The sequence below is a fragment of the Oncorhynchus masou genome, chromosome 11 (genome assembly GCF_036934945.1).
Source record: "Oncorhynchus masou masou isolate Uvic2021 chromosome 11, UVic_Omas_1.1, whole genome shotgun sequence".
Classification (NCBI taxonomy): domain Eukaryota; kingdom Metazoa; phylum Chordata; class Actinopteri; order Salmoniformes; family Salmonidae; genus Oncorhynchus; species Oncorhynchus masou.
Genome location: NC_088222.1, coordinates 13,076,587 through 13,148,675, shown reverse-complemented (window position 1 = coordinate 13,148,675; position 72,089 = coordinate 13,076,587). Strand labels below are relative to the sequence as shown.

The 72,089-nt window shown below is 45.0% G+C and overlaps 1 protein-coding gene across 1 annotated transcript; it reads left to right on the top strand.

Annotated features, from left to right (window-relative positions):
- Nucleotides 1-11,751: 11,751 nt before the first annotated feature.
- On the top strand, nt 11,752-62,781 carry LOC135547905 (protein FAM163B-like). Its single transcript, XM_064977114.1, has 3 exons — nt 11,752-12,852; nt 56,890-57,005; nt 60,517-62,781. Exons 2-3 carry the CDS (start codon nt 56,913-56,915, stop codon nt 60,916-60,918), a joined length of 495 nt encoding a protein of 164 aa, XP_064833186.1. The 5' UTR covers nt 11,752-12,852; nt 56,890-56,912; the 3' UTR covers nt 60,919-62,781.
- The last annotated feature ends 9,308 nt before the right edge of the window (nt 62,782-72,089 follow it).

Below are 72,089 nucleotides of genomic sequence, written 5' to 3'. Positions count from 1 at the left end.
GATTTTTTTTCTCTCATTTTGTCATAGTTGAAGTGTACCTATGATGAAAATTACAGGCCTCTCTCATCTTTTTAAGTGAGAGAACTTGCACAATTGGTGGCTGACTAAATACTTTTTTGCCCCACTGTACGTACTTTCAGTTCATCCCATTTATTTTCCAGCGATTGAACTTTAGATAGCAGGACGGAATGCAAAGGTCAGATTAGCCCCTCGTCTTCTGATCCTCACAAGGCACCCTGATCCTTTTCTGCAAAATCCCTGTTTCCTTCTTCAGCGAATCACAGGGATCTGGGCCTGGTCGGGTGTCTATAGTATCTCCCACCCGCCCGACTCGTTGAAGAAAAACTCTTTGTCCAATTTGAGGTGAGTAATTGCAGTTCTGGTGTCCAGAAGCTCTTTCTGGTCATAAGAGACAGTAGCAGAAACATTATGTACAAAACAAGTGACGAACAACGTGATTTGTTTTATTTTTTAAATAGCATGGTTGGTTAAGAGCAGATAAGACATCAGCCATCCCCTCCGGAGACATCATGACAAATCTTAGAATAAACTATTAAAGACTACCAGAACTCACTGGATTCTCCAATTACCTTGAATGAGCTACAAGACAAAATACAAACCCTCCAACCCAAAAAGGCATGTGGGGTTGATGGTATCCTAAATTAAATGATCAAATATACAGACCCCAAATTCCAATTGGCTATACTTAAACTCTTTAAAATCATCCTCAGCTCTGGCATATTTCCCAATATTAGGAACCAAGGACTAATCACCCCAATCCACAAAATTGGAGACAAATTTGACCCCAATAACTACTGTGGGTTGTAAATAATTAAACCCAATTTTGTATTGCTTATTCAACTTGTTAGCCAGGATTCTTGCAGATAACCAAGAATTTACAACTTTCAGAATATGAGACTGAAGTAAGATGACGATTAATGTTGACTGCTATTGATGTAAAATATTGCTAAATCTTTAAAAGTTTATCCGGAAGATAACAGCTCTATAAATATTATTTTGTGGTGCCTGACTCTCTAGTTAATTACATTTACCTGATTAGCTCAATCAGGTGATATTAATTATGGAGAAATTATTTTATAGAATAGCATGTCATAGCAATCAATCAGGCATAGCCAAAGACACAACAAACAGAGAGCAGGACACTCCCCTAGAGAAGCCAGCAGAGCAGCCCACCTCAGACCCAGACCACAACACCACGATGTGACAGACAACACAGGCCCCAAAAACCAAACAGACCCCACCCCTCCTAACAGCCCTCCTGTCAGCTCCCCTAATAGCTATCTTGACAACCCCCCCCCCCCCCCCACACACACACACACACACACACACACATCCATTAATGACACAAAAAAACAGAGATTGTGCTCCTCATCGACTCAAAGGGCAAATACATTCAAGAGGGTAAACATTTTCCCAAACACAAAGTGGCTGAGCTCTGGTGCCAAAACACTAGGCTGTTGTCAGAAGACAGACTAGGGTCCCCGAACCATATCATAAATCACATGGGCACTAATGACCTGAGGGCCCAGCAGGAAAGGGTGGGCCTTCTTCCATTTCTTCCACTTTCCCAAACTCACAATTGGTTGTCTCCACCAAGCTACCACAAAAATACTTTCACCCTGCCACCATACAGCAGGTGAATGCAAGTATTTCGCAAGACTGTGGCTCAAAACCTAATGTCTACCTGGCCCACCACTCCACCCTGGACTTGAACAGCCTTTCAGACCAGGTCCACCTAAACAAGGCAGCAATCCCAACTTTAGCCAGGACCCTGAAGGACGTCACCCTCAACCGTAGCTCCAGCACCTCACACAGGTGCAACAGAGCAACAGACACCCCGTCCAGACCTGCGAGACACCCTCCCAGACCTGCAAGACCCCCTCTTGAAGGTCCTGCACTGAGAGAACCCACACCAAGAGGATCTACACCCAGACCACAGCATCCCCAGCCACACCCCAACCAGCTACGACCACCCCAAGCAAACCCTGGCCACACCCTATATAGACCCCTCAATATCAGAACTATGCCCCTTCCTCCCACCTCATGCCCCCCGCCCCTGTGGCAAGGACCTCGACATGACAGCAGGACATATGCCCAGGCCATAAGTAGAGCAACAGGCCCAACCCCCACTGCTACACCGCCCAAGCCCCATCCTGCAACAGGCCCCATCCTGCAACAGGCCCCATCCTGCGACCTAAGAGGTATGCATCAGATGCTCAACATGCTCTGCTCACCTACTGTAATGGTCTGGACCTAAACCACACAAAGACAACACTAGACACTATGGAACACAAAGCTTTTACTATCTCATCCTGGAATATACAAGGTCTGAGGTCATCTGCCTTTGGCCTAAAGAGCAGGAACCCAGACTTCATCAAATAAATTGGAAATACAGACATTGTCATCGTACAAGAAACATAGTATAAAGGAGACGGACCCACTGGTTGCCCTCTAGGTTACAGGGATCTTGTAGTCCCATCCACCAAACTACCAGGTGTGAAGCGGAAGAGACTCAGGGGATATGCTAATTTGGTAAAGAGCAGACCAAACCCACTCTATTAAATTAGTCAAAACAGGAACATTTAACATCTGGCTAGAAATTAATAAGGAAATGTGTTCATGTGTGCTACCTATATCCCCCCAGTAAAATACCCATACTTTAACGACGACAGTTTCTCCATCTAGGAGGGGGAGATCAACCATTTCCAGGCCCAGGGACATGTACTAATCTGTGGTGACCTAAATGCCAGAACTGGACAAGAACCTGACACCCTCAGCACACAGGGGGGACAAACACCTACCTGGAGGTGACAGCATTCCCTCGCCCATATGCTCCCCTTGACCCAAATACGACAACCTAACCAACATAAAATGGGTCACAACTCCTGCAGCTCTGTCGGAAGCTGGGTATGTACATAGTCAATGGTAGGCTTCGAGGGGAGTCCTATGATAGGTACACCTATAGATCATCTCTTGGCAGTAGTACTGTAGATTACTTTATCACTGACCTCAACCCAGAGTCTCTTAGAGTGTTCGCAGTCAGTCCACTGACACCCTTACCAGATCACAGCAAAATCACACTCTACTTGAACAGAGCTGTGCGCAATCATGAGGCATCAAAGCCAAAGGAACTGAATAATATTAAGAAATGCTATTGACGGAAAGAAGGTAGTGTGGAAATCTAACAAACTTTTAGGCAACAACAAATTCAATCCCTTTTAGACAACTTCCTGGACAAAATGTTTTACTGTAATAGTGAAGGTGTAAACTTAGCAGTAAAAAAATCTAAATAGTATATTTGATCTCACAGCTTCCCTGTCAAACTAAAAATGTCAAGCAGACAACCTAAGAAAATGAACAAATCTGACAAATGGTTTAATGAAGAACGCAAAAACCTAAGAAAGAAATTGAGAAACCTATCCAACCAACAACATAGGGACCCAGAAAGCCTGAGTGAACGCCTTCACTATGGTGAATCACTAAATACAGAAATACACTACGGGGAAAAAGGAACAGCACGTCAGAAATCAGCTCAAAGTAATTGAAGAATTCATAGACTCTAATCACTTCTGGGAAAATTGGAAAACTCTAAACAAACAACGTCACAAAGAGTTATCCATCCAAATGGACATGTATGGATAAACCACTTCCCCAATCTTTTTGGCTCAATAACAATGAACAAACAACATCACAAAGAGTTATCCATCCAAATGGACATGTATGGATAAACCACTTCCCCAATCTTTTTGGCTCAATAACAATGAACAAACAACATCACAAAGAGTTATCCATCCAAATGGAAATGTATGGATAAACCACTTCCCCAATCTTTTTGGCTCAATAACAATGAACAAACAACATCACAAAGAGTTATCCATCCAAATGGACATGTATGGATAAACCACTTCCCCAATCTTTTTGGCTCAATAACAATGAACAAACAACATCACAAAGAGTTATCCATCCAAATGGAGATGTATGGATAAACCACTTCCCCAATCTTTTTGGCTCTATAGCAAAGAACAAACAACAAAACATACATAAACAAATTAAATCAAAATGAAACCAAATTGTATTAGTCACATGCGCCGAATACAACAGGTCTAGACCTTACAGTGAAATGCTTACTTTCAAGCCCTTAACAAACAATGCAGTTTTAAGAAAATACCAACAAAAAAAAGTAAGAGATAAAAATAACATAATTAAAGAGCAGCAGTAAATAACAATAGTGGTGCTATGTACAGGTGGTACCGGTACAGAGTCAATGTGAGTGGGACACTGGTGTCGAGGTATCGGAGGTAATATGTACATGTAGGTAGAGTTATTAAAGTGAACATGAATAGATATTACAGAGAGTAGCAGCAGTGTAGATGGGGGGGGGCAATGCAAATAGTCTGGGTAGCCATTCGATTAGCTGTTCAGGAGTCTTATGGCTTGGGGGTAGAAGCTGATTAGAAGCCTCTTTAGACCAAGACTTGGCGATCTGGTATCACTTGCCGTGAGGTATCAGAGACAACAGTCTATGACTAGGGTGGCTGGAGTCTTTGACAATTTTTAGGGCCTTCCTCTGACACCGCCTGGTATAGACGTCCTGGATGGTAGAAAGCTTGGCCCCGGTGATATACTGGGCTGTACGCATTACCCTCTGTAGTGCCTTGCAGTCGGAGGCCGAGCAGCTGCCATACCAGGCAGTGATGCAACCAGTCAGGCTGCTCTTGATGGTGCAGCTGTAAAACCTTTTGAGGATCTGAGGACCCATGTCAAATCTTTTCAGTCTCCTGAGGGGGAATAGGTTTTGTCGTGCCCTCTTCACGACTGTCTTGGTGTGCTTGAACCATGTTAGTTAGTTGGTGATTTGGACGCCAATGAACTTGAAGCTCTCAACCTGCTCCACTACAGCCCCGTCGATTAGAATGGGGGCTTACTCGGTGCTCCTTTTCCTGTAGTCCACAATCATCTCCTTTGTCTTGATCACATTGAGGGAGATGTTGTTGTCCTTGCACCACACGGTCAGGTCCCTGACCTCTTCACTATTGGCTGTCTCATCGTTGTTGGTTATCAGGCCTACCACTGTTGTGTAATCAGCAAACTTAATGATGATGTTGGAGTCATGCCTGCCCGTGCAGTCATGAGTGAATAGGGAGTACAGGAGGGAACTGATTAAGCATCCCTGAGAGGCCCCCGTGTTGAGGATCAGCGTGGCGGATGTGTTGTTACCTACCTTTACCACCTGGGGGCGGCCCGTCAGGAAGTTCAGGATCCAGTTGCAGAGGGAGGTGTTTAGTCCCAGGGTCCTTAGCTTAGTGATGAGCTTTGAGGGCACTATGGTTTTGAGCTTTAGTCAATGAATAGCATTCTCACGTAGGTGTTCCTTTTGTCCAGGTGTGAAATGGCAGTGTGTAGTGCAATAGTGATTGCATCATCTGTGGATCTGTTGGGGAGGTATGCAAACTGGAGTGGGTCTGGGGTTTCTGGGATAATGGTGTTGATGTGAGCCATGATCAGCCTTTCAAAGCATTTCATGGCTACAGACATGAGTGCTACAGGTCGGTAGTCATTTAAGCAGGTTACCTTAGTGTTCTTGGACAGACGGACTATGGTGGTCTGCTTGAAAAATGTTTGGTATTACAGACTCAAACAGGGAGAGGTTGAAAATGTCAGTGAAGACATTTGCCAGTTGGTCAGCGCACGCTCAGAGTACACATCCTGCTGGCCCTGAGGTCTTGTGAATGTTGACCTGTTTAACCTCTCTAGGCTAGGGGGCGGTATTTTCACGTCCGGATGAAAAGCTTGTCCAAAGTAAACTGCCTGCTACTCAGGCCCAGAAGCGAGGATATGCATATTATCAGTAGATTTGGATAGAAAACACTCTGACGTTTCTAAAACTGTTGGAAATAATGTCTGTGAGTATAACAGAACTTATTTGGCAGGCTAAACCCTGACGACAAACCGTCCAGGTTTTTTTTTGTTTTGAGATCACTCTCTTTTCAATGGATGTTCTATGTGGATCTAGATTTCTAAGGCACTTGCTTGCAGTTCCTATTGCTTCCACTAGACGTCAACAGTCTTTAAAAATTGGTTGATGTTTTTCCTATGAGAAATGAAAAAGTAGGGCTGCTCAGCACGAGGGTTGAGTCTAGTGTATTGGTGTTAGGGGCACGCGACCTGAAAGCTCGCTCCACTTTGTTTTTATCCGCTATTGAACGCAGTTTATTCCGTCTTAAATTTTATTGATTATTTACATAAAAAATACCTAAAGTCGTATTAGGAAAGTTATTTGAAATGTTTGGACAATGTTAGATATTTTGTAGTCATGTCGCGCCAAATAAATGGACATTTTGGAGATATAACGACAGAATTAATCAAACGAAAGGACCATTTGTGATGTTTATGGGACATATTGGAGTGCCAACAGAAGAAGCTTGTCAAAGGTAAGGCAGAAATTATATCATTAGCTCTACCCTTTAGCTCAGTGCGAATGTTGCCTGTAATCCATGGCTTCTATTTGGGGTATGTACATACAGTCACTGTGGGGACGATGTCCTCCATGCACTCATTGAGGAAGCCAGTGACTAATGTGGTGTACTCCTCAATACCATCGGAACATAGTCCAGTCTGTGCTAGCAAAACAGTCAAGTAGTTTAGCATCTGCTTCATCTGATCACTTATGGTGGAAAATAAGTATTTGGTCACCTACAAACAAGCAAGATTTCTGGCTCTCACAGACCTGTAACTTCTTCTTTAAGAGGCTCCTCTGTCCTCCACTCATTACCTGTGGCATCTGTTTGAACTTGTTATCAGTATAAAAGACACCTGTCCACAACCTCAAACAGTCACACTCCAAACTCCAATATGGCCAAAACCAAAGAGCTGTCAAAGGACACTAGAAACAAAATTGTAGACCTGCACCAGGCATGGAAGGCTGAATCTTCAATAGGTAAGCAGCTTGGTTTGAATAAATCAACTGTGGGAGCAATTATTAGGAAATGGAAGACATACAAGACCACTGATAATCTCACCCCGTGGGGTCAAAATTATCACAAGAACGGTGAGCAAAAATCCCAGAACCACACGGGGGGACCTAGTGAATGACCTGCAGAGAGCTGGGACCAAAGTAACAAAGCCTACCATCAGTAACACACTACCCCGCCAGGGATTCAAATCCTGCAGTACCAGACGTGTCCCCCTGCTTAAGCCAGTACATGTTCAGGCCCATCTGAAGTTTGCTAGAGAGCATTTGGTTGATCCAGAAGAAGATTGGGAGAATGTCATATGGTCAGATGAAACCAAAATAGAACTTTTTGGTAAAAACCCAACTCGTCGTGTTTGGAGGACAAAGAATGCTGAGTTGCATCCAAAGAACGCCATACCTACTGTGAGGCATGGGGGTGGAAACATCATGCTTTGGGGCTGTTTTTCTGCAAAGGGACCAGGACGACTGATCTGTGTAGAGGAAAGAAGGAATGGGGCCATGTATCGTGAGATTTTGAGTGAAAATCTCCTTCCATCAGCAAGGGCATTGAAGATGAAACGTGGCTGGGTCTTTCAGCATGACAATGATCCCAAACTTACCTTCCGGGCAACGAAGGAGTGGCTTCGTAAGAAGCATTTCAAGGTCCTGGAGTGGCCTAGCCAGTCTCCAGATCTCAACCCCATAGAAAATCTTTGGAGGGAGTTGAAAGTCCGTGTTGCCCAGCAACAGCCCCAAAACAAACCTGCTCTAGAGGAGATTTGCATGGAGGAATGGGCCAAAATTCCAGCAACAGTGTGTGAAAACCTTGTGAAGACTTACAGAAAATGTTTGACCTCTGTTATATACCCTTTGTTGACAGTGACAAAGTATTGAGATAAACTTTTGTTATTGACCAAATACTTTTTTTCCACAATAATTTGCAAATAAATTCATTAAAAATCCTACAATGTGATTTTCTGGATTTTTTTTCTCTCATTTTGTCATAGTTGAAGTGTACCTATGATGAAAATTACAGGCCTCTCTCATCTTTTAAGTGAGAGAACTTGCACAATTGGTGGCTGACTAAATACTTTTTTGCCCCACTGTACGTACTTTCAGTTCATCCCATTTATTTTCCAGCGATTGAACTTTAGATAGCAGGACGGAATGCAAAGGTCAGATTAGCCCCTCGTCTTCTGATCCTCACAAGGCACCCTGATCCTTTTCTGCAAAATCCCTGTTTCCTTCTTCAGCGAATCACAGGGATCTGGGCCTGGTCGGGTGTCTATAGTATCTCCCACCCGCCCGACTCGTTGAAGAAAAACTCTTTGTCCAATTTGAGGTGAGTAATTGCAGTTCTGGTGTCCAGAAGCTCTTTCTGGTCATAAGAGACAGTAGCAGAAACATTATGTACAAAACAAGTGACGAACAACGTGATTTGTTTTATTTTTTAAATAGCATGGTTGGTTAAGAGCAGATAAGACATCAGCCATCCCCTCCGGAGACATCATGACAAATCTTAGAATAAACTATTAAAGACTACCAGAATTCACTGGATTCTCCAATTACCTTGAATGAGCTACAAGACAAAATACAAACCCTCCAACCCAAAAAGGCATGTGGGGTTGATGGTATCCTAAATGAAATGATCAAATATACAGACCCCAAATTCCAATTGGCTATACTTAAACTCTTTAAAATCATCCTCAGCTCTGGCATCTTTCCCAATATTAGGAACCAAGGACTAATCACCCCAATCCACAAAATTGGAGACAAATTTGACCCCAATAACTACTGTGGGTTGTGCGTCAACAACAACTTTGGGAGAATCCTCTGCATTATCATTAACAGCAGACCAGTACATTTCCTCAGTGAAAACAATGTACTGAGCAATTGTCAAATTGGCTATTTAACAAATTATCGCATGACAGGCCACGTATTCAATCTGCACAACATAATTGACAAACAAACCAAAATAAAGGCAAAGTCTTCTCATGCTTTGTCTATTTATAAAAAAGCTTTCGACTCAGTTTGGCATGAGGGCCTGCTGTACAAATGAAAAAATACACTACATTTTAAAATCCATGTACACAAACAACAAGTGTGGGGTTAAAATTGGAAAAAAACAAATTTCTTTCCACAGGTCCGGGGCCAAGACAGGGATGCAGCTTAAGCCTCACCCTCTTCAACATATATATCAGCGAATTGGCGAGGGCACAAAAATGGTCTGCAGCACCCGGCCTCACCCTACTAGAATTTGAAGTCAAATGTCTACTGTTTTCTGATGATCTGGTGCTTCTCTCCCCAACCAAGGAAGGCCTACAGCAGCACCTAGATCTTCTGGTGCTTCAGTAAGACAAAAATAATGGTGTTCCAAAAAAGGTCCAGTTGCCAGGACCACGAACAAAAATTCCCAAAAAAAACAACAAATTAAATTTTGATAAACTCCCATATCTGTTGGGTGAAATATCAAACACCATTGTAAATATGACTTATATTTATATTTATTTATTTTCCCTTTTGTACTTTAACTATTTGCACATCATTACACCACTGTATATATATATATATATGACAGTTGAAACATCTTTATTCTTTTGTAACTTTTGGAAGTGTAATGTTTACTGTTAATCTTGTCTTATTTATTTCACTTTTGTTGATTATCTTTTTCACTTGCTTTGACAATGTAAACATATGTTTTGCATGCCAGTAAAGCCCCTTAAATTGTAATTGAATTGAGAGAAGCAGCTGGGCAAAAACTGGTTGAATCAATGTTGTTTCCACCTTATTTCAACAACAAAAAATGCTATTTGATGATGCTGAATCAACATAGAAAACTGATTGGATTCATTAATTCATCAAAGTAAGGGAATTTCATATTTTTTCTGTCAATTTTTACCCTAAATTCAATTACTTAGTGGGATGTTTTGTTGATTTCATGCTGAATTCACTTTAGTTGACAACTCATTTAAATGTAAATCAAAACTAGAAATTGAATGATGTCTGTGCCCATTGGGAAAGGTCTGCGATTGTAATCAAATGAATGTTTTGTACCAGACATTGTCTCATTTGCTTTTTCCATATTTTTTCGGATTGTTGGAAGAGGACACTTCTTCGGTCCAAATTGTCTCTGTTTATTGTATGTCCGTACATCAGCCAGTCTATATATGTAACTTCTAAAGCAACTACAATTACTGTAACACATTTCCTGTGGCAAAGAGCTTTCAGATAATCCCTGCATCTTTTACAAATGCATATTGCGGTCTTTCGATGAAAATCCCTCTTTTTGTGATAAATATTTGATTTGGTCTAAAATGATCAGGGAATACAGAGAGTAAGGAATTAGAGACAGCAATATATTGTACCCCTCTTGCCCTATCCCCATCCTCCTGTCATTGGCAATCCTTTATAAAAACAGCATTGTAACATATTCTTCATGTAAAGCCCTCTCTTGACTTAAGACAAATCACTTGTCTTTAGGCTGATATTACATAAAGGTTAACATGTCCATAATTTGTATAGCTGATCTGCCATCTCAGCAGCACCCAGCCATACCCTGCTGCCCAGTGGGGCTCAGAACCAGCTAAGTATCCCAGTCACTGGTCATTAACATGCTGGCTGAAATCCTAAAGCAGCTAGGGCACACCAGATGGACCACTGCTTGTTTTGGCTCCTGGCCAGGTTGGTTGGTTGAGCTGGGTGTGTTCTATGTGTCCTAGTATGCACTCTCTGCTCTCTCTGTTATCTCTGCTCTCTCTGCTCTCTCTGTCTGCTCTTCTCTCTCTGCTCCCTCTGCTCTCTTCTCTCTGCCCTCTCTGATCTCTCTGCTCTCTCTGCTCCCTCTGCTCTCTCTACTCTCTCTACTCTCTGCCCTCTCTTCCCTCTCTGCTCTCTCTCTACTCTCTTCCCTCTCTGCTCTCTCTGTTCTCTCTCTTCTCTCTGCTCTCTCTGCCCTCTGTGTTCAAGCTGCTACTCCCTCTCTCTCCTCTTTCACTCTTTGAATTCAGTTTCAATTTAAGGGCCTTTGTTGGTAAACATATGTTTCTCCCTCTCTCTGTGCCCCTCTCTCTCACTTTATAGCTGTGTTCAATCTTTCTCTCTGCTCTCTCTCTCTCTGCTCTCTCTCTATTTCTCTTTCTCTTTCTCTCTCCTCTCTGTGCTATTGCTCTCTCTCTCTCTTTCTGCTCTCTCCTCTCTCTTTTCTCCCAATGTTTCTTCGGACACTTTAAAATAACTTTCATGAATAAGCCATTATAAACACTTATAAGTGTGTATAAATGTTTTATGAAATATTATAAATGTTATATTATAATTTCGTATGCATTGTAGAGTAGTATAACACCTATGCATTCTTATAGCTAAGTTGTTATCCATGGTGATGAAACAGACACATTTCGCATGTTGATGAGGCCGTGCTGCTGAAATACACAAACAGCCGCGAGAAATGTCTGCAATAGGCTATAAAGACAGACAATGTTGAAATCTACCAAAATGGAAAGAAATATAACAAAACTTGCAGTGAGAGTAAATTAGTCTAGCCTATACATTTGCAGCGGCTCATAACCGCTTCACGAAAAGTGGGCAATTAAGGTGATGAGTTTCTATCATCATACAGTCCTCCTGTCGAAGATGAGAATAGGACAGAGGTGTCGAATCTAACTCTTAGGGATGCTCTTCACGTCGACATCTCAAGAGTCGATACTGTAATGATTCAACTTGTCACAGTTTTACAACAGCCATATACTACATGAACATTTGGGCATAGGCTACGAGGAGCGCTGACTTTAATGACCACTTTCTCTGCTCTGTCTGCTCAGCCGCGGTTTACTCTATTCAGCGTAAGATTTTCGTAGGTTTCTTTCTTCTGTCTCAATCTCAACGCTTTCGATTGGAGCACCACCAATGCCGATAATTTTTTAGCCTGCTGATTTCCATTTGCGCTGGGAGCGCGAGGAAATACGCTACACAACTAGGTTATAACGAACAAGCCGCCCAGTACAGGAATTATAGGGCGACTACCCAAGTGTCAGGAATACGGGCTACATTTGCTGATGGAATAACCGGACCAACTGCAGCCACAAGCCTAACAGTGGAGCCAAAACCGGGAGGGGAGAAATAACAGTTTCAATTCCCTGACGGTTATTTCTCAAAGGAGAAATCTGACCACTTCTAATTGTGGAAAACTGCTTTGTGACCGTTACACATGCTTTTGTTTTGCGCGGTATGGGTGTAAGGACCGTATTTTAAAGATACCCAGCAGATACCAGGCAGTCACAATACAACATATCAAACTCCGTCCAACCGGGCGCTGGTGGTATATGGCTGCATGCCTTATCAGAACATATATTTTTGTCGTTTCTTTGGACGTATTTTGAGATTATTTTAAACAGTTTTGGATACTTTGTTTTTGCGTTGCATGTGAATTGAAAGGAGCCTGGAATTGGTCTTTATATGACTTTTCTATCCTATATGAAGGAGTTGGATAGCGGAACGAGAGGAGCGCGACACAAACAAACAACGGGGACTCAACACTATTCATATTGAGATAATTTCGTTGTGATTTTAGTAGACATTATTAACTCATATTTCAGTATATGCCTTAAATCCATTTTATAGTTCGTATTAAATAGTTATTAATGTAACGTTTTGTTTTGGACATTTTTCCATACGGGGGTCGTTCATATTGTGAAACTGGAGGGGTTAACACAACTGTTAGGGTTCCAGTCAAGCAGTGACATAAATTAACTAAACATTATCACCCAAGTCTGCCCGCGACCATTCGGTGACTCACGTGCCAGCCTCGGTGATGGTCGGAATAGAGATCTAACAGGACAGCAACCCTGCTGATGCGACCAGGTACATTTCAAAAATCTGTGAAGGTAAGGTCTTACTAAGCCTATACCCATGGCTAGCTGTATGTATTTGCCTTGAACTTGTGATGCTTTTCGTTGTTGTTTCATCGTGGCATGGAAGAATCAGTCTCCAGACAATGTGTTTGCTGTGTGCATGTTAGCTGTTATTCGTTGTATACTTTTTTTGACATAAACATGACTTAACGTTATATTTCTTGAATCTAGCTATGTGGCCTATAAATGCAGTGTAGTTCTGTTTTTAGACAACGGTCTACCCCGGGCTCTCAAACCCTGTTCCTGGAGAGCTACCGTCCTGTAGGGTTTCACTCCAACCCTGTTCCTGGAGAGCTACCGTCCTGTAGGGTATCACTCCAACCCTGTTCCTGGAGAGCTACCGTCCTGTAGGGTTTCACTCCAACCCTGTTCCTGGAGAGCTACCGTCCTGTAGGGTTTCACTCCAACCCTAATCTAGCGCACCTTATTTTAATAATTAGGTGGTTGATAACATGAATTAGGTTAGTTACAACTGGGGTTGGTGTGAAAACCTACAGGAGGGTAGCTCTCCAGGAACAGGGTTGGAGAGCCCTGGTACACTAATAATTGAAATTCAGGTTGTGCTTTGGATTGATATTTAGAGTAATTGTGTGTGAGCTACAACAGCCACCACCATGCTAGAGTAGCACATGGTGATGTCTGAGATGTACTTCTCAGCCTGAAGTGTCCCCACTTGCACCAGTAAATAGCTAGCTTATCACGTGGCACCGACTGGTAGGACGCTGCAGGAGGGCGGTCACATGTGCGAGCGAGGCAGAGGTCCTGAGTTCGCACAAGATATGGGCCGAATCAGGGGGAAGTGGTACTCGCTAAACAAGCAGTGTTAGGTCCTTTTCACTAACACAGGGCTACAACAGGCAGGGAGTGACGTGCACAGGATACAACACGGGTGAAACAGTACACTGAAATTCTTACTTTAAAGCTATGGGCGATATAGAAATTGAATTACTAGAACAAGACAAGTCCCCTTCAAAGTTGTCTTTCATTAACGCGTGGGCCCGGCTTCTATTAGTATGTTATTTCTATAAGGAGGCAGGCCTGCACCAGTATGGTCTCCGTGTTACAGCAGGCAGGGGACGCCAGACCAAGGTTATGTAGGCAGTGTCTGAATTAGCATGACCAGAACCTTGTGTGTATGTGTTTAACATATTGTCATGAAAGACTAGCTTCAGCATGGTCACCATGCTTGAGCAGCATGGGGTCAAAGGCCAATGAGGCAGGGTCTGCAGCAGTCACCAGCAGTAATGTCAGCCCTAATGCTGAGGCAAGCCCGTAGCAGGGGGAGGGAGCTATGGACGATATAGAAATTGAATTACTAGAACTGACATTCCTCCTCTCTGAGTAGAGAGGAGCAGTAGCGGAGTCTGTAAAGCCACAATGGCTGCTTGCTCCATGACCCTTCCAACACCCTCGGCCCCCTGGGAACACAGCAATGAGGGAATGCCTCCCTTCCTCCCGCCTCCCTCGTGAGAAATCACTCTAAAGCAACACCCCAACCCTCAGTTCACAGTTTCCTTGCCACCCCAACACCCTTCACCCAATTCCCAGTTTCCTTGCCACCCCAACACCCTTCACCCAATTCCCAGTTTCCTTGCCACCCCAACACCCTTCACCCAATTCCCAGTTTCCTTGCCACCCCAACACCCTTCACCCAATTCCCAGTTTCCTTGCCACTCCAACACCCTCCACCCAATTCCCATAGTTGGGGAAAGAGACAAAAGACACACACACACACACACACACATTTAATGAATACGATGCTATTTCGGACAGAATCAGTCTTCACATTAGAATCACCAGCTTATAAAGAAAGGGCCTTAATGAAATGGATTCCAAGGCACTAGGATGTAATGTTCCCCCGTCTGTTTTATGGCTCAGTATGTCACATGGTCTTTGATATGTTCATCATAAAGCTGTAGTCTATATAAAGGATATATTGTATCTCAACCCTTTACAGATATAGGATCTTCATTTGTGCCAGTTTGCTACAACAGGAAATGTGAATTATTATGTGGATTATAATTAATTAACAGTTTTTCTAGGGGTTGATAAACTTTTTGTTACGGCAAATCCAGTATGACATTTTAAAGTGAAAATAACAACCTTTAGAAGCCTTTTTAAACCTTGAATACACTACAAGTTTGTATTTCTTGCTGTGCATGAAAATTCTCAGCAATAAAAGATTGATCAAATTAAGATCCTACATCTGTACTTGGAAATGGTTCCAAGGGATGATGGAGAGGCACTGGGATGCAATGTTATGTTCCCCATTCTTACCGTCCGGCATAGGATGCCACATGGATGGTCTTTGTCATGTTCATCATATAGCTGTCAATACAGGATACATCTCAAGTCGTTTCTTGGATGGTTCTTGAATATTTTGATATAAAATGGTAATTTAGCAGATGCTTTTATCCAAACCAACTTAGAGAACTGTCAACATTGACAGTGACACGTATTCAGTATATGTGAGAATCAAACCCACAACCCTGGTGTTGCCAGTAGCAACACACTAGGTATAGTATAGGAAATCCCAACTCTTCTCTTGGAGGATTTAAGGGTATCTTTGTTATTATGATATATAGGCTTAACGGAAGCCATTTGATTGTGAATGTTGTTGAGTGTATGGAGAGGAACACAGCAGGCTACATCCGTCTCTCAGTGTCAGAACGCAGTGGTTAGTCCATGTCAGTCACTTCTCCTACGCTCACCACAGCAACACAGAGGCTAACAGCTCACCACGGCAACACAGAGGCTAACAGCTCACCACGGCAACACAGAGGCTAACAGCTCAATCATGGCAACAAAGAGGCAAACAGCTCAACCACGGCAACACAGAGGCTAACAGCTCAATCATGGCAACAAAGAGGCAAACAGCTCAACCACGGCAACACAGAGGCTAACAGCTCAATCATGGCAACAAAGAGGCAAACAGCTCAACCACGGCAACACAGAGGCTAACAGCTCACCACGGCAACAAAGAGGAAAACAGCTCGACCACGGCAACACAGAGGAAAACAGCTCACCACGGCAACAAAGAGGCAAACAACGAGAGATAGCTAGCACGCCTGAAATAAATGACAAGAAAAAAGACTTGAATGGCAGTCTGCCAAGGCGATGGATGGAGATATAAAAAGATGAAGGGAATAAGAAAATCAATTATTTTAGCGGCGCTAACTGTACATGTCTGCCCTACAGGAGCCACTCTGTGGAGAGGAACAGAAAACAACAACCCACCAAACACACACAAAACACACATCAAACACACACAAAACACACACCAAACACACACCAAGCACACACCAAACACACACACACCAAACACATACCAAACACACACAAAACACACACCAAGCACACACCAAGCACACACCAAAAACACACACACCAAACACATACCAAACACACACCAAGCACACACCAAACACACACACACACCAAACACACACAAAACACACACACCAACCACACACCATGCGCACACCAAACACACATACCAAACACATACCAAACACACACCAAAAACACACACACCAAACACACACACACCATTCACACACCAAGCATCTACCAAACACGCACCAAACACACACACACACCAAACACCTACCAAGCACGCACCAAACACACACCAAACACACACACCCACAGCCTGTGCTGACAAAGTGTTGTAAACAGAAATGAGAGGAGACACGTTTTCCAGAAAAGGAGAAAGAAAGAAGTGCTTGGGGTGGTGCTATAGCTCTAACTGTTAATACATGACCTCTGTTGATATTCACTCAGCTCACTACCCCAGGCCCCAGTTACAGTATCCCCCTCATGGACAACTGACCATTAGGCCAAATGTGCATCCCAAAATGCACACTTTTCACAATATCGTGAACTACATTTGGCCAGGGCCCATAGAGGTCTGGTCAAAAGTAGTTCACTATATAGGGAATAGGAGCCCACCACTGGTGTATATAAGTACATCAGAAGACAGTGCAGTGGCACGTAGCACAGACCAATTGTTCAGGGTTCATGGATGACCAGATCATTCAGTGCCGGACAGTACGTAATCCTGCATGGTGTGTGGTCTCTATACAGATACTCAGTATACGACAACAGTCGTGTCTGTCTGTCTGATAAAGTTTGATTTGATGGTGATCCATAGTGTTCTTTTGGAATGATCTCATTCTAGAATCTTGGTGACGTGATTCCATGCAGTGTGCTGGGTTCTGTATGTTATATGAGTGATGGATGGTAGTTTGGCAAGATGAGCTCTTCTTGTGGAATGTCTCTATCTGTGTGCTTGCAGGGATCTGTACGCTGACATTAAACTGTCCTCTGTGCTGAATGTTTTCTGGGCAATTGTCAGTCTCTCTCTCTCTCTCTGTGTGTGTGCGTGTGTGTGTGTGTGTGTGTGCGTGTGCGTGTGTGTGTGTGTGTGCCAGTCTGCTGAGAGTGACGTCAGATCTGTACTGTGTGCTACTTGCCGTTCAATGTTACCTTCCTGTTCAAAGGAAGGCCTTCGGTCACTGTTAGGGTCATTTAAAGGTAAGGACTGGCTAACAAGATTATCATGATGTGATATTGAACCTGGATCGTTTCTCAGAAACCTATCTACTCATACAGTATCATCTTAGTGGGTCTATTGGGTTATATAGGTCAAGTGTGGCAAAGTCAGTGTGTGTGTGTGAGCATGTGTGCTTGCGTGTGTGTATTTGTTTGTGTGTATATACAGTTGAAGTCGGAAGTTTACATACACCTCAGCCAAATACATTTAAACTCAGTTTTCCACAATTCCTCACATTTAATCGTAGTAAAAATGCCCTGTCTTAGGTCAGTTAGGAAATGTGAAATGTCAGAATAATAGTAGAGAGAAAGATTTATTTAAGCTTTTATTTCTTTCATCACATTCCCAGTGGGTCAGAAGTATACATACACTCAATTAGTATTTGGTAGCATTGCCTTTAAATTGTTTAACTTGGGGCAAACGTTTCGGGTAGCCTTCCACAAGCTTCCCACAATAAGTTGGGCGAATTTTGGCCCATTCCTCCTGACAGAGCTGGTGTAACTGAGTCAGGTTTGTAGGCCTCCTTGCTCGCACATGCTTTTTCAGTTCTGCCCACAAATTTCCTATATGAATGAGGTCAGGTCTTTGTGATGGCCACTCCAATACCTTGACTTTGTTGTCCTTAAGCCATTTTGCCACAATGACTGATGTCTTGAGATATTGCTTCAATATATCCACATAAATTTCCTCCCTCGTGATGCCATCTATTTTGTGAAGTGCACCAGTCCCTCCTGCAGCAAAGAACCCTCTAAACATGATGCTGCCACCCCCGTGCTTCACGGTTGGGATGGTGAACTTTGGCTTGCAAGCCTCCTCCTTTTTCCTCCAAACATAACAATGGTCATTATGGCCAAACAGCTCTATTTTTGTTTCATCAGACCAGAGGACAATTCTCCAAAAAGTACGATCTTTGTCCCCATGTGCAGTTGCAAACCGTAGTCTGGCTTTTTAATGGCGGTTTTGGAGCAGTGGCTTCTTCCTTGCAGAGCGGCCTTTCAGGTTATGCTGATGTAGGACTCGTTTTACTGTGGATATGGATACTTTTGTACCTGTTTCCTCCAGCATCTTCACAAGGTCCTTTGCTGTTGTTCTGTGATTGATTTGCAATGTTTGCACCAAAGTACGTTCATCTCTAGGAGACAGATCGCGTCTCCTTCCTGAGCGGTATGACGGCTGCGTGGTCCCATGGTGTTTATACTTGCGTACTATTGTTTGTACAGATGAACGTGGTAGCTTCAGGTGTTTCAAAATTGCTCCCAAGGATGAACCAGACTTGTGGAGGTGTACAATTTATTTTCTGAGGTCTTGGCTGATTTCTTTTGATTTTCCCATGATGTCAAGCAAAGAGGCACTGAGCTTGCAGGTAGGCCTTGAAATACATCCACAGGTACACCTCCAATTGACTCAAATTATGTAAATTAGCCCATCAGAAGCTTCTAAAGCCATGACATAATTTTCTGGAATTTTCCAAGCTGTAAACTTCTGACCCACTGTAATTGTGATACAGTGAATTATAAGTGAAATAATCTGTCTGTAAGCAATTTTTGGAAAAATTACTTGTGTCATGCACTTTGTAGATGTCCTAACCGACTTGCCAAAAATATAGTTTGATTAACAAGACATTTGTGGAGTGGTTGAAAAATTAGTTTTAATGACTCCAACCTAAGTGTATGTGAACTTCCAACTTTAACTGTATTTGTGTTGGTTGTGGTCTGTCTGCACGCATTTCCTGCTCTGCCTGGCAGGTCATCTGAACCCACCCTAAACGCCATCCCTGACCCTCAACCAACCAATCACCATTAGTCTCCCTGATTGGGTTTGATTTCATTGGCCCTGTCTTAAGACCTGGGAAGATGATGAAAAAAATTGAGTGGAAAATATTAGGATTCTCTGATTGTGTGATGTCAAAGAGCACATTTAATTTGATAATTTTTACTACCCTTTAGAGTCCTGCTAAGGTTTTTAATTTTATTTTCTGTCTGAATTCAATTTGTTCCATGGCAGTGAATTTTCATAAACAACATGATCAAAAGTATGTGGACACCTCATTCCAAAGATCATGGGCATTAATATGGAGTTGGCCTCCCCTTTGCTGCTATAACAGCCTCCACTCCTCTGGGAAGGCTTCCCACTAAATGTTGGAACATTCCTGTGGGGATTTGCTTCCATTCAGCCACAAGAACATTAGTGAGGTTGGGCACTGATGTTGGGCGATGAGGCCTGGATCACAGTCAGCGTTCTAATTCATCCCAAAGCTGTTCGATTGGGGTTAACGTCAGGGCTCTGTAATGGCAAGTCAAGTTCTTCCACACTGATCTTCACAAACCATTCTGTATGGACCTCGCCTTGTGCACAGGGACATTGTCATGCTGAAACAGGAAAGGGCTTTCCCCAAATTGTTGCCACAAACTTGGAAGCACATAATTGTCTAGAATGTCATTGTATGTTGTAGCGTTAAGATTTCTCTTCACTGGAACTAAGGGGCCTAGCCCGAACCATGAAAAACAGTCCCAGACCATTATTCCTCCTCCACCAAACTTTACAGTTGTCAATTTACATTCAGGCAGGGAGTGTTCTCCTGGCAACCGCTAAACCCAGATTTGTCCATCGGACTGCCAGCGGGTGAAGCGTGATTCATCACTCCAGATAATGTGTTTCAACAGCTCCAGAGTCCAATGGCGGCAAGCTTTACACCACTGCAGCTGACACTTGGCATTGCGCATGGTGATCTTAGGCTTGTGTGCGGCTGCTCGGCCATGGGACCCCTTCATAAAGCTCCCGACGAACAGTTATTGTGCTGACGTTGCTTCTAGATGCAGTTTGGAACTCGGTAGAGAGTGTTGCAATCGAGGACAACATTTTTTACGTGCCTAGCGCTTCAGCACTCAGCAGTCTCGTTCTCTGAGCTTGTGTGGCCTACCACTTCGTGGCTGAGCCTTTGTTGCTCCTAGGCGTTTCCACTTCACAATAACAGCACTCACTACTGAGTACGGCAGCTCTAGCAGGGCAGAAATTGATGAACTGACTTGTTGGAAAGGTGGCATCCTATGGTGGTGACACATTGAAAGTCACTGAGCTCTTCAATATGGACCATTCTACAATGGTTGTGGCCGAATCCACTAATTTGAAGGGGTGACTGCATACTTTTGTTTATATAGTGTTATATATAGTGTATTCTCAGCAGCCTGTCTTGGTCCAGTGAATTATTATATTCAATTCAAATCATGTTATTAGTCACATGCGCTGAAATGCTTACTTACGAGCCCCTAACCAACAATGCAGTTGAAAAAAAATCAGAGTAAGAATGAGAAATAAAAGTAACAAGTAATTGAAGAGCAGCAGTAAAATAACAATAGCAAGACTAGACACAGGGGGGTACCGGTACAGAGTCAATCTGCGGGGGCACCGGTTAGTTGAGGTAATATGTACATGTTGGTAAAGTTATTAAAGTGACTATGCATAGATGGGGGTGGGGGCAATGCAAATAGTCTGGGTAGGCATTTGATTAGATGTTCAGGAGTCTTATGGCTTGGGGATAGAAGCTGTTTAGAAGTCTCTTGGACCTAGACTTGGCGCTCCTGTACCGCTTGCTGTGCGGCAGCAGAGAGAACAGTCTATGACTAGGGTGGCTGGAGTCTTTGACAATTTTTAGGGCCTTCCTCTGACACCGCCTGGTGTAGAGATCCTGGATGGCAGGAAGCTTGACCCCGGTGATGTACTGGGCCGTACACACTACCCTCTGTAGTGCCTTGGTCAGAGGCCGAGCAGTTGCCATACCAGGCAGTGATGCAACCAGTCAGGATGCTCTCAATGGTGCAGCTGTAGAACATTTTGAGGATCTGAAGACACATGCCAAATATTTTCAGTCTCCAGAGGAGGAATAGGTTTTGTTGTGCCCTCTTCACGACTGTCTTGGTGTGCTTGGACCTTGTTAGTTTGTTGGTGATGTGGACACCAAAGAACCTTCTCAGCAGCCTGTCCTGGTCCAGTGAATTTTTATATTATCAGCTGCCTGTCCTGGCCAAGCATTGGCAAGTCTGTTTGTAAGATGTGTTACAGAGATACAGACAGAGAACTCAGCTGACATTACTGTTGATGGAGGGATACGCACACATCATAATTTAATACGGGACTGGAAGCTTGTTTGCATAGCTATGATTGTCAGGCCCTGTTGCCTGCCTCTGAGATGCTTGTGTGTGTTTGTCTGGAAGTTTCTCTCCATAACCCCTCCAGCTAGAGTCATTATTTCCACTATAAGGCTGGTAGGTAGAATTAGAAAAGGGCCTTGTGACCACTTATTATACTGATGATTATACTGTTGATGGCCTCTGTATTTGATACCTTCTTGGTTTAGGATGACCATGTCTGCTCTGCTCCAAGTTTAATTAGTGTTAGGTACAGTAAATAGATAGATCCTTTGGACTCTGCTTACAATTTTCTCTCGATTAAATATTCCATTAATCGTCTTCTGTCCTGGAGGACGATGTTATGTAAGAACGCAATGTGCTCTAGGTCAGGACAAAGCTTTGGCTAGCTGTTGTGTTTTCTGTTTTATCTGTGTGTTGCTTGCTTCAGCTGAGTTATACACAATATAGTCTAGTGATGCCAGACATCACACCATAGATTGGTTGGCAGTAGCTAGGTGGAGACTGGCAGTAGCTAGGTGGTGACTGGCAGTAGCTAGGTGGTGACTGGCAGTAGCTAGGTGGTGACTGGCAGTAGCCAATTTGTGACTGGCAGTAGCTAGGTGGTGCCTGGCAGTAGCTAGGTGGTGACTGGCAGTACCTAGGTGGTGACTGGCAATAGCTAGGTGGTGACTGGCAGTAGCTAGGTGGTGACTGGCAATAGCTAGGTGGTGACTGGCAGTAGCTACTTTGTGACTGGCAGTAGCTACTTTGTGACTGGCAGTAGCTCGGTGGTGACTGGTAGTAGCTCGGTGGTGACTGGCAGTAGCTAGGTGGTGACTGGCAGTAGCTAGGGGGTGACTGGCAGTAGCTAGGTGGTGACTGGCAGTAGCTAGGTGGTGACTGGCAGTAGCTACTTTGTGACAGGCAGTAGCTAGGTGGTGACTGGCAGTAGCTAGGTGGTGACTGGCAGTAGCTACTTTGTGACTGGCAGTAGCTAGGTGGTGACTGGCAGTAGCTAGGTGGTGCCTGGCAGTAGCTACTTTGTGACTGACAGTAGTTAGGTGGTGACTGGCAGTAGCTTGGTAGTGACTGGCAGTAGCTAGGTGGTGACTGGCAGTAGCTACTTTGTGACTGGCAGTAGCTACTTTGTGACTGGCAGTAGCTAGGTGGTGACTGGCAGTAGCTAGGTGGTGACTGGCAGTAGCTACTTTGTGACTGACAGTAGTTAGGTGGTGACTGGCAGTAGCTTGGTAGTGACTGGCAGTAGCTAGGTGGTGACTGGCAGTAGCTACTTTGTGACTGGCAGTAGCTAGGTGGTGACTGGCAGTACCTAGGTGGTGACTGGCAGTAGCTAGGTGGTGACTGGCAGTAGCTACTTTGTGACTGACAGTAGCTAGGTGGTGACTGGCAGTAGCTAGGTAGTGACTGGCAGTAGCTAGGTGGTGACTGGCAGTAGCTACTTTGTGACTGGCAGTAGCTAGGTGGTGACTGGCAGTACCTAGGTGGTGACTGGCAGTAGCTAGGTGGTGACTGGCAGTAGCTACTTTGTGACTGGCAGTAGCTCGGTGGTGACTGGCAGTAGCTACTTTGTGACTGGCAGTAGCTAGGTGGTGACTGGCAGTAGCTAGGTGGTGACTGGCAGTAGCTAGGTGGTGACTGGCAGTAGCTACTTTGTGACAGGCAGTAGCTAGGTGGTGACTGGCAGTAGCTAGGTAGTGACTGGCAGTAGCTAGGTGGTGACTGGCAGTAGCTACTTTGTGACAGGCAGTAGCTAGGTGGTGACTGGCAGTAGCTAGGTGGTGACTGGCAGTAGCTACTTTGTGACAGGCAGTAGCTAGGTGGTGACTGGCAGTAGCTAGGTGGTGACTGGCAGTAGCTAGATGGTGACTGGCAGTAGCTAGGTGGTGACTGGCAGTAGCCAATTTGTGACTGGCAGTAGCTAGGTGGTGACTGGCAGTAGCTACTTTGTGACTGGCAGTAGCTACTTTGTGACTGGCAGTAGCTACTTTGTGACAGGCAGTAGCTAGGTGGTGACTGGCAGTAGCAAGGTGGAGACTGGCAGTAGCAAGGTGGTGACTGGCAGTAGCTAGGTGGTGACTGGCAGTAGCAAGGTGGAGACTGGCAGTAGCAAGGTGGTGACTGGCAGTAGCTACTTTGTGACTGGTAGTAGCTAGGTGGTGACTGGCAGTAGCTAGGTGGTGACTGGCAGTAACTAGTTTCAGTCTGCCTCAGTCTGTGTTTCAGTCTGTGTCTCAGTCTGTGTCTCAGTCTGTGTCTCAGTCTGTTTCAGTCTGTGTTTCAGTCTGTGTCTCAGTCTGTGTCTCAGTCTGTGTTTCAGTCTGTGTTTCAGTCTGTGTCTCAGTCTGTGTCTCAGTCTGTGTCTGTCTGTCTCAGTCTGCCTCAGTCTGTGTCTCAGTCTGTGTCTCAGTCTGTGTCTCAGTCTGTGTTTCAGTCTGTCTCAGTCTGTCTCAGTCTGTGTCTGTCTGTCTCAGTCTGCCTCAGTCTGTGTCTCAGTCTGTGTCTCAGTCTGTGTCTGTCTGTCTCAGTCTGTGTCTGTCTGTCTCAGTCTGTCTCAGTCTGTGTCTGTCTGTCTCAGTCTGCCTCAGTCTGTGTCTCAGTCTGCCTCAGTCTGTGTCTCAGTCTGTGTCTCAGTCTGTGTCTGTCTGTCTCAGTCTGTCTCAGTCTGTGTCTCAGTCTGTGTCTCAGTCTGTGTCTCAGTCTGTGTCTCAGTTTATGTCTGTCTGACTCAGTCAATGTCTGTCTGTGTCTAAGTCTGTCTCAGTAGGATCCTGTGTGCGTGTAAGTGTGCGTGTGTGTGCGTGCGTGCATGCGTACGTGTCTGATTGAGTGACCAGAGGGCAGGACAGGGGATAGTTGGATGGGCACAGTATGATCCTGATGTGCTGAAAGTGTTGGCTTCCGCAGCATGTATACATCTAATATGACTGACAGATGTAATATATATTCCCAGATAGGGAGTCCATTGTCCAAACAAGCTGTTCCTTATCTAAGCAATTCTTACATACAGATTTGATTGATATAGAACATGTACTAAATCACATATGTAGTGAAAAAAATGTTTCTAAGTTTTATGTCCAGGAGTTTTTCTCGCCGTGTGATCTTACCCAGAAAAAACTGCCATAGTTCTGAGAAATGTTGAGGTAAATTACGATAATTCATCGTGCGGCCAACCACGTACAAAATCTGGAACATGTTGAAATCGTAAGCCTGTGTAACAGTTGGTTAACACGCTCATGGGCAGTTGGGCATATTGTAGCTGTGTCACAGTGTCACCGGCAACATTATGTTTATCTGGCACTGTGGTGTCTCTGTCTCTCTGATAAACTCATCCTCCCTCCTTCTCTCCATCTCTCTCATTTGTCACCCCCCTCTCTCCGCGTGTTCTGCCTTACAAACAGGACAACGGAATGGATCGCATGCAGCGACCCAAAAAAACAACTCCGAAAAAGAGGGAAACGAGGCGGTCTTCTGGTCAGACTACGGAGACGGGCACACCGTGCACCACTCCCTAGCATTCTTCTTGCCAATGTCCAGTCTCTTGACAACAAGGTTGATGAAATCCGAGCAAGGGTAGCATTCCAGAGGGACATCAGAGACTATAACGTTCTGTGCTTCACGGAAACATGGCTCACTGGAGAGACGCTATCCAAAGCGATGCAGCCAACGGGTTTCTCCACGCATCGCGCCGACAGAAACAAACACCTTTCTGGTAAGAAGAGGGGTGGGGGCATATGCCTTATGGCTAACGAGACATGGTGCGATGAAAGAAACATACAGGAACTCAAATCCTTCTGTTCACCTGATTTAGAATTCCTCACAATCAAATGTAGACCGCATTATCTACCAAGAGAATTCTCTTCGATTATAATCACAGCCGTATATATCCCCCCCAAGCAGACACATCGATGGCTCTGAACAAACTTTATTTAACTCTTTGCAAACTGGAAACCATTTATCCGGAGGCTGCATTCATTGTTGCTGAAAACAAGACTCCCTAAATTTTATCAGCATATCGATTGCAAACCAGGGGTGGAAAAACCTTGGATCACTGTTACTCTAACTTCCGCGACGCATATAAGGCCCTGCCCCACCCCCCTTTCGGAAAAGCTGACCACGACTCCATTTTGCTGATGCCTGCCTACAGACAAAAACTAAAACAAGAAGCTCCCACGCTGAGGTCTGTCCAACGCTGGTCCGACCAAGCTGACTCCACACTCCAAGACTGCTTCCATCACGTGGACTGGGACATGTTTCGTATTGCATCAGATAACAACATTGACGAATACGCTGATTCGGTGTGCGAGTTCATTAGAACGTGCATTGAAGATGTCGTTCCCATAGCAACGATTAAAACATTCCCTAACCAGAAACCGTGGATTGATGGCAGCATTCGCGTGAAACTGAAAGCGCGAACCACTGCTTTTAATCAGGGCAAGGTGTCTGGTAACATGACCGAGTACAAACAGTGCAGCTATTCCCTCCGCAAGGCTATCAAACAAGCTAAGCGTCAGTACAGAGACAAAGTAGAATCTCAATTCAACGGCTCAGACACAAGAGGCATGTGGCAGGGTCTACAGTCAATCACGGACTACAGGAAGCAATCCAGCCCAGTCACGGACCAGGATGTCTTGTTCCCAGGCAGACTAAATAACTTTTTTGCCCGCTTTGAGGACAATACAGTGCCACTGACACGGCCTGCAACGGAAACATGCGGTCTCTCCTTCACTGCAGCCGAGGTGAGTAAAACATTTAAACGTGTTAACCCTCGCAAGGCTGCAGGCCCAGACGGCATCCCCAGCCGCACCCTCAGAGCATGCGCAGACCAGCTGGCTGGTGTGTTTACGGACATATTCAATCAATCCCTATACCAGTCTGCTGTTCCCACATGCTTCAAGAGGGCCACCATTGTTCCTGTTCACAAGAAAGCTAAGGTAACTGAGCTAAACGACTACCGCCCCGTAGCACTCACTTCCGTCATCATGAAGTGCTTTGAGAGACTAGTTAAGGACCATATCACCTCCACCCTACCTGACACCCTAGACCCACTCCAATTTGATTACCGCCCAAATAGGTCCACAGACGATGCAATCTCAACCACACTGCACACTGCCCTAACCCATCTGGACAAGAGGAATACCTATGTGAGAATGCTGTTCATCGACTACAGCTCGGCATTCAACACCATATTACCCTCCAAGCTCGTCATCAAGCTCGAGACCCTGGGTCTCGACCCCGCCCTGTGCCACTGGGTACTGGACTTCCTGACGGGCCGCCCCCAGGTGGTGAGGGTAGGTAACAACATCTCCTCCCCGCTGATCCTCAACACTGGGGCCCCACAAGGGTGCGTTCTGAGCCCTCTCCTGTACTCCCTGTTCACCCACGACTGCGTGGCCACGCACGCCTCCAACTCAATCATCAAGTTTGCGGACGACACAACAGTGGTAGGCTTGATTACCAACAACGACGAGACGGCCTACAGGGAGGAGGTGAGGGCCCTCAGAGTGTGGTGTCAGGAAAATAACCTCACACTCAACGTCAACAAAACTAAGGAGATGATTGTGGACTTCAGGAAACAGCAGAGGGAACACCCCCTATCCACATTGATGGAACAGTAGTGGAGAGAGTAGCAAGTTTTAAGTTCCTCGGCATACACATCACAGACAAACTGAATTGGTCCACTCACACAGACAGCATCGTGAAGAAGGCGCAGCAGCGCCTCTTCAACCTCAGGAGGCTGAAGAAATTCGGCTTGTCACCAAAAGCACTCACAAACTTCTACAGATGCACAATCGAGAGCATCCTGGTGGGCTGTATCACCGCCTGGTACGGCAACTGCTCCGCCCTCAACCGTAAGGCTCTCCAGAGGGTAGTGAGGTCTGCACAACGCATCACCGGGGGCAAACTACCTGCCCTCCAGGACACCTACACCACCCAATGTTACAGGAAGGCCATAAAGATCATCAAGGACATCAACCACCCGAGCCAACTGCCTGTTCACCCCGCTATCATCCAGAAGGCGAGGTCAGTACAGGGGCATCAAAGCTGGGACCGAGAGACTGAAAAACAGCTTCTATCTCAAGGCCATCAGACTGTTAAACAGGCACCACTAACATTGAGTGGCTGCTGCCAACACACTGACACTGACTCAACTCCAGCCACTTTAATAATGGGAATTGATGGGAAATGATGTAAATATATCACTAGCCACTTTAAACAATGCTACCTTATATAATGTTACTTACCCTACATTATTCATCTCATATTCATACGTATATACTGTACTCTATATCATCGACTGCATCCTTATGTAATACATGTATCACTAGCCACTTTAACTATGCCACTTTGTTTACATACTCATCTCACATGTATATACTGTACTCGATACCATCTACTGTATCTTGCCTATGCTGCTCTGTACCATCACTCATTCATATATCCTTATGTACATATTCTTTATCCCCTTACACTGTGTATAAGACAGTAGTTTAGGAATTGTTAGTTAGATTACTTGTTGGTTATTACTGCATTAACATCTGCTAACCATGTGTATGTGACAAATAAAATTTGATTTGATTTTGATTTTGATTTGATTTTACCATGTTATGTGACAAATAAAAATTGGATTTGATTTATTTGGATGTACAACTCTCTGTTTTCTCCCCCATTATATTAAATCTGCATTCTGGGAGGGATTGGTGCATGCTGGTCAATTGTTTCATGTGAAGGAGTAAAATGTGTTGTCCTTGAACCAATGATGCTATTTCTTGGTGGTATTTTTTGGTTTTCTTCTGTGCATGATTAAGGTTATTATTTTTGTTGTGGTAGAATTAAGTATTTTGTTTTTCGTATCGAAATTACGCTGAGTTTGGCGGGGATGGCAGCCCGATTGGGGATGCCGTCCCTGTCACTTCGGCACGGCTTTAGGGGTGTTACTGAAGCTGCTGTCACGGTGGAGGAATTTCTGGTCGCCGTAGGAGAGAAGGTAGGCTATGAGAATATTGCTTATGCATCCCGGATGAATAAAGCTCAAATCAAATCAAATGGTGGTACCTCTTAAAGAAGAGTGTCTGGTTGATCGTATGGTTGAGCATGGTGTACTTCTTAAAGAAGAGTGTCTGGTTGATCGTATGGTTGAGCATGGTGTACTTCTTAAAGAAGAGTGTCTGGTTGATCGTATGGTTGAGCATGGTGTACTTCTTAAAGAAGAGTGTCTGGTTGATCGTATGGTTGAGCATGGTGTACTTCTTAAAGAAGAGTGTCTGGTTGATCGTATGGTTGAGCATGGTGTACTTCTTAAAGAAGAGTGTTTGGTTGATCGTATGGTTGAGCATGGTGTACTTCTTAAAGAAGAGTGTCTGGTTGATCGTATGGTTGACCATGGTGTACTTCTTAAAGAAGAGTGTCTGGTTGATCGTATGGTTGAGCATGGTGTACTTCTTAAAGAAGAGTGTCTGGTTGATCGTATGGTTGAGCATGGCGTACTTCTTAAAGAAGAGTGTCTGGTTGATCGTATGGTTGAGCATGGCGTACTTCTTAAAGAAGAGTGTCTGGTTGATCGTATGGTTGAGCATGGCGTACTTCTTAAAGGAATGTTTATTCAAGTTAGGCCGCTTTTTCCCCGTCAACAAGGGAAACGATTTCAAATGTACCACCGTTTATTCCAAATGAGCTGTTGGAGGGTGAGTTATTGCGCTTTGGGAAGTTCGCCAGTTCAATTAAGGTTGTCCCGTTGGGTTGCAAACACCCGGCGTTGAAACAGGTAATGTCATTTCGGCGACAGCTGTTTATGTTTTTGGACTCACCGGAGCAGACTTTAGAGTTATCGTTTAAAATCAAGTATGACAATAGAATGTATATGGCTTATGCTAGTACGGGTAGTCAACGGTGTTTTGAGTGTGGGGATGTTGGTCATAAGCGACATGCTTGCCCGAAAAGGGAGAAGGCAGAGGGATGGGCACAGGTGGTCATCGTAACGCCTGGGCCCGCTGATGTAGGGAGAGGTGGGCCGACAGAGGTAGAGCAGCCACAAGCATCTGTTGCTGAGGAACAAGTTATCCGTGTTGAGGGCACGGGGTTGCAACTTGTATTAGAGGGAAATGTTATGCTACAGAAAAGTATTGTTGTAGAAGGTAAGGATGTTGTATCTGAAGAGCCAGTTCCTCAGACTGGTGAGCAGGTGCCCAGTATGAGTAATGGGGTAAAGGAGGGGGTTCATGTAGAGCTAGACTCCCAGGTAGTGGAGGAGATGCCCACTACGAGTAATAAGGTACAGGAGAGTTTTCATGTGGAGCTAAGCTCCCAGGTAGTGGAGGAGATGCCCACTATGAGTAGTGATGTTCAGGTGGGGCTAGTCTTCCAGGTAGTGGAGGAGATGCTTGGTACGAGTGATGAGGTGCAAGTGGGCAGTGTTGAAAGGGATTTGGTAGAGTGGAGTCAGTTGTCTGTGGTCTCAGCTGAGGATCAGGAGAAGGATATGAATATCTCTTTAGATATGACAGCTTCTGGTGATGACTCAGTTTATGATCTAGAGGAGGTAAATGAGTTTCTGGATCAGACTTTTGGGAAATCTGTCAAATTGGCAGATTATTTTGATGTTGATAAGTTTGTGAGGTCAGCTGTGATGTTACAGAAGACGGTGGGGTTAGACCAATTGAGTGAGAAGAAGCGGTTTTGCTTGAGGAAATTTATTACTGCTGTTGCAGCAGCAAAAGGTGGTGGGAAACGTAGTCAGGTTAAGAGAAGAAAAAAAAATAATGATGATTGGTTTCTCTGTGGTTTCTTCTGCTTTTCTTTTCTCTTTTCTATATGGAAGTACTAAGGGTAGGTTCTCTCAATATCAATGGGGGAAGGGACAGGAATAAGAGGGCTTGGGTATTAGAAGTAATAAAACAGAAAAGGCTTAATGTAGTTTTCCTACCGGAGACACATAGTGATGAGGAAAATGAGGTTGACTGGGGTATGTGGTGGGAGGGGCAGCATATACTCAGTCATGGTACTAATTTCAGTGCTGGGGTGGAAATCTTGTTTTCCTCAGGCTTAGGGGTGACTGTGGTATCTTACAACAGAGATTGTCAAGGGTTTTATTGGTCAAGGTGGATGTTATGTTTTTTTTTTTTTTATGTTTATGCTCCTAATGAGGGTACAGAGCGTATTGCTGTTTTTGATCAAATAAAGGAAACCTTAAGACAGTGTGACCAAGAGGGGTGTATGGTTCTAGGGGGTGACTGGAATTGTACAGTGGATTTTACTGTTGATCGCACCACTGAAGAACCTCACCTGCGGTCAGCCACTTGCCTGTCTGGCCTATTAACTGAGTTTGAGTTTTCTGATGTGTGGAGAGTAAGGAATGCAAAAGTTAGGCAGTACACATGGCTAAAAATGAATGAAGGTCGTGCCAGTGCAGCAAGGTTAGACAGGTTGTATGTATCTGAGCAATACTGTAGTAGGGTTGGAAAGTGTGCCATTACTCCTGTGGGATTCTCTGGTCATCATATTGTTACTGTTGATATTCACTTGTCCTGTCCACAAAGGTCATCACCTTACTGGTATTTTAATGTTAAATTGTTACATGATGTCATGTTTTGTGAAAGGTTTTTGTTATTTTGGGAGAAATGGAGGGTTATAAAGGGGAATTTTGAGTTCTTGAGACAATGGTGGGAGGTTGGGAAGGCCCAAATACGAGTATTTTGTCAACAGTATACTGCTCTGTCTCAAAATGAAGTTAGAGAATATCAAGGCCCTTAAACAGGACATCAAGTCTATTGAATTGAAGCTGCTCACTCAGAACGACCCTGGACTTGTCATGAACTTACAGGACAAGAGACATGAACTGAGGTCATTTCTGCATGAAAGAGTGAAGGGTGCCTTGATTAGGTCTCGTTTCGCTTCCCTCAAGGATACGGATGCTCCTAGTGCTTTTAAAAAAAAACCTAGGACAGTCGACATTGCAACATAAACAGATGGTCTGCCTTCGTCTCCCTGATGGGAAGGTGACCACGAATTATATTGAAATGCGTCAACATGCCGTGGATTTCTACTCGTCCCTTTATAAGACGGAGGATTGTGACTCTCTGTGTACTGAACAGTTGTTACATGGTCTTCCTCAATTGGGACCTGAGCAGAGAGTCGCATTGGACGCTGACATTACACTGCAGGAGCTGTCCACAGCAGTTATGCAGCTCTCAACAGGCCGAGCCCCTGGCATCGATGGTTTACCATTTGAGTTTTATAAGCACTTTTGGGGGTCTATTGGGGAGGATTTTTATGAAGTGCTGTGTGAATCTTTTCATGAGGGTTCTCTTCCTGTATCCTGTCAACGTGCGGTGCTTTCACTGTTGCCAAAAAAAGGGGATTTGGCTCTCATAAAAAATTGGAGACCTGTTGCTTTGCTGTGCGCAGAATACAAAATTGTTTCTAAATGTCTCTCAAACAGGTTGAAAGAGTATCTGGGATTGTTGATCCACAGGTCCTACTGCGTACCTGATCGCTCTATTGTTGACAACTTGTTTCTGATAAGAGATGTTTTAGACCTTTGTAAACTGTCTGATGTAAATGTGGGTTTACTTTAGTTGGATCAGGAGAAGGCTTTTGATCGTGTGGACCACCAGTACTTGTTTAAAACAATGAAAGCCTTTGGGTTTGGGGATGTTTTTCTGTCTTGGGTGAATTTACTGTATGCTGGGGCCTGGTGTATGGTGAAGGTGGGTGGTGGTTTAAGTTGCCCCATCCCTGTCCAAAGGGGCATCAGGCAGGGATGCCCAATTTCAGGACAGTTATATAGTCTGGCGATTGAACCAATGCTTTGTTTTTTAAGAGCGAAGCTTACTGGTTTCTCTGTGCCAGGTGTAATGAAGGGTCCCACGATAGCACTGTCTGCGTATGCAGATGATGTGATAGTTTCTATTACAGGGGTTGAGGATGTTAAGGTTCTCTCAAACACTTTAAATGTGTATGAGGGGGCCTCCTCAGCTAGAGTCAATTGGGGAAAGAGTGAAGCGCTGTGGGCAGGTCAGCTTCAGATGGGGTCCACTCCAAGGTTACCAGGGGGGCTTCAGTGGGGCAGAGATGGGATGAAGACTTTGGGGGTTTTTCTAGGCTCCGATGTCTTTCAGAAAAAGAACTGGGAGGGTGTAGTGGAGAAAGTGTGTGCCAGACTGTCAAGGTGGAAATGGGTGTTGCCCCAGCTGTCTTATAGGGGATGGGTCCTGGTAGCTAATAATCAAATCAAATCAAATGTATTTATATAGCCCTTCGTACATCAGCTGATATCTCAAAGTGCTGTACAGAAACCCAGCCTAAAACCCCAAACAGCAAGCAATGCAGGTGTAGAAGCACGGTGGTTAGGAAAAACTCCCTAGAAAGACCAAAACCTAGGAAGAAACCTAGAGAGGATCCAGGCTATGTGGGGTGGCCAGTCCTCTTCTGGCTGTGCCAGGTAGAGATTATAACAGAACATGGCCAAGATGTTCAAATGTTCATAAATGACCAGCATGGTCGAATAATAATAAGGCAGAACAGTTGAAACTGGAGCAGCTGCACGGCCAGGTGGACTGGGGACAGCAAGGAGTCATCATGTCAGGTAATCTTGCTGCTTCTACCCTGTGGCACAGACTAATGATTTTACAGCCACCAAAGGGTCTGATACAAGAGCTTCAGAGGTCCCTTGTCAATTTCTTCTGGTCTGGACAACACTGGATTAAATCTGCAGCCCTGTACCTGCCACTTCACGAGGGTGGGCAAGGCCTGGTGGACATTTCCTCTAGGATCACGGCTTTCCGGCTCCAAGCAGCCCAGAGATTGTTGTACAGAGACTGTTCTAGCTGGGTTGAAACAGCCTACATATTGATGAGGAGAGCGAGTTGTTTGGGCTTAGACAGGCATCTTTTCCTCTTAAAGCTGGAGTGGGGTGATTTGACTGGCCTGACTCCATTTTATGAGTCTGTTATGCAGGCTTGGAGAGTCTTTGTCAAGTCCCGTAAGGCCTGCACACCACCAGGGATGTGGCTTTTTGAAGAGCCTCTTTTTCACAATACTGCCATCCAGTCCTGTGTTCTGGGTTCAGCTAGCCTACATTCATGCCTGTTAGGCGTGGGGTGTACCAAGCTGGGTCATCTGATGCGGAGCAGGAGAAGATCGTTGGAGGAGCTGGGAGAAAGAGTGGGGATCCGATCATCTCGCCTACTGAGGAAGTTTGTAGCTGAGGTCTGTATTTCCTTGCCAGTGCTTCATTGGCAGTATGTGACTGACACTTCCAATTCTGACCGGTGGAAGGAGGGTCTGGATGACGTGTTCCCTGCGCTGAATGTTAGTGCTGCAGTGGGAGCATTCGAGGAGGACATGGGGGTGCTGCTTTCCTTCGATACCCCGGAGCTGGGGGAGTTCAAGGAGGTGGGAAAGAAGGCTATGTACAGAATATGTGTAAAGGTGTCCCATGCCTCTTCCCTGAAAGGGGTCAAATCGACAAAGTGGGCGGATGTGCTTGGTCCAGGTGCCTCTCCAAAAGTCTGTTGGCGATCATTATATAAACTGCCTATTGATAAGAGGACAGCTGACCTCTAATGGAAGATAATACATGGAGCTATAGCCACCAACATGCATCTGGTACACCTGGATCCTACTGTTGGGGAGGGGTGTCCATTCTGTGCTGTGTCTGAATCTCTGGCACATCTGTTTTTACTGTGTCCCAGGTTGGTTGGGATGATTGAACTGAACACTGATTGGTTCTCAACGTTGGGAGAGGTTTTCTCTTCCCAACTGTATATATTTGGGCCAAAGTACAGGTTCAGTCAAAAGGGTGTAGTTGTGTTGCTTAATTGTGTGGTAGGGGCAGCAAAATGAGCGATATGGAAGATCCGAAAGAACAGTATTCGGGGACAGGGGTCTGTGGATGTGGTGGGAATGCTGGAGGGAATGTTGGCAGTGAGACTAAGGGTTGAGTTTACCTATTATAAACTTGTCAACAATATCGATCTGTTTTTGAGTATATGGGGTATTCAGAGGCTGTTGTGTGTAGTTACTGTGGAGGAGGAATTGGAGTTGTGTTTTTAATTGATGTGTAACTGTGGTTTTGTATGAGTATTTATTGTGTGGTGGGCCCCCAGACCCAATAAAGAGTATTTAAAACTCAAACTCTCTCTCTCTCTCTTTCTCCCCGTCTTTCTCTTTCTCCCCATCACCCCCTCTCTCTCTCTCTCTCTCTCTCCCCCTGCCCTGTATTTCTGTTTTTCTCTGTCTCTCTCTCTCTCCCCCTGCCCTGTATTTCTGTTTTTCTCTGTCTTTCTCTCTCTCTCCCTGTCACCTCTCTCTCTCCCCTCCCGTCACTTGCCTCCTCTGCCACTCTGCCATGCCAAACAGACACTGGAGAAGGGATGAGGAGAGAGGAGGGATGATGTGAGGAGGAAAGGGGGGACTGTTGTCTTAGTCATTGGGATGGATCACACGCACTTTTCCTCTCTCTGGCAACAAGTTCAAATGGCTGGAGAGACCTAGCAATAAACTTTGCTATTATACCTTCTCCACCCTACTCTAAGCAGTGGGCAACATATATATATATATATATATATATATATATATATTGAGACACTACCGTTTGGGGTCACTTTGAAATGTGCTTGTTTTTGAAAGAAAGGCTCATTTTTTGTCCATTGATAACATCAAATTGATCAGAAATACAGTGTAGACCTTGTTAATGTTGTAAATTACTATTGTAGCTGGAAATGGCAGATTTTTTATGGAATATTTACAGTACATAGGCGTACAGAGGCCCATTATTAGCAACCATCACTCCTGTGCTCCAATGGCACATTGTGTTAGCTAATCCAAGTTTATAATTTTAAAAGGCTAATTGATCATTAGAAAACCCTTTACCAATTATGTTAGCACAGCTGGAAACTGTTGTTCTGATTACAGAAGCAATACAACTGACCTTCTTTAGACTAGTTGTGTATCTGGAGCATCAGCATTTGTGGGTTCGATTGCAGACTCAAAATGGCCATAAACAAAGAACTTTCTTCTGAAATTGTCAGTCTATTCTTGTTCTGAGAAACGAAGGCTATTTCATGCGATAAATTGCCAAGAAACTGAAGATCTTGTTCAGCACTGTGTTCTACTCCCTTTACAGAACAGCACAAACTGTCTCTAACCAGAATAGAAAGAGGAGTGGGAGGCCCCGGTGCGCAACTGAGCAAGAGGACAAGTACATTAGAGTGTCTAGTTTGACCAGCAGACGCCTCACAAGTCCTCAACTGGAAGCTTCATTAAATATTACCCGCAAAACACCAGTCTCAACATCAACCGATGAAGAGGTGACTCCGGGATGCTGGCCTTCTAGGCAGAGTTCCTCTGTCCAGTGTCTGTGTTCTTTTGCCCATCTTAATCTTTTATTTTCATTAGCCAGTCTGAGATATGGCTTTTTCTTTGCAACTCTGCCAATATATTACTCAGTACCTGAGTAACCTGTAGTGTTGGAATAAAAGGGCTCACATACCAACATGCACACAGACAGGAAACAAGCATCTGACAGATAGTTAAAAAATGCAAACAACTATGACTTAAAATAACTATGTTACTGACAGATGCTAACCCCACCCACCCAGCACTCCCTTCTCATCTCTACCCCCTGGAGGGAAGATCTGCCGTTGACTCATATAGCCTCTATGACAGTCAGTTCAGCCATGCATGGCCATGGCCGACCTCTATATACTATCTATAATATACAGTACAGTCGCATCGTAGATTAATTAACTAGACATGGGTTGAATGGTCATATGCCCCCCGGCACCTCTCTGATTCAGAGGGGTTGGGTTAAATGCGGAAGACACATTTCAGTTGAATGCATTCAGTTGTACAACTGACTAGGTATCCCCCTTTCCCCATCTCTGTCCCCTAACAATGCAGAGAGAGAAAAAAGAGAAATAATAGAAAAATAATAACAAGACAAATAAATACACAATGATTAAAGATAACTTGACAATATACACAGGGTGTCATGTCTTGTTATGTCTGTTCCTGTCCTTTCTCTTCACTCTGTCTCTCTCTGCTGGTCTTTTTAGGTTACCTTCTCTGTCTCTCATTCTTCAGCTGTTCTACATCTCCCCTAACTAGCTCATTCACTCTTTCACACCTGTTCTCTCTTCCCCCTCTGATTAGGTCTCTATTTCTCTCTCTGTTCCTGCTACTTTCAGTGTCTGATTCTTGTTTGTGTTTTTGATGCCAGAAGCAAGCTGTCGTCGCGTTTGCTTCCACCTTGTCCTATCCTGTCGGAGTCTGCCTGGCAGGTGCATCCTGCATTATACTAACGTTCTTTTTGTTCCATTGACTACGTTGGAAGAGGATTTATGCCATTCCTGTTTTTTCATTAAAGAACTCTGTTTTCTGTTAAAACCGCTTTTGGGTCTTCACTCAAGTACATAACAGAAGAATCAGACCAAGAATGGACCCAGCGGCTCCGGACCCTTTTCACTCCGCCGTCGAGATCCAGGGAGCGATGCTAGGCAGACACGAGGAGGTTCCATCCAGTCTGGACTCCTTAATAGCTCTCGCTATTCGCATAGAGCGACGGTTTGATCTTCGTCGCCGAGCTCGTGGAAAGGAGCTCGCATTCTCCGTTGCTCCCCTCTCCACATCACTGCCACCTGCCGCATCACTGCCACCCTCCTCCGCCGGCTCGGATGCTGAGCCTATGCAGCTGGGGGGTATCCGCATCTCGGCCAAGGAGAAGGAACGGAGAATCACCAATCGCCTCTGTCTCTACTGCGGCTCCGCTGGTCATTTTGTCACCTCATGTCCAGTAAAAGCCAGAGCTCATCAGTAAGAGGAGGGCTACTGGTGAGCGCAACTACTCAGGCCTCTCCTTCTGGATCACGCACTACTTTTCCGGTCCATCTCCGCTGGCCCGGTTCATCTGCTTCCTGCAGTGCCTTGATAGACTCTGGGGCGGAGGGCTGTTTTATGGACGAGACCTGGGCTCGGGAACATGACATTCCTCTCAGACAGTTAGGGAGCCCACGGCCTTGTTCGCTTTAGATGGTAGTTCTCTCCCCAAGATTCAGCGTGAGACGCTGCCTTTAACCCTCACTGTCTCTGGTAATCATAGCGAAACCATTTCTTTTTTAATTTTTCGTTCACCTTTTACACCTGTTGTTTTGGGTCATCCCTGGCTAGTGCGCCATAACCCTTCTATTAATTGGTCTAGCAATACTATCCTATCCTGGAATGTTTCTTGTCATGTGACCTGTTTAATGTCTGCTATCCCTCCTGTTTCCTCTGTCTCTTCTTCACAGGAGGAGCCTGGCGATTTGACAGGGGTGCCGGAGGAGTATCACGATCTGCGCACGGTGTTCAGTCGTTCCAAGGCCACTTCTCTCCCTCCACACCGGTCGTATGACTGTAGTATTGATCTCCTTCCGGGAACTACTCCCCCCCGGGGTAGATTATACTCTCTGTCGGCTCCCGAACGTAAGGCTCTCGAGGATTATTTGTCGGTTTCGCTCGACGCCGGTACCATAGTCTCCTCCTCCTCTCCCGCCGGAGCGGGGTTTTTTTTTTTGTTCAGAAGAAGGACGGGTCCCTGCGCCCATGCGTGGATTATCGAGGGCTGAATGACATAACAGTTAAGAATCGTTATCCGCTTCCTCTTATGTCTTCAGCCTTCGAGATCCTGCAGGGAGCCAGGTTTTTCACCAAATTGGACCTTCGTAACGCCTACCATCTCGTGCGCATCAGGGAGGGGGACGAGTGGAAGACGGCGTTTAACACTCCGTTAGGGCACTTTGAATACCGGGTTCTTCCTTTCGGCCTCGTTAACGCTCCAGCTGTCTTTCAGGCACTAGTTAACGACGTCCTGAGAGACATGCTGAACATTTTTGTTTTCGTTTACATGGACGATATCCTGATTTTTTCTCCGTCTCTCTCGATTCATGTTCAGCACGTGCGACGCGTCCTCCAGCGCCTTTTGGAGAACTGTCTTTATGTGAAGGCTGAGAAGTGCATTTTTCATGCCGCCTCTGTCCCTTTTCTCGGTTCCGTTATTTCCGCTGAGGGCATTAAGATGGATCCCGCTAAGGTCCAGGCTGTCATTGATTGGCCCGTTCCTAAGTCACGCGTCGAGCTGCAGCGCTTTCTGGGCTTCGCTAATTTCTATCGTCGTTTCATCCGTAATTTCGGTCAGGTGGCAGCTCCCCTCACAGCCCTTACTTCTGTTAAGACGTGCTTTAAGTGGTCCGTTTCCGCCCAGGGAGCTTTTGATCTTCTTAAGAATCGTTTTACATCCGCTCCTATTCTTGTTACACCTGACATCTCTAGACAGTTTGTTGTTGAGGTTGACGCGTCAGAGGTGGGCGTGGGAGCCATTCTTTCTCAGCGCTCTCTCTCTGACGGCAAGGTCCATCCTTGCGCGTTTTTCTCTCATCGCTTATCGCCGTCAGAACGTAACTATGATGTTGGTAATCGCGAACTGCTCGCCATCCGCTTAGCCCTAGGCGAATGGCGACAGTGGTTGGAGGGGGCGACCGTTCCTTTTGTCGTTTGGACTGACCATAGGAACCTTGAGTACATCCGTTCAGCCAAACGACTTAATGCGCGTCAGGCTCGTTGGGCTCTGTTTTTCGCTCGTTTCGAGTTTGTTATTTCTTATCGTCCGGGCTCAAAAAACACCAAGCCTGATGCTTTATCTCGTCTCTTCAGTTCTTCTGAGGTCTCCACCGACCCCGAGGGGATTCTCCCTGACGGGCGTGTTGTCGGGTTGACTGTCTGGGGAATTGAGAGGCAGGTAAAGCAAGCACTCGCTCACACTCCGTCGCCGCGAGCTTGTCCTAGGAACCTTCTGTTCGTTCCCGTTCCTACTCGTCCGGCCGTTCTTCAGTGGGCCCACTCTGCCAAGTTAGCCGGCCACCCCGGCGTTCGGGGTACGCTCGCTTCCATTCGCCAGCGTTTCTGGTGGCCCACTCGGGAACGTGACGCGTCGATTTGTCGCCGCTTGTTCGGTCTGCGCGCAGACTAAATCTGGGAACTCTCCTCCTGCCGGCCGTCTCAGACCGCTTCCCATTCCCTCTCGACCGTGGTCTCACATCGCTTTAGATTTTATCACCGGACTGCCTTCATCAGCGGGAAGACAGTTATTCTTACGGTTGTCGATAGATTCTCTAAGGCGGCTCATTTCATTCCTCTCGATAAGCTCCCTTCTGCTAAGGAGACGGCTCAGATCATTATCGAGAATGTTTTCCGAATTCATGGCCTTCCGTCTGACGTCGTTTCCGACAGAGGCCCGCAGTTCACGTCTCAATTTTGGAGGGAGTTTTGCCGTTTGATTGGGGCTTCCGTCAGTCTCTCGTCCGGCTTTCATCCCCAGTCTAACGGTCAAGCCGAACGGGCCAATCAGACTGTTGGTCGCATTTTACGCAGTCTTTCTTTTCGTAACCCTGCGTCTTGGTCAGAACAGCTCCCCTGGGCAGAGTACGCCCACAACTCGCTTCCCTCGTCTGCTACCGGTCTATCCCCTTTTCAGTGTAGCCTCGGGTACCAGCCTCCGCTGTTCTCATCTCAGCTCGCCGAGTCCTGCGTCCCCTCCGCTCAGGCTTTTGTCCAGCGTTGCGAGCGCACCTGGAAGGGGGTCAGGTCGGCACTTTGCCGTAATAGGGCGCAGACTGTGAGGGCCGCTAATAAGCGTAGGACCAAGAGTCCTAGATATTGTTGCGGTCAGAGAGTATGGCTCTCCACTCAGAACCTTCCCCTTAAGACAGCTTCTCGCAAGTTGGCCCCGCGGTTCATTGGTCCGTTCCGTATTTCTCAGGTCATTAATCCTGTCGCAGTGCGACTTCTTCTCCCGCGCTATCTTCGTCGCGTTCACCCGGTCTTCCATGTCTCCTGTGTTAAGCCCGTTCTTCGCACCCCCGCTCGTCCCTCCCCCCCCCCCATCCTTGTCGAGGGCGCACCCATCTACAGGGTTCGTAAGATTTTGGACATGCGCCCTCGGGGCCGTGGTCATCAGTACCTAGTGGATTGGGAGGGGTACGGTCCTGAGGAGAGGAGTTGGGTTCCCTCTCGGGACGTGCTGGACCGTTCGCTGATCGATGATTTCCTCCGTTGCCGCCAGGTTTCCTCCTCGAGTGCGCCAGGAGGCGCTCGGTGAGTGGGGGGGGGTACTGTCATGTCTTGTTATGTCTGTTCCTGTCCTTTCTCTTCACTCTGTCTCTCTCTGCTGGTCTTTTTAGGTTACCTTCTCTGTCTCTCATTCTTCAGCTGTTCTACATCTCCCCTAACTAGCTCATTCACTCTTTCACACCTGTTCTCTCTTCCCCCTCTGATTAGGTCTCTATTTCTCTCTCTGTTCCTGCTACTTTCAGTGTCTGATTCTTGTTTGTGTTTTTGATGCCAGAAGCAAGCTGTCGTCGCGTTTGCTTCCACCTTGTCCTATCCTGTCGGAGTCTGCCTGGCAGGTGCATCCTGCATTATACTAACGTTCTTTTTGTTCCATTGACTACGTTGGAAGAGGATTTATGCCATTCCTGTTTTTTCATTAAAGAACTCTGTTTTCTGTTAAAACCGCTTTTGGGTCTTCACTCAAGTACATAACACAGGGTACCAGTACTGAGTCAATCTGCAGCTGTACGAGGTCATTGAGGTAGATAAGGTATGTACATATAGGTAAGGATAAAGTGACTAGACAGAATAGATAATAAACAGTAACAGCAGAAAATTTGATGAGACAAAAGAGTTAGTGCAAAAACGAGTCAATGCAGATAGTTAAATAGTTAGTCAGAGTAGATATTGGTTAACTATTTAGCGGTCTTATGCTTGGCGGTAGAAGCTCTTCAGGGTCCTGTTGGTTCCAGACTTGGAGCGTCAGTTTCGCTTGCCATACGGTATCAGAGAGAACAGTCTATAACTTGGGTGGCTGGAATATTTGACCATTTTTAGGGCCTTCCTCTGACACCGCCTGGTATAGAGGTCCTGGATGGAAGGGAGGTCAGTCCCAGGGATGTACTGGGCTGTACGCACTCCCCTCTGTAGTGACTTGCGGTAGGATGCCAAGCAGTTGCCATACCAAGTGGTGATGCAGCCAGTCAAGATGCTCTCAATGGTGCAGCTGTAGAACTTTGTGAGGATCTGAGTGCCCAGGACGAATATTTTCACCCTCCTGAGGGAGAAGAGGCATTGTCGTACCCTCTTCATGACTGTGTTGGTATGTGTGGACCATGATAATTCCTTAGCGATGTGGACACCGAGGAACTTGAAGCTCTGGTGTGAATGGGGTCGTGCTCGGCCCTTCGTTCCCTGTAGTCCATGATCAGCTCCTTTGTCTTGCTGATGTTGAGGGAGAGATTGTTGTCCTGGCAACACACTCAAACGTCTCTGACCTTCTCCCTGTAGCCTGTCTCATTGTTGTCGGTGATCAGGCCTACCACAGTTGTGTTGTCGGCAAACTTAATGATGGTGTTGGAGTCATGCGTGGCCACACAGTCGTGGGTGAACAGGGAGTGCAGGAGGGGCCTAAGCATTCACCCCTGAGGGAACCCCGTGTTGAGGGGTTCCCTCATGCATCGTTCAGTGTTGCTAGCTTCAAAGTCTGCATAGAATGTATTTAGCTTGTCTGGTAGGCAGGCGTCACTGGACAGCTCACGGCTGGCTTTCCCTTTGTAATCTGTGATAGTTTGCAAGCCATGCCACATCTGACGAGTGTCAAAGCCGGTGTCGTAGGATTTGATCTCGGTCCTGTACTGACGCTTTGCCGGTTTTATGGTTAGTCGGAGGGCCTAGCGGGGTTTCTTAAAAACGTCCGGAATAGTGTCCCACTCCTTGAAAGCGGCAGCTCTAGCCTTTCAGGGCTCCCCAATAGCGCAGCGGCCTAAGACACTGCATCTCAGTGCTAGAGGTGTCACTACAGACCCTGGTTTGATCCCAGGCTGTATCACAACCGGCTGTGATCGGGAGTCCCATAGGGCGGCACACAATTGGCCCAGTGTTGTCCAGGTTAGGGAAAAGTAACAGTCCATGTCACAATGCACTCATATTAAGCGAATAAACCTAGTCGCCCATGTCCCATCTTTGTGGATGAAGTCACAAATTAACCTTGAGTCTGTTGTTGTCGTTAGTGTGTTGACCCAGGAGGATGTTCTGTCATATAGTATGGTTGAAGAGACAGAGTACTATTGTACTGGCTGTTATCATGGGTAGAGGTGGAAACAATGAGACAAGGATGTAACAGACCAGTAGCTTGTGTGTGTGTGTGTGTGTGTGTGTGTGTGTGTGTATATAGATATATATATATATATATCTATATATATATATCTATAGATATAGATATCTATATCTATATATACATTTAGATATCTATCTATCCTGGGGCTTGCATACGCTCCGCTCGCTCAGGTAGGCTACATTTTGTTTGTCTTGATGAATTTGATATAGCCTTTGTCCTCTGTCTCACACACACAGCTCTTGTCTGCTCAAATAAGCTTGTGAATTGTTTCAGGTACTGTATTAGTCTGTTGCCATGGGGACTTTGTATCGAGAGAGAGAGAGAGAGAGAGAGAGAGAGAGAGAGAGAGAGAGATATAAAGAGAGAGAGAGAGAGAGAGAGAGAGAGAGAGAGAGAGAGAGAGAGAGAGAGAGAGAGAGAGAGAGAGAGAGAGAGAGAGAGAGAGAGAGAGAGAGAGAGAGAGAGAGAGAGAGAGAGAGAGAGAGAGAGAGAGAGAGAGAGAGAGAGAGAGAGAGAGAGAGAGAGAGAGAATATATATTCTCTGGAGACCCAGAATGATACTGGAATTATGTGTTTAGACATTTTTACTAATTCTTTAAAAGTGAAAATCTGAAAAGTCTTCAGTCAATAAATATTGAACCACTTTGTTATGGCCTAAATAAGTTAAGGAGTAAAAATGTGCTTAACAAGTCACATAAGAAGTTGCATGGACTCACTCAGTGTTCAATAATAGTTTAATAACATTACTTAAAAAACATAAGCCTATGCAACATTAACCAATTAAAAACAGTACTGTAGTAATGAGGTTTGTGCAGTAAGCTATAGGCCCAATACACTGTCACTGTATATTGGCTACGCTTGACTTGCCCTGCCAATGTTGTTCTTCTCAGACCATTTTGAAATTATATTTTTTTAGAAATGTAGTTATATGATCACACTGGTAATAGATAATTTGTTGTATTAATTGTGAGGCACAGCTGAGTGAGCATAGTCATTTTCTACATCTCACCCTCTACTTCTCACTCTCACCCGAGTGACCCGACTTCCCTTCCCACTGCTCTCCCTCCCTCCGCTGAGAAAAGGGGACACAGTCTTCCAGCTGATGGAGAAACTCAAGTCGCACTGCAAGTTGCTCTGCATTAATGTTGTTACTCCTATGACCAGAGAAAGTGAAATATTCCTTGATATTAAAAAAGACAAGCTGCTAATAATAACAAAAGCTTATTGAAACACTTATTGAAACACTTTGCTATACTCATTCATTACAGCTCCAGTGCTGGTTGTAGCGTTGGTGGAAGTAGGGAGAACACACATTTTATGGCTTATAAAACTTAAAGATGAACTTACTCATAAAAACAGCAGCTAATTTCTGTATTCTTTGAGTCTTTCTCTAGTCATGGTTTTATACGATTTGAAATCAACTTTACTGTGTGTATGAGGCTTCTTATTACAGTCTATGGCTCGAGGAAACACAGTGCAGACACAGTGATCTGAACTATCCAGTTGGCCAATGGTAGGCCTATAGGTGAACTTGATTTGCTCTCTGGGCCTGTGACGGAGTTCTACCCTCAGACCTTTGAAATCAAAAGGGAAACACTTGGCCTTCCCAGCGCTAAGGCTGCTGAATCAAGTGCACCTCCCGCCAACAGCTCGAAACAAGTTTAAAAAAATAGAAATTCATTGCTACATCGTTGGGTTTTTTACAGAAATGATCGACTAGAAATGCCTTGGACTTTGACCACTGTTGTACTGTACAGTATAACTAAAATCAGCTTTGCCCTAAACTATTCAGTCTCTAAAGTGACACTTCTAATACCACCTGAAAAGGAGATTGTCATGCATAAATCCTGCTCCCTCCTTTTGGCGCTTGGCGTTGCCAGGTCTGCTCACCACCGGTCCTGGCAACCATCATTACGCACACCTGGACTTCATCACCACCCTGATTACTCTCCCTTCATATTGACCTCTGTAGCGTCAGTCATCAGGCAGGGGGGGGATTTTCTTCATGTTTATTATTATTAAACTCAACTTCTGCACCAACTTCCTGACTCTCTGCGTATACGTTACAGAGATAATAAAAAGAATGTCAATTTATACAACCTATTATAAACTACCCACTTTCAATCCTTCAATGACACTTCCTCCAATCATTTTTCCTTCCTCCCTTCATGCTCTTCTTCAAGGACAGCATGCCATCTCCCTGTCTCTCTCTCAGCTCTGAGCCCACCTCTTGTACAAAGGCATGTCTTTCTCTCAGCTCTGACCCTGCCTCTTGTACAAAGGTATGTCTCTCGCTCAGCTCTGAGCCCACCTCTTGTACAAAGGCATGTCTCTCTCTCAGCTCTGAGCCCACCTCTTGTACAAAAGCATGTCTCTCTGTCAGCTCTGAGCCCACCTCTTGTACAAAGGTATGTTTCTCTCTCAGGTCTGATCCTGCCTCTTGTACAAAGGCATGTTTCTCTCTCAGCTCTGACCCTGCCTCTTGTACAAAGGCATGTCTCTCTCTCAGCTCTGACCCAGCCTCTTGTACAAAGGTCTGTCTCTCTGCTCTGACAGACTATAATAAAAACATCAACAGCAAGAGTCTGCACAGCAAATTCTCCAGTGTTAAATCAACACTGACAGTGTTAATTTTAACGCTGGTCCAGTGTCTATACGGGTCAGTGTTAAATTAACACACTGTTTAGTGTAAAGTCATATTTGCATATTTCCCAGAGTGCATTGCCTTTCGAGTGAATTGTAGTTACCACCCATGATAGCATTTGTTTGTGAGAGACATGGTTGTTGCATTCATTCATTTTCAGTCCTATGGCCTTCAGGATTCTAAATGAATATGTTATCATTCAAATTCAATTATTTCAGACAATAAAACACATATTTCATAAGGCCTTATTTTGCGGTCCTAGTTTTACCCTAATACAGTGGCCTGAAACTGATGGTTTACAGGCCACCTCAGGCCTGGCAGTTACTTTATGCTGGCTTGCATGATGTATAATTCCTAATGGAATCCAGCCAGAGTGGGGATATCCAACATTTAGAATTTTAGCATTTGGAATGACTGCCAGTTTGTGAAGGCTTAGTTATGAGAATGCCTTAACCATCTAAACTGGAACAACCATTTCAGTAAAGTGTGCAATAAGTCCAAGTAACAGATTGGATTCATTTTGAAATGTTTTATTTATATTTGAGTAGCATAACATTAATAAATCAATCAATGTACATGTAAAAACATAGATATTGAAACAAACATTTTTTTTAAATCTACCTGCAATAGAGCATGCTGGGAAATGATAATGATGGCCGTCGCTTTGGTTTAACATGGATTATTAAAAGCAACACTTACAGAGTTTATTTAACTTCTGATTCAACACTAGAAATGTTACACTGAAGAATCAACACTAGGTAAAACTGTCCAATTTGCTTTGTGGAGCTTTTTCAATGCTTTTTTGAGTGTTACAATCCCTTCAGAAAGTAATCATACTCCTTGACTTATTCCACATTTTGATGTTACAGCCTGAATTCAAAATTAATTACTTTTTTGTGTGTCACCCATCTACACACAATACCCCATAATGACAAGGTGAAATGTTTGCAAATTTATGGAAAATTAAGAAAATACAGAAATATCTTGTTTACATATGTATTCACACCCCTGGGTCAATACTTTGTAGAAGCATTTACTGTCTTCTTGGTAAGCCACTCCAGTGTAGATTTGGCCTTGTGTTTGAGGTTATTGTCCTGCTGAAAGGTGAATTCAACTCCCAGTGTCTGGTGGAAAGCAGACTGAACCAGGTTTTCCCTAGGATTTTGCCTGTACTTAATTTCATTCCATTTCAATTTTATCCTGAAAAACTCCCCAGTCCTTTAACAATTACAAGCAAACCCATAACGGCAGCAGGGTAGCCTAGTGGTTAGAGTGTTGGATTAGTAACTGGAAGGTTGCAAGTTCAAATCCCCGAGCTGACAAGGTACAAATCTGTCGTTCTGCTCCTGAACAGGCAGTTAACCCTGTTCCTATGCCATCATTGAAAGTAAGAATTTGTTCTTAACTGACTTGCCTAGTTAAATAAATATTTGTACACAATGTTTCTGCCACCATATTTTACGGCAAGAAAGAGCTTCTGGATATCAGGACAGCGATCACTCACCTCGGATTAGACAAAGAGCTTCTGGATATCAGGACAGTGATCACTCACCTCGGATTAGACAAAGAGCTTCTGGATATCAGGACAGCGATCACTCACCTCGGATTAGACAAAGAGCTTCTGGATATCAGGACAGCGATCACTCACCTCGGATTAGACAAAGACCTTCTGGATATCAGGACAGCGATCACTCACCTTGGATTAGACAAAGAGCTTCTGGATATCAGGACAGCGATCACTCACCTCGGATTAGACAAAGAGCGTCTGGATATCAAGACAGCGATCACTCACCTCGGATTAGACAAAGAGCTTCTGGATATCAGGACAGCAATCACTCACCTCGGATTAGACAATGATTTTTTCTTCAACAAGCAGGACGCACAGGATGTACTTTAGACACCCGACAAGGCCAATATACCCATCATTGTCAGGAGAAAGAGATGCAGGTATAGAGGACACAGGGAGAGGTGCCTTGGAAGGAACCGCCAACGGCGAGTGGGAAATCTGCCTTTACATCAATATTACTTGGCAACGTACAATCATTGGACAATAACTTAGATGACATACAACCACAAATATCCTACCAACGGGACATTTAAAACTGTAACATCTTATGTTTCACCCAATCGTGGCTGAATAACGACATGGATAACATTTAGCTGGCGGGATATACGCTGCACTGGCTAGATAGAACAGCACACTCTGGTAAGACGGGGGGGAACTGAAATCAGTCTCACCTAATTTCTATCAGCATGTTCAATGTGCAACCAGAGGGGGAAAAAACTAGACCACCTTTACACCACACACAGAGACGCATACAAAGTTCTCCCTCGCCATCCATTTGGCAAATCTGAGCATAATTCAATCCTCCTGATTCCTACTTACAAGGAAAAACTAAAGCAGGAAGCACCAGTGACTCTGTCAATAAAGAAGTGGTCAGATGACGCAGATGCTCAGCTTCAGGACTGTTTTGCTAGCACAGACTGGAATATGTTCCGGAATTCCCCTGTCGTGGAAATTTCCTCTATTTACCAAATCATGGGAGCAAACTACACACACAAGTCAGAGTTAGTTATCAAAGTCCATCTTTAATTATATGAACTCTATAGCATTTTCTGTGACTCTCAACAGTTCAGTATCTCTACTGAAAAGTTGAGAGCCCCCACACAATGGCAAATGGGATCCTTTATAGCGAAGATCCACCCCCTCCTAGACGACATGACAAAACACAGGTCTTAGAAACTTACACAAAGAAAGACTTTACTTCAGAGAGGAGTATCCCCTAGCCAGACAGAGTTGGCTATAAATTAACGTTCAGTTTTGTCTCCTTTCTCAAACTCAGAACCATAAACCAATCCTCCATATCAACAGGCATATATCAAATTGTCATTTAGATACAACCAATTCTAAATACAACCAATCCTGGACAAGCTCACGGAGAGGAGAGTGAGGCTATAGGTTAAGATAAAAGGGAGCATGAGAATGATTCCAGACACTGCCATCCTCCTTTCCCCTATGAGAAAAGTAGGGTGTGACTGGCACACACATAGTGGAGCAAAAGATATGTTTACACATGATGACACTTTGACCTCTCCCCTCTCTGCGGCCCATGCAACTTAGTCTTGACATAGAACAGATAACTGCAACCTCGCCACAGTATTATACAAAAATACCATTCTGATGAGAAGTAACTTATAAACATATGATGAATATAAAAAATCTTACATATGTTACCCACCAATTCTGAATATTCCCTAACACCCCCGATGGCATTGAGGAGTACACTACATCAGTCACTGGCTTCATCAATAAGTGCATCGATGACGTTGTCCCAACAGTGACTGTATGTACATACCCCAACCAGAAACCATGGATCACAGGCAACATCCGCACTGAGCTAAAGGGTAGAGCTGCTGACTTCAAGGAGCAGGACCCTAACCTGGATGCTTATAAGAAATCCAGCTATGCCCTCAGACTAACCAACAGGTTGTGGGGCCAGATGGATTACCAGGACGTGTGCTCTGGGCATGTGCTGACCAACTGGCAGGTGTCTTCACTGACATTTTCAATATGTCCCTGATTGAGTCTGTAATACCAGCAAGTTTCAAGCAGACCACCATAGTCCATGTGCACTAAGGGAACCTTCTCCCTCTGCAAGGTCAGGGACTTGGCCAGGTGGTGCCAGAATAACAACCTGTCCCTCAACATAATCAAGACAAAGGAGATGATTGCAGACTACAGGAAAAGGAGAACCGAGCACTCATCAATGGGGTTGTAGTGCAGCAGGTTCAGAGCTTCATGTTCCTTGGTGTCCACATCATCAACAAACTAGAATGGTCCAATCACACCAATACACTCGTGAAGAGGGCTGCAACATCAAGAGCATCCTGACTGATTACATCCCTGCCTGGTACGGCAACTGCTCAGCCTCCGACCGCAAGGCACTACAGAGGGTAGTGCGTACGACCCAATACATCACTGGGGCTAAGCTGCCTGCCATCCAGGACCTCTATACCAGGCGGTGTAAGAGGAAGGCCCTAAAAATGGTCAAAGACTCCAGTCACCTCCCCCCAGTCATAGACTGTTCTCTCTGCTATCGCATGGCAAGCGGTACCGGAGCACCAAGTCCAAGAGCACCAAGTCTAGGACCAAAAGGCTCCACAACAGCTAATCAAATGGCTACCCGGACAATGCATTGTGTGTGTCCCCAACCCAACCTCTCCACCCTGTATAAAATCATTATATAGGATAAAGGAAGGTATTACATTTTACGTTTTAATCATTTAGGAGATGCTCTTATCCAGAGCGACTTCCAGAGCGAGTGAATGCATACATTTCCATACTTTTTTTCCATACTGGTCCACCGTGGGTTTGGTCCGCCGTGGGTTTGGGTTTGGTCTGCCGTGGGTTTGGTCCGCCGTGGGTTTGGTCCGCCCTGGGTTTGGTCCATCGTGGGTTTGGTCCGCCCTGGGTTTGGTCCGCTGTGGGTTTGGGTTTGGTCCGCCGTGGGTTTGGTCCGCCGTGGGTTTGGTCCGCCCTGGGTTTGGTCCGCCGTGGGTTTGGTCCGCCGTGGGTTTGGGTTTGGTCCGCCGTGGGTTTGGTCCGCCGTGGGTTTGGGTTTGGTCCGCCATGGGTTTGGTCCCGTGGGTTTGGTCCGCCGTGGGTTTGGTCCGCCCTGGGTTTGGGTTTGGTCCGCCGTGGGTTTGGTCCGCCCTGGGTTTGGTCCTTCGTGGGTTTGGTCCGCCCTGGGTTTGGTCCGCTGTGGGTTTGGGTTTGGTCCGCCGTGGGTTTGGTCCGCCGTGGGTTTGGTCCGCCCTGGGTTTGGTCCGCCCTGGGTTTGGTCCGCCGTGGGTTTGGGTTTGGTCCGCCGTGGGTTTGGTCCGCCGTGGGTTTGGGTTTGGTCCGCCATGGGTTTGGTCCGCCGTGGGTTTGGTCCGCCGTGGGTTTGGTCCGCCCTGGGTTTGGGTTTGGTCCCGTGGGTTTGGTCCGCCCTGGGTTTGGGTTTGGTCCGTGGGTTTGGGTTTGGTCCGCCGTGGGTTTGGTCCGCCGTAGGGAATGGAACCCACGCCAGACTGCACCATGCTCTACTCTGTGTTTGGGTTTATATACTATTGAAGTGGACTGTGTGTGGCTAACAAATGGTTACTTCTGCCTAGCTGTGCACTGCTAAAAAATAATAATAGTAATTTGCTGTTCTATAAAACCTTTTTGAGAGTGAAGCAAGCCATTAAAAACGTTTTGGTTATACCACCATTTATTTGTGGAGCTCAGGGAAGGTTTGATCTGTGATGCTGACCTGCCGTGTGTGCTTTTTATGCACTATATTCTACAAACAGACAGGTTAACAATAAAGAACATTACAGGAATGAGGACATTTCTAGTTCATTATATTGTTTCTCTGAGCTAGCTTGTTGAATGGGTCTCTGTGGCAGCGTTCCTATTTCCCTGTGCATGTCTTTCATCTCCCCTGTAGCGTGTTCACACTCACTCTCCTATTTCAACTTTAGAATTGTCAAAAGTAATTGGCAAGACTCCTTTTGTGGTTAGTGCCATGTTTCATTAAAATGTGCCAACTTATTCCTTTGGACCCAGTGTGTGTGTGTGTGTGAGAGAGAGAGAGAGAGAGAGAGAGAGAGAGAGAGAGAGAGAGAGAGAGTTTGTATATGAGAGAGAGTTTGTGTGTATGAGAGAGTGAGAGAGAGAGAGGGGGGGTGGGGGGGAGATCATTTACATTGAGGGAGAGATAGGGAGAGAGGGAGAGTATTGAGATTTAAATTGAGAGAGAAGGGGAGAGAGAGTGAGAGGGAGAGATAGAGAGAGAATTCACATTTTAATTGCTTGGGAGAGAGGGAGAAAGAGAGAGAGAGGGGGAGAGAGGGAGAGAGAGACAATGAGAGAAAAAATGAGAGAGGGGGAGAGAAGGAGGGGAGAGAGAGAGACCGAGACCGAGAGAGAGTGAGATAAATAAAGAGAGAGAGAGAGGAGAGATGTGTGTGTGTCTCTATGTGTGTGCATGTCTCAGTCTGTGTGTATGTACCGCTGTGTGTTTCTGTGAGCATGTCTGCATTATGTATGTGTATGTACACAACATCTCTCTTGCATCTGTTATTTCTCAACATCTCTCTTGCTTCTGCATTCCACTAGACACGTTCACACTCAAGAGCTGAGATAACAAGATTTCTGCATTGTTGCTTAAAAAATGGTCTGTCTTCCGCCTCCTCAGCTGTAGTGGCTGGACACTTTCTGTTTGCCTGCTTCCACGCTTTCCACTGTGTCTATGGTAAATAATTTATGCATCATGTCGTGTTACAGCAACACATCTCTCACACACTGATCTGATGAGATCATCCCTCGGGGACGCTAGGGGCTCGAGCTACACACAGCAGCACTGTGGTGGTGCATTTATAGCATGGGTTATTGGTGGAGGGGTTATATCATGGGTTATTGGGGGAAGGGTTATTTCCTTCGTTATTGGTAGAGGGAGGGGTTATATGATGGGTTATAGGTAGGGGGTTTATATCATGGGCTATTAGTGGAGGGGTTATATCATGGGCTATTAGTGGAGGGGTTATATCATGGGTTATTAGTGGGGGGTTATATCATGGGTTATTAGTGGAGGGGTTATATCATGGGTTATTAGTGGGGAGGGGGTTATATCATGGGTTATTAGTGGAGGGGTTATATCATGGGCTATTAGTGGGGGGGGTTATATCATGGGTTATTAGTGGAGGGGTTATATAATGGGTTATTAGTGGGGGGGGGTTATATCATGGGTTATTAGTGGAGGGGTTATATCATGGGCTATTAGTGGAGGGGTTATATCATGGGTTATTCGTGGGGGGGTTATATCATGAGTTATTAGTGGAGGGGTTATATAATGGGTTATTAGTGGGGGGTTTATATCATGGGTTATTAGTGGAGGGGTTATATCATGGGCTGTTAGTGGAGGGGTTATATCATGGGTTATTAGTGGGGGTTTATATCATGGGTTATTAGTGGAGGGGTTATATAATGGGTTAATAGTGGGGGTTTATATCATAGGTTATTAGTGGAGGGGTTATATCATTGGTTATTGGTAGAGGGGGGGTATATCATGGGTTATTGGTGGAGGGGTTATTTCATTGGTTATTGGTAGAGGGAGGGGTTATATCATGGGTTATTAGTGGGGGGGTTTATATCATGGGTTATTAGTGGAGGGGTTATATAATGGGTTATTAGTGGGGGGGTTTATATCATGGGTTATTAGTGGAGGGGTTATATCATTGGTTATTGGTAGAGGGAGGGGTATATCATGGGTTATTGGTGGAGGGGTTATTTCATTGGTTATTGGTAGAGGGAGGGGTTATATGATGGGTTATTAGTGGAGGGGTTATATCATGGGTTATTGGGGGAAGGGTTATTTCATTGGTTATTTATGGAGGGAGGGATTATATGATGGGTTATTGGTAGAGGGAAGGGTTATATCATGGGTTATTAGTGGAGGGGTTATATCATGGGTTATTAGTGGAGGGGTTATTTAATTGGTTATTGGTAGAGGGGGGGGTTATATGATGGGTTATTAGTGGAGGGGTTATATCATGGGTTATTGGTGGAGGGGTTATTTCATTGGTTATTGGTAGAGGGAGGGGTTATATGATGGGTTATTAGTGGAGGGGTTATATCATGGGTTATTGGTGGAGGGGTTATTTCATTGGTTATTGATGGAGGGAGGGGTTATATGATGGGTTATTAGTGGAGGGGTTATATCATTGGTTATTGGTAGAGGGAGGGGTTTTATCATGGGTTATTGGTAGGGGAGGGGTTATATCATGGGTTATTGGGGGAAGGATTATTTCATTGGATATTGGTAGAGGGAGGGTTTATATGATGGGTTATTCGTGGGGGGTTATATGATGGGTTATTAGTGGAGCGGTTATATAATGGGTTATTAGTGGGGGGGGTTATATCATGGGATATTGGTAGGGGGTTATATCATGGGTTATTGGTGGAGGGGGTTGGGGTTATATCAGAGGTGCGTGCAAATGTGTGTGTGTATGTGATGATAGCACATACTTATTAACACTTGCTCTTTCCATGACAAAGACTGACCAGGTGAAAGCTATGATCCCTTATTGATGTCCACCAATCAGTGAAGATGAAGGGGAGGAGACAGGTTAAAGAAGGATGTTTAAGCCTTGAGAACATTGAGACATGGATTGTGTATGTGTTCTATTCAGAGGGCGAATGGGCAAGACAAAACATGTATGTGTCTTTGAACGGGGTACGGTAGTAGTTGGTATTCAATAACTGCAACGGTGCTGGGTTTTCATGCTCAACAGTTTCCCAAGTGTATTAAGAATAGTCCACCAGCCAAAGGACATCCAGACAACTTGACACAACTGTGGGAAGCGTTGGAGTCAACATGGGCAGCATCCCTGTGGAACGCTTTAGACACCTTGTAGAGTCCATGCCCCCAAACATGTAGGCTGTTCTGAATGCAAAAGGGGGTGAAACTCAATATTAGGAAGGTGCTCCTAATGTTATTTACACTCAGTGTAGTATCGTACCGTACTTTACTGTATATTGTGTGTAAAAGGTATTTGAGTAGGTAGCTTCCTCCATCCTCTGTCAGTAGGAGGCATGATCAGATGTGCATGTTCTGTGGGGGTAATTTAGTACCAGTAACATAATTAGCCCCAGGTCAGAGGTTAATGAGCCGTTACTCTTGTCTAGCTGGTCAACACAACCAAGTCAATACCATAGACATATAATCATATAGAATAGAAAGATTTTATTTCTATGGTCAATATTCTCAGAGACATATGGACATAGTACACACAAGAAATGTGTCATATTTTGTAGACTGTTCATCTTTGTGAGATTTTTAAATTTCGACACCATTCTGTAGTCGTCTAGTATGTAGTCCAGTCTAGTCTGTAGTCCAGTCTAGTCTGTAGTCCAGTCTAGTCTGTGGTCCAGTCTAGTCTGTAGTCCAGTCTAATCTGTGGTCTAGTCTGTAGTCCAGTCTAGTCTGTGGTCCAGTCTAGTCTGTGGTCCAGTCTAGTCTGTAGTCCAGTCTAGTCTGTGGTCCAGTCTAGTCTGTAGTCCAGTCTAGTCTGTGGTCCAGTCTAGTCTGTAGTCCAGTCTAGTCTGTGGTCCAGTCTAGTCTGTAGTCCAGTCTAGTCTGTGGTCCAGTCTAGTCTGTAGTCCAGTCTAATCTGTGGTCTAGTCTGTAGTCCAGTCTAGTCTGTGGTCCAGTCTAGTCTGTGGTCCAGTCTAGTCTGTAGTCCAGTCTAGTCTGTGGTCCAGTCTAGGTCCAATCTTGTCTGTAGTCCAGTCTGACAGACCTGAATGAGACTGTTAATCTGCTGTCTTTTTAATTCTGTTTTGGTTTTCAGTTTCTTCTCTTTCCAATTCTTAGCACAGATCTATTGACCTGTACATTAGATTTGTCAAACGAGATTCTATCCGGTAGGTTTGCTACAGTATGTGTTGTTTGTAGAGAGTTCCCTATATTGACTTGATCACTAAAGTAACAAGGTAAAAGGCCTAAAGACAGGTTGTTGTTGTCTTTCAAGAGGACCCGACCACACTGTAGTTGGACAAGAGAAGAGGTTAGGTTGGTTGGGAGGTTAGGTTGGTTGGGAGGTTAGGTTGGTTGGGATGTTAGGTTGATTGGGAGGTTAGATTGGTTGGGATATTAGGTTGATTGGGAGGTTAGGTTGGTTGGGATGTTAGGTTGGTTGGGAGGTTAGGTTAGGTTGGTTGGGAGGTTAGGTTAGTTGGGATGTTAGGTTGGTTGGGAGGTTAGGTTAGGTTGGTTGGGAGGTTAGGTTAGGTTGATTGGGAGGTTAGGTTGGTTGGGAGGTTAGGTTGATTGGGAGGTTAGGTTGATTGGGAGGTTAGGTTGATTGGGAGGTTAGGTTGATTGGGAGGTTAGGTTGGTTGAGAGGTTATGTTGGTTGGGAGGTTAGGTTGAAAAGAGGAGCTCCAAAGAGGAGCTCAGTTTTGATTTGTTTTTAAATGTTGCTGCCTCAGCAAAGCCTTAATGGCAACGCTGCTGTCTTCATGTTTTCCCTCTGTGACCTCTGAATAAGGTTCAGGGTTCAGAGGTCAATCATCCTTACCTCTGAGTAGGAGACAGGGGTCATAATCCATCCCAGCCCCATCTGTTTCTCTGTCTGTCCCTCCACAGCTCATCCTGTTTTTAATCTCCTGTGTCTGTGTTTCAAGCAGAGAGACAAAGTCTAGATTATGGATTTATGCTTTGATTTTATTATATGTTAGTTAAGGGGGGATAATTCAATAAGCGCCCTCAGTGGATGACATAGTTAAAGATCTGCTTAATGAATACAATACACTGATAGATACTGTCTATATTTTTTATCTTTCCTCTCCCCCTCTCTCTCCCTCTCCCCCCCTCTCTCTCTCTTTCGTCTGCCCCTCTCTCTCCATCTTTCCCCTCCCCTCTATCTCCCAATTTCCTCTCCCCCTCTCTCTCTCTCTCTCTTTCCTCTCCCCCTCTCTCTCCCTCTTTCCTCTCCCCTTCTCTCTCTCTTTCCTCTCCCCCTCCATCTTTCCTCTCCCCGCTCTCTCCCTCTTTCCTCTCCCCCCTCTCTCTCTCTCTCTCTCTCTCTCTCTCTCCCCCTCTCTCTCCTTCTTTCCTCTCCCCCTCTCTCTCTCTTTCCTCTCCCCCTCTCTCTCTCTTTCCTCTCCCCCTCTCTCTCTCTTTCCTCTCCCCCTCCATCTTTCCTCTCCCCCGCTCTCTCCCTCTTTCCTCTCCCCCTCTCTCTCCCTCTTTCCTCTCCCCTTTCTCTCCCTCTTTCCTCTCCCCCTCTGTCTCTCTTTCTTTCCTCTCCCCCTCTCTCTCCCTCTTTCCTCTCCCCTCTCTCTCCCTCTTTCCTCTTCCCCCTCTATCTCTCTCTCTTTCCTCTGCCCCATTTGTCTCTCTGTCTCTCTTTCCTCTCCCCCCTCTGTCTCTCTTTCCTCTCCCCTCTCTCTCTCTCTCTCTTTCCTCTCCCCCTCTCTCTCTCTTTCTTTCCTCTCCCCCCGCTGTCTCTCTCTCTTTCCTCCCCCTCTCTCTCCCTCTCCTCTCACCCTATCTCTCTCTTTCCTCTCCCCCCTCTGTCTCTCTCCCTTTCTTCCGTCTCCCCCCTCTGTATCTCTCTTTCTTTCCTCTCCCCTTCTCTCTCTGTCTCTTTCTTTCCTCTTCCCCCTCTGTCTCTCTCTCTTTCCTCTCCTCCATCTCCCCCTCTCTCTCTCTTTCCTCTCCCCTCTCTCTCTCTCTCTCTCTCTCTCTTTCCTCTCCCCCTCTCTCTCCCTCTTTCCTCTCCCCCTCTCTCTCTCTTTCTTTCCTCTCTTCCCTCTGTCTCTCTCTCTTCCTCTCCCCTCTCTCTCTCTCTTTCTTTCCTCTCTCCCCTCTGTCTCTCTCTCTTTCTTCATCTTCTCCTTCCCCCTCTTTATTTCATTCTCTCTTCTCTGCAGGCTGTTGATGGAGAGGATTTCGAATGACAGCCGGGACAGTGGTCATCACAGGCGGTATTTTAGCTACAGTTATCTTACTGTGCATCATCGCAGTACTGTGTTACTGTAGACTGCAGGTAAGACCTTCTCATGCCCTCGCTCTGTACAGATGTACTGTAAATCTGACTGAGAGCAGACTGGCTTCTTTAATAAGCTGTTGCTTGTGTCTTGAAAATCGTTAGTAAAACTGAAATTCCACAACAATAAGTCAATGCACTAAATGAAAAAGCCTTTAATTCGTTGGCTTACCTATGGCCTCTCTCAAGCCCCTCACAGGCCCCTCTCAAGCCCCTCTCAGGCCCCTCTCAAGCCCCTCCCAGGCCCCACTCAGGCCCCTCTCAAGCCCATCCCAGGCCCCTCCCAAGCCCCACTCAGGCCCCTCTCAAGCCCCTCCCAGGCCCCTCTCAAGCCCCTCCCAGGCCCCTCTCAGGCCCCTTCCCAGCCCCACTCAGGCCCCTCCCAAGCCCCACTCAGGCCCCTCCCAGGCCCCTCTCAAGCCCCTCCCAGGCCCCTCTCAAGCCCCTCCCAGGCCCCTCCCAAGCCCCACTCAGGCCCCTCCCAAGCCCCACTCAGGCCCCTCCCAGGCCCCTCTCAAGCACCTCCCAGGCCCCTCTCAAATGAAATCAAATATATTTATATAGCCCTTCGTACATCAGCTGATATCTCAGTGCTGTACAGAAACCCAGCCTAAAACCCCAAACAGCAAGCAATGCAGGTGTGTAGAAGCACGGTGGCTAGGAAAAACTCCCTAGAAAGGCCAACACCTAGGAAGAAACCTAGAGAGGAACCAGGCTATGTGGGGTGGCCAGTCCTCTTCTGGCTGTGCCAGGTGGAGATTATAACAGAACATGGCCAAGATGTTCAAATGTTCATAAATGACCAGCATGGTCCAATAATAATAAGGCAGAACAGTTGAAACTGGAGCAGCAGCACGTCCAGGTGGACCGGGGACAGCAAGGAGTCATCATGTCAGGTAGTCCTGAGGCATGGTCCTAGGGCTCAGGTCCTCCGAGAGAGAGAAAGAAAGAAAGAGAGAACGAGAGAATTAGAGAGAGCACACTTAAATTCACACAGGACACCGAATAGGACAGGAGAAGTACTCCAGATATAACAAACTGACCCTAGCCCCCCGACAAATAAACTACTGCAGCATAAATACTGGAAGCTGAGACAGGAGGGGTCAGGAGACACTGTGGCCCCATCCGAGGACACCCCCGGACAGGGCCAAACAGGAAGGATATAACCCCACCCACTTTGCCAAAGCACAGCCCCCACACCACTAGAGGGATATTTTCAACCACCAACTTACCATCCTGAGACAAGGCTCAGTATAGCCCACAAAGATCTCTGCCACGGCACAACCCAAGTGGGGGGCGCCAACCCAACCCCTCCCAGGCCCCTCTCAGGCCCCTCTCTTCATTGTGGTCAGATCATGTACTGTCACTGAATTGTCAGTGCCACAATAAGCACTGAGCCCCCTCTATTCCTCTGTCTAAGATCTCTGACTGAGAGCTTTAGTAAGATGTGGCATGTATCTTGATCATCAGTAAAACTGAAAGCTTTATTGAGGTCAAGCTATATGGTATCAGATGTGCCTCTTGGGACAGCTCCTCTCTTCATCGAGGTCAGGCTATGTGGTATCAGGATGATCCAATGTCACGATAATCACACACTTCTTAAACAGTTAGTCATCACAACATTACACAACCAGTGTGTGTTCAAGCCACACTATCACGTTTCAGGGTTGACCCAGATGCAGACAGTGTAGAAGTGTATTACAAGAACAGGGGGCAGGCAGAATGACAGGTCAAGGTTAGGCAGAGGTCTGTAATGCAGATCAGAGTCCATAAGGTACAGAACGACAGGCTCAGGGTCAGGGCAGGCAGAGGTCAATAATCCAGGGTGGTGTGACAAGGTACAGAACAACAGGCTTAGGGTCAGGGCAGGCAGGATGGTCAAAACCAGGAAAACCAGAAAACAGGAACTAGAAAAAGACAGGAGCAGGGGGAAACTCTGGTAGGCTGAACGAACAAAACGAACTGGCAACAGACAAACAGAGAACACAGGTATAAATACACAGGGGATAATGAGGGGAGATGGGAGACACATGGTGGGGGGTGGAAACAATCACAAAGAGGTGAAACAGATCAGGGTGTGACATACATGCTTCATTATTTTAGGCATTTTATATGGCTAATGTTTGTTTGTTTGTGTATCTGGATCCCCACTAGCTTTTGCAGAAGCTGCAGCTACTCTTCCTGGGGTCCACAAAAAAACACAAAACATAACAAGTAACAAAACACTGATACACTGATCAAATCAAATCAATCAAATCAAATGTTATTTGTCACATGTTCGAATACAGTAGGTGTAGACCTTACAGTGAAATGCTTACCTACAAGCCCTTAACCAACAATGTTTTAAGAAGTTTAAATTTGGAAAAGTGTTAAGTACAAAATATAAAAGAACAGTCACACAAATGTAAAATACAACGATATACAAACAATACAACAACAACTAAATCATGTCTGGTTTAGACTGCGTCTGTGTGTGTGTGTGTGTGTGTGTGTGTGTGTGTGTGTGTGTGTGTGTGTGTGTGTGTGTGTGTGTGTGTGTGTGTGTGTGTGTGCGTCTGTGTGTGTGTGCGTCTGTGTGTGTGTGCGTCTGTGTGTGTGTGCATGTGTGTGTGTGTGTGTGTGTGTGTGTGTGTGTGTGTCATCACAGTACCCGCCATTCCATGAGTTGTTGTCTTGTTTTTTAAAGGTCATTTTCCTCTTTTCTTGAGGAGTTGGAGATCCCTGGTCACAGTCTGAACAACAACTATGTCTCTATTAGGTGTTGCTGTAAGTGTTCCTCTGATCAGAACTCTCTCACTAGACACAACGTTGTGTTGGTCCAGCAGGGTTCTCTGGTTCTGTGATATCTGATGATTTGTGCTCATCAAACCGTCAGTGTGTAGATAGAAGTGGGTAGGATGGATCAGGGTGAGTTGAGACACGTTCCATTACACTGTATTACCATAAAACTGTAAGTGGGTCAAAAAGAGATGACATTTAATTAATGAACCATCCATTCCTATTCCATTCAGCTAAACGACAGACAGCACAGCTCCTTCTCTCAGAGTCATGTCTGAGTAATTATACAAATACTCGGTTCCTCTCTCATCTCTTTCTCTCAGGCACAATCTCTTTGCCAACCTCAGATGTATCTCAGTGTAATATTTTGTAACAGCTCAATGTAATGTTTGATAATAGCTGACCAAATTTCAATGTGTGCCACACGACACAGTTTTCAACACAGTGTAGATTTAGAGCAGGCCTGCCATGTCAGTCAAGTAACGGCGCTCTGTATTTTAAGTGATAATTGCTGTTTGCAGCATCTTCATCGTAATGTTTCGTTGTCAGCGGTACATTGAATATCATGTAGGAAATGGACATTACAAAAGAGCCTTTCACGTCTTTGAATGATTTGACAGTTGTGTTTGAAACAGGTCTGTCACAGATAAACCTACTGTAAAACATGTCTTATTGTCAAGGGGATGCTGTGATTATTTTAGCTATCTCTCCTTGTGTCTTTTCTCCCTGACAGTATTATTGCTGTAAGAAGGAGGAGTTGGAGTCGGAGGAGGAGGAGCCCGACTTTGCAGTGACGTCCCGCCTCCCGCCAGTCCACTCCAACCATAACATCGTGGCGGCGTCGGTCGCCGCCTCCACCCCTAACGGCCCCGCCCTCTTCACACCGCCTTTAGCGCGGAAACTAACGCGCTCGCAGACATTTTGCCCTTCGTGCACACACCATGATGTGCCCTTCTACCTGCAGCATCCGGACGGCCTGCGGAACGGCGGCGACCGCATCAGCTACCGTAGCATCCAACAGCATGACCTGGAACTGCCCTTAGAAATGCCCAGCTACCACAAACTGAACCTGACCCGGTCAGTCACCATGAGGGACATGTTCAACCGCAGCTGCAGCATCAGCACTGACGTCTAGTGGTATCGGCGACACCCCGTGGCATGGAGGGCTCATGGAAACAGATAGATAAATACAATGGGGACAGAGAGTGGGACTGCAGCTCAACAACCACAGCTCCATGTCCCTCGGTCTTATGCTGAGATATAACCGCACGTTAACTGGTGAAAATATAAGCATTAAAACAATCCATCCTCTCCTCATCCGCTTGGTCTGTGGTGAGTAGGATGTTGACCCTCAAATAAAACAGTTTCTACTCTGTCTGGACTCCTAAACGGTCTAAATAAACCACCCTCCGATCTAACTAAACCACCCTCCGATCTAACTAAATCACCCTCCAGTCTAACTAAACCACCCTCTGGTCTAACGAAACCACCCTCCGATCTAACTAAATCACCCTCCGGTCTAACTAAACCACCCTCCGGTCTAACAAAATCCCCTCCGGTCTAATACCACCACATCAACTCTACCTTTGAATAATAAATACCAGACTTTCTGTAGTTGCTGCTAAATAAACCAAGAAACCATGGTGATAAGGATAAATAAGAGGGCTATGGAGCCTCCTCCCACTACTGCCACTCTCCACCAATCCCCAGCCTGATCACCAGAAAGGGGACGAAGCAGATCATATCCGAAGTTATGGTCCAAGTGATAGAGTATGCCATCCATCACATCATGGTTTGGAATTGGAGGAGTGATGGACGAGAGGGGAGCAACATGTTATAGACCATAAAAACATAGGAAATAAAGGGCTTCTGGTGGATTATGGGGAATGGATTACTTTGCTCTTTTTCCACATGATCTTTGAGAGAGAGAGAGAGAGAGACAGAGACAGAGAGACACATAGACAGAACATTAGAGACTAGCTGCTTCTTAAGGAGGACCAACCAGGGTGATGGCTCGATCTTGTCTTGTACAAACAGCTGCAGATGATGATTCTGTTCTTAATGTCAGTGTGTTATGAGGGTGAGACGTGTGTCCCCCTAGTGTGTGTCTTACATACCAACGAAGTGATGTATAAAAATCATTCTAGCCAGCGTTGTACACGACATGTTACCCTACTTTTCAGACTAACTGGACTGCAATAACAGTAAAAGGACATTGAAGTGTGGGCTTTTAAGTTATCTTATTTATTAATGTGCCAATTGACCAAACAGTGTGTAGGTTTGGCCGAACTCGTTGGGAGAAACAAGCTAAGAGGTTTTTGAAAAGTTGTTTTCCCTTTTGTAGGTTTTACTTCAGTCGTTACTGTATACGGTCTATTCTAATTAGGTCTGATGAGAAAACACACCGATGACAAAAACTAAATTAACAACCTTCATATTTTATACACTTTAGCTTTACAATGTAATTTATGGTAATCTTGTTCACTGGAGTTTCAAATCGTGGTCTTTTCACCTGATTCCTTGTGTCTAAAATCTGAGATCCACGGGCTAATAAAGCTAAACAATATTCTGTGGCTTTTCTTCATTCAATTGGTTTGGACTTGGCCTAGCTCCCTCTACACACCTTGCTGGACTAAGAGGATGTACTAACTACTAACTCTGCACTCGATTGAGCGGCCTGGAAGAGTCTGGTCGTTCTTTCTGGGTTCTGCTAGCAGCACTGGAGGAGAGAAGGCATCAGCTGGGCTGTGTGTACAGTATAGTCAGGATGGGGATGGAGAGACTCTGTGGTTGTGTTTTCATGCCCACAGGGCACTCTTTCAATCAGATTATTTACTGCTAAGATTAAATCGGAGGGAATGTGCAGTGGGGGCTGGAATTTGATTGTTATTGTCATTGGATGCATTGCCTCTGTTCTCTCGTTTATTTGACCACCCCTGGTTTACCAGCAAACACTGTTGTTTTCTTTGGTTCGTTTATTCCACCCCTGGTTTACCAGCAGACAGTTTATTCCACCCCTGGTTTACCAGCAGACACGGTTGTTTTCTTTGGTTCGTTTATTCCACCCCTGGTTTACCAGCAAACACTGTTGTTTTCTTTGGTTCGTTTATTCCACCCCTGGTTTACCAGCAGACACTGTTGTTTTCTTTGGTTCGTTTATTCCACCCCTGGTTTACCAGCAGACACGGTTGTTTTCTTTGGTTCGTTTATTCCACCCCTGGTTTACCAGCAGACACTGTTGTTTTCTTTGGTTCGTTTATTCCACCCCTGGTTTACCAGCAGACACGGTTGTTTTCTTTGGTTCGTTTATTCCACCCCTGGTTTACCAGCAGACACTGTTGTTTTCTTTGGTTCGTTTATTCCACCCCTGGTTTACCAGCAGACACTGTTGTTTTCTTTGGTTCGTTTATTCCACCCCTGGTTTACCAGCAGACACGGTTGTTTTCTTTGGTTCGTTTATTCCACCCCTGGTTTACCAGCAAACACGGTTGTTTTCTTTGGTTCGTTTATTCCACCCCTGGTTTACCAGCAAACACTGTTGTTTTCTTTGGTTCGTTTATTCCACCCCTGGTTTACCAGCAAACACTGTTGTTTTCTTTGGTTCGTTTATTCCACCCCTGGTTTACCAGCAGACCCTGTTGTTTTCTTTGGTTCGTTTATTCCACCCCTGGTTTACCAGCAGACACTGTTGTTTTCTTTGGTTCGTTTATTCCACCCCTGGTTTACCAGCAGACACTGTTGTTTTCTTTGGTTCGTTTATTCCACCCCTGGTTTACCAGCAGACAGTTTATTCCACCCCTGGTTTACTAGCAGACACTGTTTTCTTTGGTTCGTTTATTCCACCCCTGGTTTACCAGCAGACACTGTTGTTTTCTTTGGTTCGTTTATTCCACCCCTGGTTTACCAGCAGACACGGTTGTTTTCTTTGGTTCGTTTATTCCACCCCTGGTTTACCAGCAAACACGGTTGTTTTCTTTGGTTCGTTTATTCCACCCCTGGTTTACCAGCAAACACTGTTGTTTTCTTTGGTTCGTTTATTCCACCCCTGGTTTACCAGCAAACACTGTTGTTTTCTTTGGTTCGTTTATTCCACCCCTGGTTTACCAGCAGACCCTGTTGTTTATTCCACCCCTGGTTTACCAGCAGACACTGTTGTTTTCTTTGGTTCGTTTATTCCACCCCTGGTTTACCAGCAGACACTGTTGTTTTCTTTGGTTCGTTTATTCCACCCCTGGTTTACCAGCAGACACGGTTGTTTTCTTTGGTTCGTTTATTCCACCCCTGGTTTACCAGCAGACACTGTTGTTTTCTTTGGTTCGTTTATTCCAGCAAGTGAAACATTTTGTCTGAACAGTGACAATTTATTTAATTGATCTATTCTTGCATCATGTTTATTCAAAACAAACACACAGATACATATACAGTACACACAATATGAATACATAATATTTTTCAAAAATGTATCTTCTTTTTAACAACTTTACTACGGACAGCCGCACAGGAAATTAGTGCCATAAGGAATTGTATGAGAGACAAACATTATTATTTATTTTAACTTTGATAATTATTATTATTATTCTAAAGTATTGGTGTTCTTTGCTGAACTACAGTATTGCATAATCTCAGTATTTGCATTTTATGATCAACTTTCTTTGTTTCTGAGCTCTCTAAGGTAAAACATATTTTTGTTATTGTTTCGACTGTATGACTAACCAACATGGGGTCAATAAAAGGGTCTGAAAATCTCTAGTATTTATGCGCTTCTCTACTACTGTAGTTGTCACAAGGAAAGCAAATACATATTTTCTTACTAAAGACTTGGCTAAAGACCTCCTCCTCCAGTCCTTACTTACTCTTGAGTTATACTATACTGAAGAAAAACATAAATGCAGCATGTAAAGTGTTGGTCCCATGTTTCAATAACAGATCCCAAAATTTTTCAAACACACAACCCCTTATAAAAATCTATTTGTTGCTGCAAACTTCCCGCAGGTTTGTGCCATATTTACTACAAACTAAATAGTGTGGCACAAAATGTTGCCATAAGTTTTCAAATGTTTGCCACTAGTGGTGAATCTGCGGCAAACATTTGGCAACAATAATATTTATTGCCACTAGTTGCAAACAGTTTACCTGAAGCCGTTTCTGGTGAACACGAATTCCAAGATCAGTAACCGTTGACGACCAATCAAGGGGATTAGAAACATCTGTTGGAAAATGGAAACCAAGCTATCTACCTAGCTACAGTACCTAGCTACAGTACCTAGCTACAGTACCTAGCTACAGTACCTAGCTACCAAAGTTGTCCGTTGAGTGTGTTACTTATTAATACTTTTTTTTTTATAAACTTTAACATTTTAAATTAGGCCTAGTTAGCAATGTCATGTTTTATGGGATAGAGTGAAACTTCTGTCAGCGCCACTGAAATGATTAATCTCCCATGGCGCTTTGACTATTTTCTGACATTAAAACCTGGAGTTTAAATGGATAGTCCAAAATGGTGGAAGTGAAATGAAAAGAAAAACTTTAAAAAATGTTTAAAAAAAATATCAAACGGAAAAGTGGTGTGTATTCACCCCCTTTTGTTATGAAGCCCCTAAATAAGATCTGGTGCAACCAATTACCTTCAGAAGTCACATAATTAGTTAGACTGCACACAGATGGACTTTATTTAAGTGTCACATGATCTGTCACATGATCTCAGTATATATACAGTTGAATTTGGAAGTTTACATACACTTAGGTTGGAGTCATTAAAACTCGTTTTTCAACCCCTCCACAAATTTCTTGTTAACAAACTATAGTTTTGACAAGTCAGTTAGGACATATACTTTGTGCATGACACATCATTTTTCCAACAATGGTCATGACTCGTTTCATGCTTCAGGTAATTAATCTGAATGAAATGGTTGGCTGGAAACGTGATTAGAGTAAATTAACCTATGAGCCACAGCTTCAAATGAATGGAAGATGTAGGCATCAAACAGGGGTTGGGTGTTGATTGATGTAAATGGCTATAAAATATACAAAATAAATTGTGTGATGTCATTGTCAGTGTGCCTCCATGCTTTGTACAAGTCCTCATACTCTAAAATCTAATGATTGTTCTAACAGGTTGGGACCAACATGGTTGAGTATCTGAACCAGGTGGAGGTGACCAGACCCTAACCATTTGTGTTGGCTCTTAGGGACTGCTCACAGGTGTTTACAGTCATTAGTGGACCTGCATTGGAGCAACGCACACTGCTTGGGACACTGGATGTGTGCTTCAAGTCCTATTATGCTTGATATCATCTTTCCAACTGTGCCCCAGCATGGGACTTCCTACAGGCCACGGTGTAACAGCTACCAGGAACAGAATCCCCGCAGTAAGACTGTTGTGAGTGTCTTTTCTTCCACTGAACAATAATTGATAAGTATCTGCTCTTGTATGTACTGTGAGAAGTGACAGGGGGAAGGACAGCCCTCTGGGTAATGTGTTCCTGTGAATTAATAGAGCAATGAATGGATGAGCCATCAATACTAATATGCTCTTAAGGCACTATTTATAGTTCTGTTAAATTGACTTTTAGTTCATTTCTGTATGCATTTTAGCCTACTTTTGGAAAACAGTACAGTATGTGGCTTGTTTGCCTTTAGTTCAACTACTGAAGCACTTCCTGGTACGCTTCCATTCAATCACAACAATTTATTTGAAATGCAAATGTTACATTTTGTGATTGTGAGCAGTGCTTTTTGAATGAAATGCAAATAAGTCGACAGGTAGCCTAGTGGTTAGAGCGTTGGGCCAGTAACCAGCAGGTAGCCTAGTGGTTAGAGCGTTGGGCCAGTAACCAGCAGGTAGCCTAGTGGTTAGAGCGTTGGGCCAGTAACCAGCAGGTAGCCTAGTGGTTAGAGCGTTGGGCCAGTAACCAGCAGGTAGCCTAGTGGTTAGAGCATTGGACTAGTAACCAGCAGGTAGCCTAGTGGTTAGAGCGTTGGGCCAGTAACCAGCAGGTTGCCTAGTGGTTAGAGCGTTGGGCCAGTAACCAGCAGGTAGCCTAGTGGTTAGAGCGTTGGGCCAGTAACCAGCAGGTAGCCTAGTGGTTAGAGCATTGGACTAGTAACCAGCAGGTAGCCTAGTGGTTAGAGCGTTGGACCAGTAACCAGCAGGTAGCCTAGTGGTTAGAGCGTTGGGCCAGTAACCAGCAGGTAGCCTAGTGGTTAGAGCGTTGAGCCAGTAACCAGCAGGTAGCCTAGTGGTTAGAGCGTTGGGCCAGTTACCAGCAGGTAGCCTAGTGGTTCGAGCGTTGGGCCAGTAACCAGCAGGTAGCCTAGTGGTTAGAGCGTTGGGCCAGTTACCAGCAGGTAGCCTAGTGGTTCGAGCGTTGGGCCAGTTACCAGCAGGTAGCCTAGTGGTTCGAGCGTTGGGCCAGTAACCAGCAGGTAGCCTAGTGGTTAGAGCGTTGGGCCAGTTACCGAAAGGTTGCAAGATTGAATCGCTGAGCTGACAAGGTAAAAATCTGTCTTTCTGCCCCTGAACAAGGCAGTTAACCCATTGTTCCTAGGCTGTCATTGTAAATAAGAATTTGTTCTTAACTGACTTGCCTAGTTAAGTAAAGGTAATAAAGACACTAGGTCATGTCCTTAGTAGTGACCTTCAAATGTTATATTTTACACTTGTTTTGTGTATTAATGTTTTAACTCAACTGAAATGTACACCATTATCGTATGTCAAAACAGCAGTTTGTGTGTGTGCTGTCACCTAAGATAGCTGTAAGTGTGTCAGTGAATGTGAATATCTATTGATTAGCTCTGGCACTGCCTGATAGACAGATCTGTGTTAATAACACTAAAGACGGACAGACTGTCGCGCGCATGCTTTTCCGATTGCAATCTGAGTGTGCACATCAAGTTCAGCTGAGGCTTTAGTCTGAAGTTTGGACAGTTTGGTTCATGAAATAATATACCTGAATTCTAATAATCAAATCCTATTTTATGAAATCTTATCTTGTGAATAATATATATTTAGACAAGGTTTTGTTTCAATGTGCTATATATATATAGTACATTCTCTAAGTATGTTGTGAAATGCAGGCGATAGAAATTATTTTAAATTCAACATTAATATCTTGATTGTGTGTGTGTGTAGGAAATGGAGGGGAGGAATGGAAGAGAAGGCAAAAATATGCAAGCAAAATTTAAATTAGGATGACACTTAAAATGACCCAAAACACCAGGTTGTTTTAACTAAACAATATAGTCTAATTTACCCAGCAGTTGGGTCGAGCGCTCAACTCAGGGCACTGGGTTAGAGGCACAACCCCGAGTTGAATTAACCCAACGCTGTGTTTGGCCAATATTGACCTAGAACAATAATTCATTTTTGGAAAAATAATATGAAGTGCCATATTAGGCATAACACAATTTCTACCTTTTTTAAGATGCCAAAACATAAATTGTTTCCAGTATCCTAATTTTGTTTTCCGATTTTGTTTCAGTGCATGCATTCAACACGCTTTGGACAAAGGACTTACATGGGGCCGCCATCTCCAATGTTCACCCAAAAAGGCAATAGTTCTGAACTGGGTTTGATTTCTTATTTGTTTTAATTATACATGTTTTTTATTATCTTTAAACTTCCACTGGTTAAACTATTGCTCATGTAAATAAGTGTCAATGTCCCTTTAAACATCCTAAGGTCAACATCCCCACAGTGTTCACATTTATCTCATGTAAATGTTGAAGCTACATAAAACATATTAAAAAAAACAATTTATTTGGGAAATATCCCGTCTTTGCTATTTTCTTCATTACCATGCTGATGATGTCAAGTTGTAATGTAATTATATTTTGTTAAAAGACATTGAATACATGTTTGGTATATTTACATTTCGTTTTACTCTGAAGTGAGTTCATTTAAAGTAGTGATTTTGTCACACCCTGATCTGTTTCACCTGTCCTTGTGTTTGTCTCCACCCCCTCCAGGTGTCGCCCATCTTCCCCATTATCCCCTGTGTATTTATACCTGCGTTCTCTGTCTGTGCCAGTTCGTCTCGTTGGCCAAATCAACCCACGGTTTTCTCCTAGCGCCTGGGTCCCTCCCCTTACATCCCTGTTAGGGAGCATGTTCTCCTTTACCAAGATAATCCATCCACCTGACAGGTGTGGCATATCAAGAAGCTGATTAAACAGTATGACCATTACACAAGCGCACCTTCTGCTGGGGACAATAAAAAGCCACTAATGTGTGCAGTCTTGTCACAAAACACAATGCCACAGATGTCAAGTTGAGGGAGCGTGCGATTGGCATGCTGACTGCAGGAATGTCCACCCGAGCTATTGTCAGAGAATTGAACGTTAATTTGTCTACCATAAGACGCATCCAATGTTATTTTAGAGAATTTGTCAGTACTTCCAACCGGCCTCATAACCACAGACCATGTGTAACCACGCCAGCCCAGGACCTCCACAACCACAGACCACGTGTAACCACGCCAGCCTAGGACCTCCACATCCGGCTGCTTCACCTGCAGGATAGTCTAAGACCAGCCACCCGGACAGCAGATGCACAACCGAGGAATTTCAGCATAAACTGTCAGGGAAGCTCATCTGTGTGCTAATCGTCCTCACCAGGGTCTTGACCTGACTGCAGTTCGGCGCCATAACAGATTTCAGTGGGCAAATGCTCACCTTCAATTTACACTGGCACGCTGGAGAAGTGTGCTCTTCACAGATAAAACCTGGTTTCAACTGTACCAATGACAGAAAGCGTGTATCTCGCTGCATGAGGCAAATGGTGGTCACCAGATACTGACTGGTTTTCTGATCAACGCCCCTACTTTTTTAAAGGTATTTGTGACCAACAGATGCATATCTGTATTCCCAGTCATGTGAAATCCATAGGTTAGGGCCTAATGAATTTATTTCAATTGACTGATTTCCTTAAATCTTTGAAATTGTTGCGTGTTGTATTTATATTTTTGTTCAGTGCACATCACATGAGTTGTGAAAATATGGTGGTCACACCAGTTACTGTAAAATATGGTGGTCACACCAGTTACTGTAAAATAAGGTGGTCACGCCAGTTACTGTAAAATATGGTGGTCACACCAGTAACAGTAAAATATGGTGGTCCTGCCAGTTACTGTAAAATATGGTGGTCATGCCAGTTACTGTAAAATATGGTGGTCACGCCAGTTACTGTAAGTGACATCAGGTATGACATCAGTGGATAGAAATATACATGCATATAAAACAAGGCACTTCCAATCATAGTTTAGGTCTAGTGATGAGAAACGAGGCCTGATATATAACAGTTATGTATGCCATTTAACAGACACTTTTATCCAAAGCGACTTACAGTCACGCGTACATACATTTTTTTTATGTATAGGCGTCCCTCGGGAATCAAACACACTGTCCTAGCATTACAAGAGCCAACTGAGCTACAGAAGGCCTCATACTATAAGTGTGAGAAGAGTTTACACAGAATCTCCCCAGCCGTAAAATCCTGTAACATATCAAACAGCCTGTCAAGACCATTGCTATAAAGTATATTTTCTCTGCTACAGTACTAGGCTACCTTTTTGAAGTGATCATGAGGGAAGTAAAACGTTTTGAACTGGAAATGACATGAGAATGAATGAGAGCTTAATTTTTCCAATGACAGAGTGAATGAGAATAGTGTGAGGTTCTATAATTGTCAAATGGGAATTCAGAGGGAACTGTAACTACTTATTGGATGACTCAATCCTGATTCATGTAAGAATGAAAACTCTCACGATGGACAGACAGGACACCAATGATGGCATGGTCTCCTTTTTTGTCCTACAGACAAAAATACCCAGATGCATCCACATTGTTCTGCTAGGACAAATCATTTGAACAGTGAGTCAGGATAGAGATAATACACTAAACTCTCTCCTGTTCTGTACGTTGTCATTAATCAATCAATCAATCAAATGTATTTATAAAGCCCATTTTACATCAGCCGATGTCACAAAGTGCTGTACAGAAACCCAGCCTAAAACCTCAAACTGCAAGCAATGCAGATGTAGAAGAACAGTGGCTAGGAAAAACTCCCTAGGAACCAGGCTCTGAGGGGTGGCCAGTCCTCTTCTGGCTGTGCCGGGTGGAGATTGTAACAGAACATGGCCAAGATGTTCAAACGTTCATTTGACCAGCAGGGTCAAATAATAATCACAATGGTTGTAGAGGGTGCAACTGGTCAGCACCTCAGAAGTAGATGTCAGTTGGCTTTTCGTAGCCAATCATTCAGAGTTAGAGACAGCAGGTGCGGTAGACAGAGAGTCCAAAACAGCAGGTCCAGGAGAAGGTAGCACGTCAAGTGAACAGGTCAGGGTTCCATAGCCGCAGGCAGAACAGTTGAAACTAGAGCAGCAGCATGACCAGCTGGACTGTGGAAACAAGGAGTCATCAGGCCAGGTAGTCCTGAGGCATGGTCCTAGGGCTCATGTCCTCCGAGAGAAAGAGAGAGAGAGAAAAAGAGAGAGAATGAGAGGGAGCATACTTAAATTCACACAGGACACCGGATGAGACACTAGAAATACTCCAGATATAACAGACTGACCCTAGCCTCCCGACACAAAATATTGCAGCATGAATACTGGAGGCTGAGACAGGAGGGGTCAGGAGATACTGTGGCCCTGTCCGACGATACCCCCGGACAGGGCCAAACACGCAGGATATAACCCCACCTACTTTGCCAAAGCACAGCCCCCACATCACTAGAGGGATATCTTCAAACCACCAACTTACCATCCTGAGTCAAGGCTGAGGATAGCTCACAAAGATCTCCCCCATGGCACGAACCCGAGAGGGGCGCCAACCCAGACAGGAAGATCACGTCAGTGACTCAACCCACTCAAGTGACGCACCCCTCTGAGGGACGGCATGGGAGAGCACCATAGGGTGTAATAGGGTTAGAGGCAGAGAATCCCAGTGGAGAGAGGGGAACCGGCCAGGCAGAAACAGCAAGGGTGGTTTGTTGCTCCAGTGCCTTTCTGTTCACCTTCACACCCCTTGGTCACCCGGTCATAGAACCTACTGAAGAGATGAGTCTTCAATAAAGACTTAAAGGTCAAGACCGAGTCTGCGTCTCTTACATGGATAGGCAGACCATTCCATAAAAATGGAGCTCTATAGGAGAAAGCTCTGCCTCCAGCTGTTTGCTTAGAAATTCTATGGACAGTAAGGAGGCCTGCATCTTGTCACCGTATCGTACTTGTAGGTATGTACGGCAGGACCAAATCATAAAGATAGGTAGGAGTAAGCCCATGTAATGCTTTGAAATCAGCCCCAGCC

Bases quoted from the DNA above. Each gene is read 5' to 3' on its own strand.
- LOC135547905 (XM_064977114.1), top strand. From the start codon at position 56,913: ATGACAGCCGGGACAGTGGTCATCACAGGCGGTATTTTAGCTACAGTT. The intron at 57,006-60,516 runs GTAAGACCTTCT...TCTCCCTGACAG, and splicing joins TGTGTTACTGTAGACTGCAG to TATTATTGCTGTAAGAAGGA.